At 38.8% G+C, this 70752-nt stretch overlaps 7 protein-coding genes across 8 annotated transcripts in view; 5 read left to right on the forward strand and 2 right to left on the reverse strand.

Annotated features, from left to right (window-relative positions):
* The first annotated feature begins 443 nt into the window (after positions 1-443).
* laptm4a (lysosomal protein transmembrane 4 alpha) lies at positions 444-8905 on the forward strand. The gene is made up of 7 exons (XM_062436789.1): positions 444-671; positions 3335-3455; positions 5001-5077; positions 6111-6233; positions 6771-6866; positions 7309-7407; positions 7889-8905. The coding sequence occupies exons 1-7, from the start codon at positions 492-494 to the stop codon at positions 7961-7963; spliced, it is 771 nt and encodes a 256-aa protein (XP_062292773.1). The 5' UTR covers positions 444-491; the 3' UTR covers positions 7964-8905.
* A 1296-nt stretch (positions 8906-10201) lies between these two features.
* On the forward strand, positions 10202-16435 carry matn3a (matrilin 3a). Its single transcript, XM_062436950.1, has 5 exons — positions 10202-10367; positions 13703-14278; positions 15459-15584; positions 16033-16134; positions 16380-16435. The coding sequence occupies exons 1-5, from the start codon at positions 10202-10204 to the stop codon at positions 16433-16435; spliced, it is 1026 nt and encodes a 341-aa protein (XP_062292934.1).
* A 7317-nt stretch (positions 16436-23752) lies between these two features.
* Positions 23753-26176, forward strand: ttc32 (tetratricopeptide repeat domain 32). Its single transcript, XM_062436791.1, has 3 exons — positions 23753-23896; positions 24090-24256; positions 25362-26176. Exons 1-3 carry the CDS (start codon positions 23778-23780, stop codon positions 25487-25489), a joined length of 414 nt encoding a protein of 137 aa, XP_062292775.1. The 5' UTR covers positions 23753-23777; the 3' UTR covers positions 25490-26176.
* Positions 26177-26480: 304 nt separating this feature from the next.
* Positions 26481-31876, forward strand: zpax1 (zona pellucida protein AX 1). Its single transcript, XM_062436792.1, has 21 exons — positions 26481-26500; positions 26575-26651; positions 26732-26827; positions 26912-27036; positions 27970-28113; positions 28201-28290; positions 28427-28591; positions 28664-28760; positions 28829-29046; positions 29132-29288; positions 29367-29575; positions 29656-29773; positions 29868-30067; positions 30145-30259; positions 30337-30506; positions 30578-30672; positions 30759-30889; positions 30995-31184; positions 31356-31497; positions 31588-31717; positions 31800-31876. The coding sequence occupies exons 1-21, from the start codon at positions 26481-26483 to the stop codon at positions 31874-31876; spliced, it is 2766 nt and encodes a 921-aa protein (XP_062292776.1).
* Positions 31877-35066: 3190 nt separating this feature from the next.
* Positions 35067-41283, reverse strand: LOC133997375 (uncharacterized). The gene is made up of 21 exons (XM_062436951.1): positions 41261-41283; positions 41114-41172; positions 40943-41029; positions 40743-40864; positions 40506-40649; positions 40253-40351; positions 39993-40163; positions 39534-39636; positions 38656-38876; positions 38273-38429; positions 37974-38185; positions 37784-37898; positions 37359-37558; positions 37168-37282; positions 36919-37088; positions 36743-36834; positions 36390-36520; positions 35736-35925; positions 35485-35626; positions 35305-35401; positions 35067-35134 (listed from the first exon to the last, which is right to left on the reverse strand). Exons 1-21 carry the CDS (start codon positions 41281-41283, stop codon positions 35067-35069), a joined length of 2718 nt encoding a protein of 905 aa, XP_062292935.1.
* Positions 41284-43569: 2286 nt separating this feature from the next.
* LOC133997817 (potassium voltage-gated channel subfamily S member 3-like) lies at positions 43570-45069 on the forward strand. Its single transcript, XM_062437530.1, has one exon. It carries the CDS (start codon positions 43570-43572, stop codon positions 45067-45069), a length of 1500 nt encoding a protein of 499 aa, XP_062293514.1.
* A 21400-nt stretch (positions 45070-66469) lies between these two features.
* mideasa (mitotic deacetylase associated SANT domain protein a) overlaps positions 66470-70752 on the reverse strand; it is an 11363-nt gene continuing 7080 nt past the window's right edge. For both annotated transcript variants that reach the window (XM_062437409.1, XM_062437408.1), the window contains exons 8-13: positions 70046-70121; positions 69801-69889; positions 69162-69305; positions 68808-68936; positions 68439-68602; positions 66470-67574 (exon numbers count right to left, since the gene is read on the reverse strand). In XM_062437409.1, the coding sequence (XP_062293393.1) occupies positions 67316-67574; positions 68439-68602; positions 68808-68936; positions 69162-69305; positions 69801-69889; positions 70046-70121 (861 nt within the window). In that variant the 3' untranslated portion in view covers positions 66470-67315. The remainder of the gene's footprint in view (positions 67575-68438; positions 68603-68807; positions 68937-69161; positions 69306-69800; positions 69890-70045; positions 70122-70752) is intronic.

The following is a 70752-nucleotide window of genomic DNA, read 5'->3' on the forward strand; positions in this document are numbered from 1 at the left end:
GAAAATGTATATTAAAAGTTAGAGTAAAACTAGGTTGAAATAGATGAAAAAGTAAAATAAAATAAAGTTTAGTAAAATCTAGACTAAAACTAGGTTAAAAAAGAGATGAAGACAAGAGAAACATACAAAATAAATGTTATAGAATGATAATAAAGTAGAAAAAATGTAAAACATCTAAACAAATACAATGAAATAGAATAAAAAAGACAGTAAACAATTATCAATCAAAAGCCAGGTTGAACAGGTAGGTTTTGAGTTTACTTTTAAAAATGTCTGCATAAGATCTCAAAACAAAACAATTACCTGAATCCTGTTGGTTACCTCATCACTTCTAAACATCCATTGGTTTAAGTCACTGTCCGTCACATAAGTCCCCTCCTCCTCCTCCTCCTCCTCCTCCCCGGGTAGAAGCGTTTGTTTTCATCCGCGGTGTCGTGCAGGTTTGTCGGGGAAGTGGTGGGCGTTCCTCTGTGTTCGTTCGCTAACTGTTGATGTTGAGAGGCTATTTTTCACCTCCACCACCACCACCGCTAGCAATCCCGATGTTTCTCCCGACGCTTGTGGAGGACATGCATCACTTCAAGCCGAGTCGAGACAGACTGTACACCACCCGGTGTTGTGGATGTTGCCACGTCCGGACGGGGACCATCATCCTGGGAACATGGTACATGGTGCGTAAAATGGTTGATAGTATTGCTAATGTTAACTATCACTTGCGTTAAGTTCTCTGAAGTAGGAAGTCAAATGACGATTGACAACCAGGTATAGGAATCGTCTTCGGGTAGTGTGTTATAAGTGTTGTCGGTAGCTCCAATATCAGCTAAATGTCATTTTTGACTGTTTTAAACAGCCATTTCAAGCCGCGCAGGATGCTAGCATTAGCCATTAGCCTGCTATCGTCACAGGTTTGGCTAGTAGTGCTTCTGACGGTGCAGCTCACACAGCCTTGAACATGCTGTCAGAAACCCGGTCACCGTACAACAAAGAGTCGATGCCTATTAGTTATTTGCACTTGAATGAGATGTGAAGGTTGAACATTTAGAAACAGATGACATTTGGCCTGGGTAGCATGTTAGCGAGCCGACTCTGGGCTGACGTTACAGATGTCAAATCATGAGATTAAATCCACAGCAATATTCACTTCTAAAAAAGAAAACGGGACACAGACTTATATCCCGTCCCTGGGTTGTAATGTATTATAGGCAGGTTGAAGTAGCTTGTTGAGTGTTATGTGCACATTGTGTTCCTGCAGAAGTCTTCACTCAGAGCTCAATCAGTCACAGATGTTTTGGTTTTGGTTGCGTTTCAAAATCCTCCTCTGCGTTTTTCTGCCAGCTGGACAATATTTGACACTCAAACCACGTCAGTCGTCTGCCTCTGTTTTTTCTATTTCCTCTTTTTTAATTTTTATTCTAACTTACTTCACTTTTGTTTTACCCAAAAAACTCTCAATGAGATTATACCTCCTTTTTTTTCAAGGTTATGTTGGCCAAGACACAGCAACGTATAGCTAAAGAAGCAAAAAAAGACAGACCTCTTGTTAGTTAATATAAAAGAATAAAACCATTAATAAAAATACAACCTTGATACAGTTGTAATCTCAACCTGTTAACAATGAAGTTAAGTTGTACTACATAAACCAGACATAGGCTATAGCTACTTGGGGCCTGTGGTTGGAATACCGATGTAAGGTTTAGCCTATTTATGGATGTTAAATCACTTTTTGTCAGTCGTGAGAATAATTACTTGTTTTATAAAAGCTATTTTATGGTTATTAGTACGAACATTAAAAAGTCATGCCACATTTTCATTGTATGTTTCAGTCATCTCCATGGTAACCAGACACTATCCTCCAGCAGGCTTGTTTAGTTACATTACATCATCCTGACTGGGACTAATTAAACAAGATGGTTAAACGTTATCTAAAGTTACAGCCCAAAATATCAATAAGTCGAGCACCATAAATTAGCCCTCAGTGTTTGTTGCTCTGGTTCTCATAAAGCCATATGACAGAACATGTCATATGATAAATCCTGTGTTGCACATAAGATACACTATAATATAATATTGAAGCCTTGTTGGGTAGGATGATAGGAACATGGTTTAGTTCATGTAACAAGAAGTGCATATTTGAGTGATTCAGTTGAGACAGAGAGTAACTAATGTTGAGCGATACAATGCTTTTGTTGGAAATTGGCTTGCTGTTACGAAACAGTCTAAGATACTAATATGCAACACTCCTAGAAACCTTGTTGCGTAGGCATTAGAAAACTTAAAACACAGTTCCTTTTTTGAGAGTTCTTCTTAGCACCACATCTTCCTTTTTTGATTAAAGGACAATTCAGTCACTACAGTATATTTGATCACTTCAAATTAAACATTAAATTGCATTTTACAAGTCCGCCAGTTATTTTTCAGGGTACCTTTTCCTTCCTTTCTGCCAATCATTGGTTTCAGTTAATTGGTCTGTTATGTAATTTCTTGTCGGTATTTGCAGTTGCATAGTTGTCTTGTGGATTCGACTTTTCGATAACATAGATAGAAAGACAGCTGACAAATTAAAGGAGAAAACCGGTGCAGGTTTGAATGTTTGACAGTGGCTCTGTTATGCTGTGGGGGCGTTTTGTTTGTATGGTTTGGGTCCACTTGTCCCCTTAGAGCGAAGTGTCACTGAGTAATCACTTTATGTATGATGAAACATTTTTATCATGATGGGAGTGGTCTCTTCCAGCATGATGGTGCCCCCATCCATAGGGCATGAGGGTTCACTGATGTGAATCATATGCTGTAGCCTTCTCAACCCAACTGAACACCTCAGAGATTTTGGCCCAACATGTTAGACAGCCCTCTCCACCACCATCATCAAAACAATAAATGATGGGATATCTTTTGGAAGAACATTGTTCACCTCTCCAGTAGAGTTCACAGACTGTAGAATCAGTGCAAATGAGCACTGAAGCTTTTTCTGGCAGCACATGGAGACCCAACATCTCACTGAGATACTTTGTGTTGGTTTTTCCTTTAATTCGTCAACTGTCTGTATTCTGTAAATGTAGCTGACTAATAATGCTCAAATGTTGGAGCGTCCTTGAATTGTTCCTCCTCACGACTGCCTTCCCACATGTTGACCAAAAAAGGGTGATTAATTGTTCAGTGTCTCAAGTTTTTTTAAAATAAAATACCAGAGTGAACTGAAACCAAACGTTGCCAAGAAGGTAGGAATGCAATCAGAAGACACTCAGAACCATTTTTGGAAAATGATGTAAACACAGTTCATTTCAAGTAGAGTCCTATCAATTTAAAAAAGCCTCTCTTTTTCCTTTCTTCTCCTCAGGTTGTCAACCTGTTGATGGGCATCCTGCTGACTGTCGCTGTGACCCACCCAGAAAACGTTCCCACCATCAACTTGCAGTATGAGGTCATCGACCGTTATTTTGCCTCTGACAGGATGTCTGGTAAGTAATGAACTATATATAGGAATGACTGTAAGAACTACCGAACTGCATTGAAAAAAAACTAATTTTATTCCGTTTTTCAAGCATGTACACAGCACATTTTATCACGGTGTGTCCACTGAAACATCATGAACAAATGGTATCTACATCAGACTGACGTGTATAGCTGCTTTTTTCCTGTTTTGGGCCTTTCACTAACTCATGAGCGGCTGTTTTGCTGAGGTTGATCATGTGATTCATCATCCACAGAGAGCACAGCTCCCTGGTGACTGCAAAACAAAACAACCCATGATGACGACAGAACGTTGCTGTGTTGTGTACACGTTGTTTGAATATGTTGTTGTTAGTGTGAGGCCACAGCAGCCGCTCCTCTGTAATTCCTCAACAGGTTTATGTTAGTCCGAGGTGTTTGTATGTGTCAGGGCAGGACTGCAAGAGGCTTTTCCTTTCAAGCCAGCGCTTGTTTTGTTCGTTGGCCTGGCGAAAGCCTCTCCATTTTACTGAAAAAGTGATTCAGCAGGAGAGGAGGGGAAACAATCTGTGGTGGGTTGACCTTCCCACAGCAGACTCATGCCAGCACTCAGGGCAGTGGAGGATGTCCAGAGACAATGTTAGCATTCAGACTGGCTCAGTTATCTTTACTCCTGACTATTAGTGCAGCTTCATCAGGCTCCTCTCATTTTATTCCACAATCCAGACCATGTGTAAAAAAAAAAAAAAAAAATGTAACTGACAAAATGTGTGAAAATGCCTTTTGTTAAGCATTTGTCACAAAGTTTTTTACAGTTATTTACAGAAAACAGAAAAGAAGGTTGATATAATGCTAAATATGCAACTTCTCCAATGTGCTGAAAATCTTTGAGTTTAGGGCTGTTGGTGAGACAAAACTAAACACAATACTGATATAAAGAACCATTTAGACCAGACAGATCTATGTAAATTTGTTTTACCCACAGTAAAAGAACGATATTTCCAACATCTCCAATGAATAGGCCTGCTTTTTCTTTTCATAATACAGTAAAGATAGGAATTCTAAGCCCCCCCCCCCCCGCTTATGACACCCAGACGGTCCTCTGACACATCCATACATTGATAAACAAGTTATTCTGCTTGAGCTACTGAATAACAAAGGCTTGTGTCTGGACCGCAGTGCTGCTTCAGCTCTCTCACAAGCATCTTTCCAGTGCAACAGGCAGGACAGTTTGAGGAAGCGAGAGAGTGATTGATGGAGAGAAAAGAGGATATGAAAGGCTGACCTTTTAATTATCCCCGACTTGAGTTTCATTGTGTCTTCTTTACCGACGCTCCACAGCTGAGAGCGAGAGGCTTAATGCTCCCCAGAACTGGCCTTTTAAAACAGAGCAAGCTGGAAAGAGAGAAGCCCGGGAGACGGTTCACTTACACTGTATGCAAATCCCAACAGCTTCTAAGAGTGCAGGCAAATGTCCATTCAACTACACTCAGTCTTATATTAACAGTTAAAGTTAAAGCTGTATTAAAATATATTTAATCTTTGCCTTTATTTGATCACTTGCTCCCCTACAGAGAACGCCTGTGTCGGATTTGCCATCTCTCTGCTGATGCTCACCATCAGCGCCATGATGGTGTATGGAGCCATAACTGTAAGTGTGCCCAGTAGTGTGCTGCCTTTTTAAAGTTTTTTTTAAAATATGTATTTAAAGCTCTTTCACGGTTTCTTATGCAAATATGTAATCCCAAAATGTGCATGCATTAAAAAAATAATCTTTCAAGAGGTAAGTAGGACATAACATGAAATGCCAAAGCTTGCCTGTCCTGTTTTTTTTCCTCTGCTACAGTACATTTTAACGGGATGTTCAAAAGACTCCTGATGCAGTGGGAGTGTAGCACACAATGCTATGTTCTCACTGCCCGTCATCTTTACCTCACAGGCCTGCCTGATGGCATCAAGACTGACAGGTTTGATAGCCTTTTGACGTGGACCTGCGTTAAGCTGCTAGTTGGGATGACTGCACAGTTAAAGTACGCCTGCTGCTACTTTAGCTGTGCACGTACATGCTCGCAGACAGCTGTAGTCGGCACCCTTTTCAAAGTAGTGAGGCAGTGTACAGCCGCTGCTGCTGTAGCGCCCCAGTGAAATATCCCTTAATGTGTGTGAAAGCTGATCATAATACAATACAAATGTGTTTGGCTACATGATGTAAGAATAGAGAGTGATGTAGAGTTTTGTTAAAACATCCACAGTGTCTGTAGAGATTGTTGTGAACAACCTAACTGAAGGACCACTTTGCTGATTTTCAACCATCTGTATTTGTTACACGAATATATGTTAATATACACAGTTGCAATGTCAGCACTTACTTTTTTCTGACTCTTTTTATGCATTTACCCCAAATCACATCTGAACATACATTTAAATGAGAAAATACAAGAGTAAATGTAAGAATTAAAATGTAAAAAGAAAGAAATTTAAAGAGCAGGATAATATTGGACCTTAAAACTAGTAAAACTAGAGTGTTAGTTTCTTCTGCTTGGGATTTGCAGAGGTAAATGGAACATACCCACGTGGTGCAGACTTAATGTTTAGAGATGAGGTTGAAAAAAGAGCAACAGGGTCCTTCGATGTCCTCCGAGTGGGTCGATCACACCTCTGTCTCCTCCTGTTTCCGTCCACAGCATCGTGATGGCTGGCTCATCCCGTTTTTCTGCTACCAGCTGTTTGACTTCGCTCTCAGCTGCTTGGTGGCCATCAGCTCTCTCACCTACCTGCCCAGGATCAAGGACTACCTGGACCAGTTGGTCAGTCCGCATCTTGTTGTGACATTATGCACTCAGTTACCAGTTCCAATCGCTAAGGCTCATGGATTTTACTTTTACCACATTTTACTGAAATATCAGGGTTTATTTAAAAGAGTACAATTATGCTAATTTGAAAGTACAGTAAATACATGGTACACATTATCAATAAGTTGTTTTTTTCTACAAGAGGACACATTTGGCATTTTAGAAAATGACTCAACATTTATAAAAACCAAGAAGAGCTATAGGGGGGAAAGCAAAGAAGCCAAATTCCCTCAGAATAATTCAGCAGTTAAACTAAAACTCTTACCACAACTAGTGGTGTTTTTCAGTCTAATTTGAGGTAAAAAAAAAAATCAGACAAAATACTTTTTTTTTTTTTAAAGAAAAAGAGTCCAACTTGTAACAGATTGCTGCTATAACAGTCCCAAAGTTGTAATCTATTGGTCTTGAAGTTAGCTTTGATGCTGATTTTAGTTGAATAAATACAATAAGTGTTATTGATTATCTGACATTGTCTGCTCTTTGCTTCCTCAGCCGGATTTCCCCTACAAGGATTACCTCCTGTCTATGGACCCCAGCTGCCTACTGCTCTTTGTGCTCGTCTTCTTTGCCTTCCTGATCATCCTCAAGGTGAAACCGGCCTCCTTTCACATTAAAATATGATTTTTCTTTGTCTTGGCTCAGAAAACATAGATTCTTCTAAAGCACACTCTCAGCACTCTGATCTTAAGAGAAATCAGATATGGTAGATTTAACGCAGTACTGTGACATGGTACAGTACACTTTCTTGCTGCCTTACAAAGAGTAAGATGAGAACATTGATAATAATTTTCCATCCGTGCGTTCAGTGAAGAGTTGAGTCCAACACGTGGTTATCAGAGTTAGGAAAAAGCCTGCGTGATTACATCAACACTGGTTCTGTCATATTTACATTTTTTCTGGTGCATGTAACTTGTGATGGAAGAAGACACGTCATGGTTTAACAAGTTTAAGGACTGAAGCTATTTACTGACATTTTATTCACATGGCCTGATTCAACCCTAAAATACAAACCTCTCTCTATGCTCTCCAGGCTTACTTGATCAACTGCGTGTGGAACTGCTACAAGTACATCAACAACAGGAACATGCCAGAGATTGCCGTCTACCCCGCCTTTGAGACTCCACCGCAGGTATGCAAGTGACCTCAGACTCTCTCTGATTGACTATTATGAATTTTGTGAGTCACATATAGTGCCACGAAGACAAACTGCATCAGATTTTGCAACATGTAATGTCTAAGTCAAACCAGCAGGTGGCATTGTCCTCCATACATTTACTATAGTGGTTGTCAGGAAGAAAACATTTCCAAAAGAAATACAATACGCTTTATATATGAGACCTCTGTTTTTATTTCTAGCATTCTCACAAAAAAAATGCTATAACAGTCTGCTTATAGTGAGGACTACTCAGAATTAGATTTTTTTAAGGCAAAAAAAGTGAATAAAGCACAAAAATCACCAGAAAAATCTTTATGAAATACAACTTTCTAGCATTGTTTACCCACTCATCCACATGTGCGTCTGCAGTCAGAAGCATTTCTTTATAATATAGAATAGCTTCTGTAAAGTGACTCTAAATGGCCTTGTTTTTTCCCCCCGCTCTCTTCTCTAGTACATCCTGCCCACCTATGAAATGGCAATGAAGATGCCAGAGAAGGAACCACCTCCTCCTTACATGCCCGCTTAAGCACCAGCCCCCATTGCCAAAACATATACAACAACACACACACACACACACACACACCGCCATATGCATTCCTATATTCCCTCACTAACCCTTTCTGAACACCATTGCGCCCTTACCCCCCACCGCCACCACCACCACCCCCAACCCACATCCCCCTCGGACCTACTGTGTATATGTAAGGCCACTGATAATGTTTTGTTTGACCCTGCTCACCGTGTTTCTATAGAGATTCTATCCTGGTGAGAGTGAGAGGACAAAGGTGGGAAAAGACTGAAAATTGTGTGAAATGACTGAATGAATGTGATGTTTGAAAAGTGTTGGAAGCTACCATCCCACCCACCCCTCCCCTTTCTCTGGCCTTTTTTATGTCTTAGTAAAAGGGATACATGTAAAAAAAAAAAAAATGAAACTGCTTGAAATGAAATGCTATCATCAATCCAGCACCATCCTATATATAGATTGATATATGAAGTGTAAAATTAAAAAAAAAAAAAAAAAAGACAATCCACTTATTATAGCTCTTATTGTTGAATTGTGTTTTTTTCCCCCTAATTATTAAGATCTAGACTATTCCATCTCAATCTTGAATGGAGTCCGTAGCACTTGTTTGTCTGTTATTTATTTAGCTTCGCTGTGGTTCAGTTGAGCACCACTCCTGACGTTTTCGTCACCTCTCCGCTGCCCCGATGGTCTACTGCCTCGTGTTAGCAAAGCTAGTAAACGGTTTTCCAGTTAAGGCCGAGAGACAAAGCAGAGAGCGCTGACAGAAGGATCGTCTTCTCTGCTTCTTTCTCGTCTGACATCCGGAGCAATCGGCTAGTCTTGTGAACATTAGTAGTTGCATGCTTATCCACCCACCCATTACTTTACTGGTATTATGATTTTATCCTAGTGGAAAAAAAATTTGACTTCAATAAAAGTTTCAAAACATTTATATCATCATTTGACTCCTTTGTTGTTGTTTTTTTTATGTCCTGCTTTAAGTGAAGTCAAAGTAGAGATTATCGCATCACTAAATCAAAACTGGTTGCACGACTTTAACTACTTTTTATGTAGATACTACTGGTTTCATATATTCACACATTTAGACAAAGTAAAAAGGGTTACATGGAATAAAGCTGATTAGTATGAAAGTCTTACATTAACAAATGATTGGCAGTTGATTGATATTTTAGGCCCTAAAGCTCAGAAGCTTACAGTGATTTCATATTTACATAAGTGGTTGCTTCTTAATGGGAAATGCTGTTAACATTTCCTAGCAAGTGATTTACACATTACATTACTATACATTAATAACTGCATTACTAATATGTTAGCCAAGACAAGTTGTAATAACCTAATTTAATAAATCACTAGTTTGAAACTAGCTATAGGAATGACTTAAGGCACAAACTCAATGATGGATTTCTTCATTTCTGTGAGAAAGTCATGATATTTCAAGTTCTAATATAATAATAATAATAATCTGAATCAATGAAAAGAGATTTCCAAGTAGGAACATCTTGCTTAAATTAATGCTCTGCTTAAAATGCTTAAAACCTCTATCATTGTTACATTGCAGAAGAGGACCTTCAGGCCATGTTTGAATTGTTTGAACAACTGAATTAAAACTATGCTGTCAGTTTATCTAATTGTGATGATGGCAAGCTACTTTAACACTTTTTGCTTCATCTAGCCACTTTTCATTAGCGCCTTATCAAGGACACTAAAGTCAAGTTTCCAGTAGTTCATTCATGTGTTTGTTTATTTAGTGAATTTGAGGGTTTAGCTATAAATGAGGCAGATTATTAAAAATCTGTAGGTCTATGGTGGACATTTCAAAAGATGATTTCAGTGGGGGGTTTTTTTAGGTTTAAACTTGACTACTTTAAGGCTGACTTAAATAACAAATACAAATTTAAGCATTCTTTATATGATTCCTGGGAGTGTGGAAAAGGCTTTCAATCAACATTTAAACGTAAAAGTGTATTATAGTGTCAAGTGATGGGGGAGATGAAGAGGAATACATTTAAAGGAGACAGGAGGAGAAAGAAAAAACCTCCACCAACAAGTGAAAAGTCATCAATCCTCACCCTTACACCATCCTGCCCCCAGCCTGAAGGCCACCCTTGGATTGGGCAGAGACTTTGACGTGTTGGACTCCTCATATAGACGGTGAGACCAACAGAGCTGAGCAGGACCCTGGGAGACAGAGAGTAAAGCCAGACAGACTAGCGGAGGATCCTGCATGCAGACATGATGAAGTCTTTACTCTGCAGGCTGCTGTACAGCGCTTCACTGCTGCTGTCTGATGTCCTGGCGACATATCAGCTCAGTGCCGGAGACCCGCATCTCATATCTGCGCAAAGTTACGCACAGACCAGAAACAATGGCCGACCACCGTTGAGGACCCTCAATCCAGCAAGTATGTGTGATTGAAGCTTATTTATTGATTCTCTTTTCTGCAAGACAGTTTGTTGCTACTTTCTAGCAGTGATGGAATAAGTAACTTTTACTGAGGTAAAATGGCAAAATACCTGTTTAAAACATTAGTGGTGGACTGTACTTTCCATATTATGCTACTTAATAGTCTTATTTCACTACATTTTCAGATAGAAAAGTTGCACTTTTCACTAAATTCATTTTATTTGCCAGCTAGTTGACAGCTATCATAAACTTCTATATTACAATCCAACCTATTTAACTTTTGACATCTCATAAAAAAATGCAGTGTAATGGGAGCCGCTTCAATCATTTCAGATGTCTGAGTTGTGAGCAGTTTCTGCTTTTTCTAAACTTTTAGATTGTTTTAATTCAATAACTGTTTGAAACTCAGTGATGTAAAATTAGCAAACAATTCACAAATAGGCTTAAAAGACATAAGTCCAAAGAAATGCAAACATTTGTGAAGCAGAACTTTGTTTCTTTCTTCTTTTTAACCCCAATAATCAGAATTACATTGTAGCTGTTTGGAGGGGGGCCTAAAGTAACTGTATCTAAAGTAGTTAAAACAAATTCAGACAGTTTCAACAGCAAAATACTGCTTACACATCGATGCATAATGTATTATAGTAATATGTTACTCACATGATCCATTTTCCTGCTAAATGAGTAGTTTTACTTTTGATACTACTTCTGTACTGATAGTACAATTTGATGATAATACTTCTGTATTTTTACTGTTAAATGCAGGTCTTTTACATGGTTTGTACTATTACAATTAAATGTCCTCTATTCAAATTAATTTAGGTGATATTGAAGTTTTATCAGCAAAATAAAAAGTACTTATTATACAATATATTATCAGATATATTCTCACTCATGGATGTACAGTATGTGTAAGCAGTGTTGTAATTGCGTAGTCTGTCAAAGAGGAGCTCTATTTAATCAACAGTAATGTGTCATATTTTAGAGGCTCTTCATTTTTTTTTTTATTCTACAAAGTAATTATAACAGTGAAATAAGCGTAGGAGTAAAAACTTCCCTGTCACATATAAGGAAGTAGAAGAAAAAGTAGCATAAAATGGAAAAAGTGAAGTTAAGTCTCGTACTTCAGCACAGTACTTAGTAAATGTACCGTGTTGCACAACACAACTGTTTTATAGCCATGTTAGACCTTTTGCATTTTGTGTCACCAGTTATGAATGTTTATGAAAATTCCTACATATTTTTACACACTTATTTTTGTAAGTTGAAAAGGAAATATTTAAGGTTATACATGGACCAGTAAGACTTAAACTTTCAATGATTAATCTAACCAATAATATAACAAGTTTTTACACTTTTCTGCATGAAATCTACATTATTGGACTGGGTGTTTCACAAGCACTGTTTAATCTCAGCTTGTTGCAAACAACCCCAGGTGGCTGAACGTACACTCATGCTTCAACTAATCATTAGTCTCTGCTCTTAAGACAGCAGAAGTGATTGTTGTATATTTCACTACAACTTACCAAGTATACACAATGTCAACTTACACACCTTTCCTGTTTACCTACCTTCAACCTACTAATATATTCTCTATCACTTTTCCTTTCTGGTGGCCCTGTAGTTCACAGAAGTGATTACACCTATAGAGGACAGTATCACTACCACTACCAGCCACCAAGGATCCCTCCACCGGTAGTGTATCGACCCATTCCTCTATCTCCTCCAGTGACTTACCACAGACCCTCAGTCCCAATGCTGCCCTATTACCACAGATTCAAAGGGCCAGTGGCACCACAAATACACCCCATGTTTAAAGGTCTGTCTCCACCTGTAGCTCACCATCCTCATCATAAGGCCAAAGGCCTTGTCCCTTACAAAGTGAAAGGCCCCTGCCCAACAAATTCAAACCCCACAATACCAACAACTCCTGTGGTATACCTCCCTACCATCCCGCCAACTCTGCCGGCCACAACAGAGCCAACACTTCCACCAACTCTGCCAGCGACTACAGTGGCACCGGTGACAACCATCATGCCAGTGGTGGTGACCACTGCGCTGCCAGTAGAGACCACTGCTGCTGTGACGCTACCGGTCAGTACCCAAAGCGGCCTCATCATCACCATCAGTCCTGTGGAGACAGGTAGAATATTACCAGTCAGGTTTGCTTTCCAGCCCCACCAATGCTCCTCAATGCTTTCCAGGTCAGATCTTTTTGTTTCGCTTTGAGAAAGAATAGAAATATGCAAGTGTCACCTAGAGCAACCATTTGGCATTTTGTGAAATAAGCTTATTGTCCTTTTCACTTGTAGTTGGATGAGAAGATTGATACCACTCACTGTGTATGCCATCAGCAAGTTAGCTTAGCTTTGCATAGAGACTGCAACCAGGGTGACAAAACCTGTACACAAAGTGAACAAAAACTGTTGTTGATTAACCATTTATTATCAACGTTTTTTCCCCTGTCCCCAGTTCTTGTGCTAAACTAACCAGCTGCTGGATGTAGCTTATCTTTTCTATTTACCGTATAGATACAAAAGGGGAATCAACCAGCTCATCTAACATTTTTGCAAGAAAGCGAATTAGCCCATTTCCCAACATTAAACTATTCCTTTAAAGAAGATGTAATTTTATTTTAAAGTATTTAAATACAATATTTGATGATAATATGGTTTAGAGTTTGGATTCAAAAGCAGTGCCCTTATAATCAGACTAAATTGCTGTTTCATTTCCCTTAATTATTCATCATTTTAGAATTTATGGAAAAATCCACAAAGATTTAAAAAAAAAAAAAAAGACTAAAAAAGATGGCAATCTAAAATAAGACAAGTACTTTTTTTTCTTAAAGCAGTTAGTACTTTTTCTTTGGGAAAGAGACTAAAATTAGTTTACATTTTTGTAATTTAGAATATGTGCAAGTGATTGGACAGGCAGGGCTCCTAACACTGTCTCCCTCTTTAGGTATGATGTCCCTTTTTTCTTGTATGGACATCAAGCATCCTTTTCATTCAGGGAAATGTGATGAAAGGATAAGACAAGCCTCTGATAGACTGTTGACAAAAGAATGAATACAGTATGTCTTACAAAGCATACTATATCATTTCATTTTATCATGGCCATGATGCACAGAAATGTCCTTTTGTTACAATTGGAACATTCATTGTGCATCACAAACTGTAAATAAACTCTCGTCTAGTACTTTTCTTGATTGTTAACTGTGTCACTCTCATCTTGAAAGTTCAACCAACACATGTGAATGTTGGTCACTGAGTAATGAACTGGGTGTTGAGTGATAAATGGACTTAATCCTGCCATGATTTGGTTGATCACCAGAGACAGACTCTCAGTGCAGGAGCCGCCCTCTGGACCTAGTGTTCATCATTGACAGCTCTCGCAGCGTGCGTCCTGGTGAATTTGAGAAGGTCAAGATATTCCTAGCCGACATGGTCGACACACTGGATGTGGGCGCGGACGCCACCAGAGTGGCTGTGGTCAACTACGCCAGCACGGTCAAGATTGAGTTCCTGCTCAAAGACCACTTCAACAGACCCGACATGAAGAAAGCCATCTCCCGCATTGAGCCCTTGGCTGCTGGCACCATGACCGGTCTCGCCATCAAGACCGCAGTGAATGAAGCCTTCACCGAGCAGTCTGGAGCCCGACCTCGTCCCAGGATGATCTCCAAGGTGGCCATCATTGTGACAGATGGGAGACCTCAAGACCAGGTGGAGGAGGTGTCTGCTGCAGCTCGGGCCTCAGGCATCGAGATATATGCTGTCGGGGTGGACCGTGCTGACATGCGCTCCTTGCAGCTGATGGCCAGCATCCCTCTGGAGGACCACGTGTTCTACGTGGAGACCTACGGCGTTATAGAGAAGCTCACTTCTAAGTTTCAGGAGACCCTGTGTGGTAGGACAAAAAGGGGCCTTGCGATACCTTCCCCTCCCATTAACCCTGGTTCTAGTTCCAGTAAGGGGCACCTTCAGTCTTAAGGGGGATATGTTTTAGATTGTGGATCATTTGAAGAGTTATAGGTGAATTATTAACTTTGAAATCCTGAGGAAAAATACAGCAGCAGATGTTTTCAACCCCCACATGGACTGCAGATGTCGGCACTAGAACCTGCTTGTAGTTGCCAAGTTAAACCTGAGTAAAGTCTTGGGGCCAAACAGCCCTAAACTTTCAGCTTCTTTAAAAAAAAAAAGCAATACATTTAGAAGTGTTTGTTAGTGACAGAAATGAGTAATTACAAAGTAAATTGTTTTGCAATCAAAGCATCATTAAGGTGATTGCTTTGAATGTATTTCTTGTCATTTGAAGTGATTTAACTGTATGTGAGAACCTCACTTTTCCAAACCGGTTTGGAATATAGAAGTGAAATATTAAGATGGCTGAATTACATTTAAACATGGACATGTGGGTACAATATATTGTTTTGAGATTTCTCGATGTGTATGAAATCCAAAAAGCATTATCTGTGCATTAAGCAGCATGTATTCAGTTGCATCATGAAAAAGAAAATTCCTATAATCATAAGCAATTTAAAAAAAAATCTAAATTACTTTAGATTTTGTTGCAAGCTAGTTTTTGTTGCGCTGAAAGTGCAGATGTTTGGAGAAATGAGGTTCTACTGTAAACTTGAAGTTTATTTCCATGTAACTGTCTGATGTTTGTCTTGTCCCCCTCCTTTTTATAACTGTCCAACACACAGTGAACCTGAGCAGTTCCTATATGACCTTGGCTGAGATGTGGTGAAGGTGTATGAATGGACCAGCTTTTCCTCCATATGTGACATGTGGTCAAGTGCAAGCACATAAACATAAAATAAAATCATTCAACTAGAACATCTTTGAACTCAAACAGACAAAAGAAAAACACTAAATTCAATCAAACATAGCTGCAGCAATATGTTATATTACTTATTTTTTATCAGCATTAGAAAACGATACTAAGGTTACTAATTACCATAAACTGCTTTAATTGATTTTTGCAACTGAACAGTACAACCTTACCTAACACAACCACCTGCCACTTGCTATCATACAGTATACTGTATGCTATCACATGAAACTGTCCTGGCTTATTCTAGGTCTGGACCCCTGTGCCGTGGGACATGACTGCGAACACATGTGTGTCAACAGCAACGCCTCCTATTATTGCAAGTGCCGGAATGGTTATATCTTGAATGCGGACAAAAAAACATGTTCCCCGAAAGGTAAGAGCACACTGAATGGATTCCTGCAGCTATTATTACTTTTTTTGTATTATTAATGCTGCTAAAGCGCTAATATGTGTTTAGAGCTTTAAAAACCATAGTAAGTGTTTGGCTTCAGTAACAGTGCTTTCACAACATCACAACAAACTAGTGCATCATCACCTGACTCTGTAATTCACTGTTGACTTCAGCATTTGTTGGACAATAATCAGGTAATATTATAGAATTAATTCAACGTGATTGCATTGTTGTGGCAAAATATTTTATTTTGTACAGTTTGTACCATTTAATGTGCATGGTAAGAGTATGTTTCTATTTGTTCCAGCTTTGGTTTGTTCTTGAACAGCAGCCTAGTTGGAAAAGCAGTGTGGGTGGTTTTCTGTGGGCTTTTTTTGCCTCTGTACATGATCTGTTACACTGATGTGAAATTTGCTTTCTCTCGGCGAAGAGGTGAAGGCGGAGGTGGTGGTGGAGGATCCCTGCAAATGTGAGGCCAGGCTGGCTTTCCAGAAGCAAACACAGGCAGCCATCCAGCAGCTCACAGCCAAGAATATCCTTTACGTTGCTTCAGATGGAAGCCACTTTATCATAAACAGTGCCCACAGACCATTTCACTGTGGTGGTGGCAGCTGGTTCTTTCTACCTGCTGGTATTGTTATTGAGTACAGTAACAGTTGAACAGTGTATTTTGTGTATGTTTAAGAGAGTGACATGAGCACTGTTTCTCTTTCTCTTTCCATCATTTAATTGTGCTTGTTGATGTGATTTCAAATGAGTTTCCTTGACTAAGCTCACTAGCTGACGTGTCTGGGAGAATTGAGCATCTGGAGAACATGTTGGGCCGTGCTTAAAGCTGGACACAGTGTGTAAGTGTTGACAGTGTATGCTCGGTTGATGTGTAGTAAAAACCTTCCCACCCACCACAGTTTGACCTCTTGTTTATTTTTTTCCCACAGAGGCAGCCTCCTGTCTGACATGGACTACTACAACATGGACTTGTACCTCTTCTCATTTTGCCATCCAATAACTGCTGTATGGATTTCATCCATTAATTGAGTGAAGCTTTGATTAATAAACCAACATTTCTCAAGTTACAGACTTATGAATTCACACCAGCATCTACATTTTATTTGGGACCTTTATGAACTTTGTATGCACAGTTGTCTGATATTTTTGAAACTGCTGTACTATTTTCTCCAAACATCTATATGAACATAGTATGGTGTAGAATAACCAAAGCAAATTTGTATTCTTTGAATTGTTTCTCCTGCAGTATATTGTGTATTTTTGTGTCCTGTTTGTACAAAGATGCATATTGTATATAGTAGTTTTGTTTGAAAATGTCGAATTGAGTTTATGTAATCACAGATTTCAATAAAAGAATGAAAGAATAAATAATTTGCCTTGAAACATTCAACCAGTAAAACATTTCCAGCATTAAATATTACATGTTTTCTTTATTATATTCTCTCTTATAAAAGTCACATTTTTTATGTGTTAAATATGATAAATGTCAATCTCTTGTGCCTGTGAATATTATGAGATGATATACTGTATGATACTTGCTAAAAATTGGACAATAAAATCATTACAAAGGGATTTGTTGTACATACTGTTCTCTTTTCATAACTAGAATTGAATACTGACAATATTATGAGTAAAAACACTTTTTTAACCAAACCTTATGAGGCTTAACAGTGAAGATTATCTTAATGAGATACAATTAAAAACTGACACAGGATCACATGCAGCAAAGTGTGAATCACTGTTCTCTTTTTCTCTTTACCTCTCTTTAAACTCTTTAGAGAGGAAGAATTGTGATTCAAAAACATGTGGTTTGGTCTGAATTCAGCATTACACTTAAATGCACATGCCAAATGCAAAGTCACAGCTTATAGTAAATGACAATTCAACATTAGTGGACAGAGCTGAAACGAGGGGCAAAATATCTGAACAATATTTAAGACCAGGAAAGGATTTGCCTTTTAACAAACTCAAGTGTCCTTGCAGTTTCCTCTTGGTATTGCAAGTTGAACACGTATTAGGTGATCAAAAGTACAGCAAGCCATGTGATGAAGCTTGGTTGGATGCCTTCACAGATGACATGACTTTCAATGCTGATCATCCAACGTCCAGTTGTGACTATGTCAAAAATGATAGTTAATGTCCCAAAACATTATCAAATATGGGTAACAGGGCTCTATCAATGTATTTCCTTTTTTCTCTATTACATGAAGCATCATAAGGTGTACAGCTGCAAATCATTACTTTACACAGTTTTTGATGGCAAAAACAACATTGATGAGAGAACTACATCCACAAGAGATCAGAATCAGAAACGTATTGCTAAATAGGTTTGCACATACAAAGAATTTCCCTCAATGTTGAGCTACATAACAATCAAAAATATATACAAAGTAATTAAATAATATAAAAAAGAAAGACATTTGCAATAAATATATTCTAAGTGAGAAGATCTGCCACCACTTTAAATCATAACCTGAAGAGAATGAAATAAAATGAACAAAACATTAATGTGTAAATGTTCAAACAGTAATTGCAGTGCAGGAATATCCGGGTTCAAACATGCAATGAGCAGGTTTCAGTCTTCACAAAGGAAAGGAAAGTCATTTCAGTATCACAAAGCCTGTAGCATTGTAATAATTGTGCACCAAAGTTCTGTCATTCATCTTCCTTCATCAGATGTGAATGAAGCTCTGCGTGTAAATTCAGGAGAGTGCAGGAAATGTCCAGTGAGTTTATTTCTCAAAGGCATCTTTAGTTACGTGTGCATGTGTGAGACAGGACACCTTGGACAGCAGACAAGCTCAATTATGACTCTTTCTATTATTAGTTTTTGATCCATGGAGGTTTTATACTTGTACTAGATTTTAAAATCTGGAAACAGCATCAAGTGGATAGACTGATGCACTGATTTGTGACAGCAGTGGGGGGGTCTAAACTAATCATTGAAATAACTCGTAAAATATCTGCGACACCCATGGTTAGATTACATTACATAATGTTTCCTGCGTAAATATTACTCACCACACTAAACCTGACCCTTCCTCAAGTTTCAAAAGATTTGGCGAACAAGCGCTTCCTGTTTTTATATCTTATTATTTCTCCTCTAGTTATCTTTTCCTCCTTTGTCCTCCCATTGTTCCTTGGTTTTTTGGTAATTTTCCCTGTTTGATTTTTTCCTTCTTTAACTGACTCCAATTTAGAGTCTATCTGTCATTTATTCATCAGATCTTTTTTTGTCTACAGTATAGAACCATAATGAGGAGCAGCCTGTGTGTCATTTTCACCTGTGCCACATGTGAGTACATAAACATTAACATTTTAACTGTATATATATATGTTTTCTTTCTGCTCTTCTTGCTTCTCTTCTCCTTCCCTTTGTAGAAAAAAGAGGGATTGGAGGAGGAGGCAGAGTATAAAGCCCAATGGACTCCCCTAAGACCAAGCCGCCATAGCACCGACACCGGGCCATGAAGGCTTTATGGTGAGTATACGGTGAGTATAATGGAAATTCCTGGGGCTGTGTGGTGTATGGGACACAGGATATTGCTTCTTTTTTTTTTTTTTTATAAAATAGATTTTCTCTTCTTCTTTTTTGCACTTCCTGAGGTCATGCGGTGTATGGGACACAGTATATTGCTATTAAAAGCCATGCCAAGGATGTCTTGGGGGACATGGGAGGCAGTGCTATATCATAGCTGGCCCTGGTCATTCCTCCCTTGGGGTAGCTGGGAAGGCACCGCTCTGACGTGGCTGATCCTGGTTATTCCTGAGGGAGACATCTGGGTTTCCCGGGGGACAGGGAAGCAGTGCATATCCTTCTTTGAGCCGGGAAGGCAGTGCTCTGTGGTGGCTGGTCCCAGTGGCTTCCGGGGTAGGGTTACCCGGGTTAAGCCTGGCAAGAAGGAGCAGTGAGACCAAGAACATCAGACCTGACTGGCCAAGCTAGGGCTACCTAGCAGGTGTTAACAACTGGTCTGTGGTGGTCAGGTGGTAAGTATGCTGCCCCTTCGGGTTCCGACTCTAGGAACAGTACACGGGGTGTGGTGGTCCAGTTTTTACTTACTTCAACACTAGTCCTATAACTTACCTAATACCCTTTATACTTAACATTTACTGTTCAGAAAAATACTTACTGTGTTTACCTTGATGCCTTGAACACTTTAATCTACCTTTAGATCCACCCTATTACTTACTTCAGAATAGATTCTAATACTCCTCGCTATTCAACACTTAATAACTACCATATACTTTAAAACCTACTAATGCTTAATTCACGACATATTCTAAATAATGCGTATGTGTGTTTACTTTTAATTAATCATTCCAGGTTTCTTTTGTATAACTTTTAGTTAGAACAAGAGAAGAGTCCGCACACTGTAGCTCCCAATGCAAGCAATTTAGTAGTGACGTTTAGAGCAAGCTGCTCTTCCTCAGACTAAAGACTGACTAAAGATTCTTTACTCCTCCTAATACTATAGAGGTTACTAATGTATTTCTGAGGTTTGACGTATTGCTGTGTGGATACAAAAGAGGTATTATATCAGTTTGTCTTATATAACTGTAAATATCTGTGCCACATATGTATTTCTATGTCAATATAGAAAGGTAAATATGATGATCGAGCTCTGACATTTCTAGTAACAAGGTGTTACAGCTCACTCTGGTCTCACAAAAACAGTCAAACCGCCCAGATATTGGAGGTCAGAGGACCGATTATATCAGACACACATTTTCAGTCACTAAATGTACAAGATTATTAATTCAATTTAAAGATTAAAAATCTACCCATGACTGAGCAAAGCTGGTATTTTGATATATTGCCTTGGTTGATTTTGATAACTATCCTGAACCACCATCTGTTTATGCACCCTGTTATCATCATCATCACCACATACTTTTAACACCTTCAACGTTGTGAAAAAAACAACAGACTGGGGTCACCATGTTGCCTCTGGAATGAGTTGGCTTATTTGCCAGAAACAGTACTGACAACAGAGCTCCTCTGTCTGCTATGTTTGTGTGCGGTGGTGAGTCAACATGCCAACGTTTACCTCTAGTCTGGTTTGGATCCTCTCCCTCCTTCCTTTTTACCACACAGCTGTTTTGTGTGTGTTTGCTATTTCAGTGGCTTTCATGGTTACCACACACACAGGCGGTCAGAGAGGTGAGCCCATCAGTATGTTAGTGGAAGAAGATGAATGGGACTGACACACCTCTGAGAAGTGGAAAAGACACATGAGGATTAGTGCTAGTGCCTGAGCGGAGGGTTTCAGTGGAAGTAGATGAAGATAACATTTAAGTCTCTGTAAGGGTCATAGGGTCTATTTCAAACGTTTTTTACTCAGTTCTCACAAATGTCTATACTAAGCCAATTGGCTTATTTCTTAAGAAATGGACCGAGATTGTTTAAAGTAACCATATATGGTCACCCAAAAAGGAAAATACCAGTACATTTGTTGTTTTTACATATAATATGTTCAGCTGCTAGACAGTTTATAGTCATATATAATTTACTGTTGTCTCCAGCAGTAAGCCACACAAAGATTTAATTCTGACCTCTTATTTCTGATATGACATAGATTAACAGCAACATAGAGAAATCAGGCCGAATCTTGTGTATTTTTGTTTTATTCCAACAGTTTGTCACAGTAAAGCTGAAAAATGAATACTGGTAGTAAAGATATTATGATACTACGATAGAACATGGCTTATATATTAACAAAAACCTTTAAAAATGAAAGTGGACAGTATAGAAAAACAAAGACAACTTAAAGGAAAAACCTCAATAAAAGAATGGAAAACCATATCAAAAGCAGATGCTTTCAATGCACCAGGGCTCACTAGATGGTTTGTTGAATATGAAAATATTGTGTTGAAATAAAAATGTATTTAATAATGATTAAATAAAGGTTGTTTAAATATGTGGGATAATATCCTATGGAGGAATGGTGTTCATCCCTCCAATAGAGTTACTTAGACTTGGCACTGAAGTTGTTCTGGAGGCTTGTGGTGGTCTGACTGCATACTTAGACATTTCCTGATGATTTTTCCTTTAATTTGCCACCCATCTGTATAGTATGACATTAATGTCAATATAAGGAAAACCTAGCTGGATTAACTGTACTGTAAATATCTTATTACTTTAAAAAGGGTCTAATTTACTTATGACAACCTGGTTTGTTGGCATATTGTTTCATTTACAAGTCATTTAAATGTTACTTTTACTTTTTCATTTACAAAATACTTTTGTCTTCAGAGAAACTGATTAAGAGTTGGACAAATGTAGTTAGTCAAATATTCAAAATGTATCACAAATTCAGGTTTTTAATAAGCCTTTTTGTCTATGTGCTATCCTGTTCAATTTGAGCTGAGGACTATTATTTTTATTAAAGAAGATGCCAATACAAAAATAACTGCAAGTGAGCAACTGCAATTCAGCTACACTGAACTGAAACAGATCCCACATGTCACAATTGCTGGTTAAACTGAAAAATGACTTGAAGCATTGAGACAGTAGTGAGAGGTGAACTATAGTGATAAGTAAAGTGCTGTGAGTCTGTCAGTTAAGATGACCCTCTGGATGAAGGTGTGTGATGGATGTATGTCCTGGTTCTGCCAGAACAAAGTGGACTACTGTGGATACTTTGTGTTAATTTTCTCAGCAAACAGTAAAATTCAGGGCGTTAGAAAGAGTGCCAGCTCCTGAAGCTGCTGTAGAAAACAATCTTAGGTTCAGGTGAATATGGTTGCTCTTTTCCAAAAAAAAAAAACCTGTTAAGACTTTCTGAAAAGCTTTGAGGGGTTTTAATGGGCTCAAATAAACAGATTTGATCTTTAACAACCAACCCATTTAACCAGGTAATTTTGTCATATTTGAATGCATCAAAAAGCACATTTAAATGAATGAATGAATACTGAGATGTGAACTCTCTCATCTTTACAATTGAAATACATTTTTCACATAGTTTGTTGTTTTCCTGGATGTTTTAGGGAGTAGAAACCCCTTGATGTAAATATGATGCAAGAGATTCCAGTTAACCTACATTTCCATAGTGTAAGTTTGCATGTTATTGCCATTTTCACTGCAGTGTCAACAACCAGTGGCCGACATCCTCTTCCTCTAGGTCAAACTGGTCTCTGTTTGATCTGTTTTAACTCGCCCACACAGTCTGACAAGAAATGAGGCGCAAAAGGGAAGTGCACGGCTACTGAATGACCTCTGCCTCTTTAAGGTGTCATTTTTCACCAGGACAGTTGACTTCTTCACCTGGGAGACGCTCTGAGAATTTCTCACCACTTTGTGTATGGGTTGCCTCCTTGTTGTATATTTTTTACTGCAGCGAGAGTCGTGAGACTGGTGTGACAGATGTTTGAGTCTATGATGCTCACATCCTTTTCTTACAAAAGAAAACATCTCCATTATATTATTCCAGATGGTGATGAGCCATTAACTGGATTATATGTTAGAATTTCATACTGTTTATATTTTGTGCTGACAACCTCCTTGCATGTTTAAATACAATAAATGTTATGTTTTTATTGATATCTGAGTGAAGTCTGCCACCTAATGTTAAAAAACCCTCAGTTATATATTTACACTTTCATCATTTTATGACACACCCTAATTGGAGCTAGAGCTAGTGTTGCTGTGCATGTGAAAATAAATCTCTTGAATCTTGAATCTTGTTTGATAGTTTACCCACCTTGTTATTTGTAGAATAGGTTGATCGTTTTTTTAAAGTCTTACATTTAAAAAAAAACATCTTAATTCTTTGTGAAAATAATAATAAAATATACTATAGTACTTTATTTATCTTATAGGATTTGTCTATCAAATATGCATTGCACTGTAGCAAGAAAAATAGGAAGAAGCCTTAAATGTTTGCACCAAAATAGGTATCTTCACACTTTACTCTAAGATTAAATAACATTAGGGGAAAAGTTTTTTTTTAATTAAAAAAACTAATAATAATTTAAATGTGTGTGTCACAATCTGGAAATATACAAAACACGTATAAAAAAACAATATAAAGCTACAAAAAGTTTTTACTTGATAAAAAAATGTTTATTAATATCATATTTATTTAAAGATAATGAAGCCCCCTATAAGCCCCTCCCACTGAAACGTGATTGGTCGCACTTTTCATCGACGTCACATCCGCGTCCATGATGGAGGAAGATAATACAGAAACACTTAAACATGCCAACGCTGAGTTTAAAAAACAGAATTTCAAAAAGGCAGAAGAGCTATACACAAAGTTTATCTCCTCCTGCGTACAGTCCAGGTATTATTTGTCTTTTTAGGAGAAGTTAGTCGCCTGGGACGGTGTTACAGTGAATTCTGTTACCCGTCAGATTCTGTGCCCAGGTTTTCGTTAACCGCTAGTTAAAGTTAATTGTATTTCTCTCTCTTCGGGGTCTCTTTACTGCGTTCACTGCTATTAATAAAGGATTGTAAATGTTGTCATATTTTCACAGGGTATGTGACGCAACTAAGTTGTCCACTGCTTATAACAACCGCGGACAGATAAGGTACCTCCGGGTGGACTTTGATGAAGCAGTAGAGGATTACACAAGAGCAGTACAGGCTGACAGCCAGTTTGAGATACCTTTCTACAACAGAGGACTCATCCACTATAGACTAGGTAAGGACAGGCATTTTTGACAACAGTAAAAGGTATAACATCTGCTGTATGTTATCAGTGCTCCTAACAGGACTGATAATAGAGCTTTCTCTTATTATAAGTGCCTAATTTATGATGTATTGCAATATCAATCTGTTCTTTTTGGTTCTTTATTAATGTATGTCTATAGATGTAACAGTTAAAATTATTGTTGTAAAGACAATTAGCACACAACATAACTTGTTGCTGCATTTGGGTGACAAATTAAAAGAAACACATGTTTGGAAAACACAACCAAAATAGATAGAAAGATAAATAGATACATACATACATACATACATACATACATACATACATACATACATACATACATACATACATACATAGATATTAGTCCTTTCAGTTCATCATGTGCCATACAGCACTCTCCAGACAAACAAACAACCACGGCACCAACCAAATAAAACAGACAACAGCACAAACAACAACAAAGCACTTCCATGGTGCTCTACATATTACAAGGTACAACATCCTCACACACAGAGGTTCAGTTTTTTTGTTTGTTTCACAGTTGGCATGAATGATCTGTGAGCCTCGTTGGTTCAGACACCCTATGCTATTTGCCTGACAGTAACAGCTTGTATATGCTAGAGAGGGGGTGTGATACATCTCTAATCATTGCCTGCCCTTTCCTCATCACTCAGCACTTACAAATCATCATCAAGCATTTTTACTGTTGTCAAGCAATCTTACTGGATATAGTGACTATCCTAAGTAGTTTGTGTTAATTATAATTAAAATCATTAATTATTAATTCATACTGTCATTTCCTTCACAATTTAATGTACATATCACACGTGGGATTCAGTTCTTAAATCAATGATCACATTCTTTGTTTTTTCCATTATCCACCTATAGTATGAACCAGACAGACACTCAGTTTGGTGTGTTCTTAGTGAAGACACTAGATGGAGCCATGCATACACTCATAAAAATGCTGACTGTTTAATTTCATGTTGCCCAGAAAATGGAAATGCTGAATCTCAACAAGCCAGTTTGGCAGCATATATCAAACATGAATTAATAACTATTGTGTTTTTTTTTTAAATTTATTATTATCTCTCAGGATTTTTCGAAGATGCCAAGAGTGACTTCCAGCAAGCATTAAAACTCAACCCAGATTTTGAAGATGCCAAAATGAGCCTTCAACAGACACTTCTCGACCAGCAGCATAAGATAAACAGGAGATACTGACATCTTCATAAACTACAGAGTACATATGTGTCCTGCAATCTGGTGGCTAAAGAAAAACAATATTTATAATTGTAATTCTCCTGTCATATAATAAGTCAAGATTTTAACTATTTAAATATCAACATGAGGAAAAACCTTAAAGCAAATACACAACTTCAAATAAGATGATAATTGTAAAACAACATGCACAGTTTGAAGACATGTAAGGCAGTGCACAGACATACCACTAGATCAAATGCAGCATCTTTATGGATTTCTGTTAAGCAGAACAGTGATAATTCCTTTTCTGCAGTGGCTCAAGATTCTTCTAGATGAAAAAAAATGTAATGGCCTCATAAATGAACATATTTCATTGTGTAAGTCTGTGAGTAGACAGTGCAGACTAATCAACCCAGGTAAAAACTATGAGTCTGGGTTTTACTGTCAGTAATAAATGTTAGTGGAAAACCTTGGGACGTTTGTGACCATAAACAAACCATAATCAATTGCAGGCACACAGGTAATAATGAGGAGTGTCTCAACTGCAAAATGAAAACATATTTTGTTCCACAAGGTGACCGATGTTTTTAAGAAGAAGTATTCATTGGTTATATGTCCTATATTCTGCTAGAATCCTGGAGTATTTCTTTTGAATAATTAAATGTACATGTGTTTGTAATCAATGAAGAATAAATTATTTCTACTATGCTGCTGATCAATGTGTATTTATTCTGCACAAACACACATTTTCCACTCCTCTCTAAAGAAGCAGGGCAGCCCAGTGCCACATATCAAGCACACCTTTTGCTTCTGAGGCGGGTGATCACTGATGCTCCTCACCTGTGCATTGTAATCAACTGATATATAAAACAGCTGGTAATGGCTGAGTAAAGCAGTCAGCCTGGCACTTCAGAGTTGGTTTCTTGGTAGGGCTTGTTGGGGTTTCAGTGCCAAACAGTGATAGTGGTTGGGTTCCTGTATTTTTTCTCTTTGGCTGTGTTCAGACTGCAATATGTGGCGGCTTGACAACATGTAAGTTCCTATTCTTGTCTTTTGTTTTAATTCCCCCTGTTGAAATCTCTTTAAACTGTATTTCTCTGTTAAAGTTTATTATGGAACTTGATGGCTGCAGTAATTGTCTTGGGTCAAGCAAGGCCAAATACGAAGCTCCGTTCGCAGTCAAGTAAGACTTAATCCATTACAAAAACTATTATACTTTAAGTCAGTTTACACTCTATTTCACTGGCCTTTTTATCATAACAGACAGCGCTTTAAAGTCAGACTGTGCAGGCAATCTAATGAGGCTGTCGTTGGACAAGGCTCTAGCAGTGGGGAACCAGCTTGAGGTGGAAGCCATCAGTGAGTATGAAATTTGCTGATCATGAGCTGACAGATTCATCGCTGGGATAAATGATCCTTATCATGTTTGCCTCATTCCTCCAGATGGTACCCAACACTTTGTGTTATCACCCAGCTTGGCTACTCAGTGTGGATACAGCATGGAGTCTGACCCGTGGGGTAACACCAGAATCTACACATCTCTGCTGGGCTGCTATGTGGACAACAGAGTATGTTTAGCTATAGTTATTGGAGGTTGCTGCTTTCATAGATTTTATTGCATTTTTCCAGTGATAATAGCACTTGGTATAGTTCACATTCCCCTGAAAAGTTATTAGTCAGTCTGATCTTAATGGCTACATTATCACTTTAGTTATTCAGGCAGAAAAGTTGCTAATATGTTTGCTTCCCTGATGCTAAAATTACTTCAAACCAAACCTGCAATCAGAGTACACACTGAACAGTTCACATTTTTGTAAACTTCCCATTTTGTCTAAGATGATAACTAGCTCTAGCACTCTTGAAGTTCTGAAAGTGTAAGGTATAACACCTCACACTTGCAGAATTTCTTCATTTGCCGAGTTAAATCATTTAGTCTATGAAAACCACGAAGGTGAGGTTCTTAACCCTTATCAGGGGCAATTCTAGGATCAGACCTTTAGGCGGGCGCAGCTCCTAAATGAGAATTTGACATGCAATGCCCTGTAAGTGTTCCAACCCCCCTTAAGTACATTTAAAGCTGTTCAAATAAAACCATTTGAACCTGTAGCATAATTGTTTGTCCCATCTCTAACAGACAGGCTCACAAAATAATTAAGGCTGTATCAAAACATTTTTAGGGGAAAAAATACAATCTTTATTTATTTTTAGGAGCGCTTGAGCACCCTTTTAAAAATGGTCTAAAATCACCACTGACCCTTACAATTCAGAGTGAAGTGTTCAAATATGTTTTGTCCTAAACCCAAAGTTCCTTCTTAAAACAGGCTTAAACAGTTTTGTACAGGAAGACTTCTTATAAACTATTCTTATAGTAGCACTTTGACATTCACTGCAAATGAGAAGTGCAGTGCAAATTAGATTTAGATTAACTGTCAATTGTAGCCATTTTCTCTGAAATGAATCAAAAGTAGCAACATTTCCTGCCTTCATGTTTTCATTTGTAGGAGGATACGACATTTAATGTTGGCTTGAGGCTCCGAATGTACAGCCAGAGTCCATCAGAGGTGGTCAGTCATGATGTGACGCAGACATGCAGTTACTCTCGGTGGGCCTCCAGGGAGATCGTTTGTGACAGAAACTACATGGAAGTAGGTCACTTCACTGATTTCTATCACTGTGTGGTCACTGAAGAGTGTGTATAAAAAGCCAAAATTTCTTTTTTTTTTTTTTTAAAGGTGTCAAACTACATGGCCACACCTGATGCTGGGACTAAGGGGCATACTCCAGATGTTAAAGATGATTCCAAGATGAATGGCCTCCCTGATGTATTTTGAATTTAAAAACCTTGTTGCATTTTACACCTTCATCTTACTAGGCAACATTTGGCATCACCTTTTTTAGTAAAGGGAAAATTGCAAACATTGACTTCAATTTTTTTTTTATATATATATATATATACAGGCCACTGACAAAGCACATGGTATCTGGAAAATGACGTTTTACACTCCAGAACCAGTGACGATGGTGCTGACAGAGGCTGAACAAGCTGGCTACGGAGCCATGACTACTTCCACCCGTATCGTTATGAGAAGCCCATACAATACAGCAGAGACTTATTCTGAGGATGTAAGCAACATGCCTGCCTTTCATTTTGTTTTTTTTCCTCCCTCCATAAATGACATTAAATACTACTTTTAGGTGGCTGGAGTCCCCATGGAGGTTTTCAAGGTAACCACTTACTACAAGGCACCACATGGTTTGACCATTGTGAACTTGGCAGCTGCATGTCCTACAGGTGAGTCTGAAACAACTTGTGGTTTTCATGTTGGCTCAACTGCACATAATAAAATGTGTTCATTACAGGTGGCGTCCTCTTCACTGAGGATATGATCTCTTGGCACGTACCTCGCCGTGTGACTCCACTGATCGATGGCAGTTTTAAAGTCCTGGAGATGCACATGGGCATCAATGGGCAGAGACTTGATAAATCTCAGATGAGTGCTCGGGGTTACACGCTATCTTCTACAGACTTTCACATTGTCATTGAGTTGCCAGTGGGCTCTCCAGATGGTTACTACAAGGTAGGGTAGTCTCTAGATTTGATATGCAAGACTCGGGTCACTGGTCCATTTACATGTTTTATTAAAATGCCATGAATAATTGCAGAGCCATGCCCCAGATTACCAGTACCACGTCACCTACACTGTGGAGCCCATGCTTGAGATGTTGTGGAGAGTGGATAAAAGCCAAGATGATACCCGATACAAGGTCTTGTTGCCCATCACCACCCCTCTGATGCCCCGTCCTCCCCAAGTCTCTGACTGTGAGTCAAAATTCCTGGTTAGAAAGTCAAAATTGAGGCTTGTGGGAAAAGTTTAATCTGCCACTTTCTGTTCCTCAGTTACCAGTGCAGAGGACAGGCTGTTCAGTGTTCACTTGGGGACTTTTCTGCATGACGTGGAGCTCAGGAACATCACCTTCTCCACTGGGGTCCTCACTGTTAAGGAGAGCATTTCCAAAGGCTTCACAGTCGAGGAGCACACCTTCCCAAATGGATCGAAGAGATTCTCTCTGCATGTGCCCTTTGATGCTGATGTTGTCCTGACTCATGTATGTAAAATGAGTTGCACATGCAAGAAGACACACCATACCAGCTTGTTAGTGACATAACTGGGCTGCTTTATTTACAGAATACAGAGCCCTTGGTTACAGCCTACACCCTCCCTCTAGTCTTTGGATTTATCATCCTGCCTGAAGAAATTCCATTTGCTGAAACAGTGGAATTGGAGGCCTCTCTGCAGGATGTTGGTAAGATCATCTGGATTTAGCTCTTTTGGAAAACCTCCTACTCAAGTCTCCTGTTTTCCAGAATGTGTTATTAATGCAGTTTATTTGCTTTCAGTACTTCCCACTCTCACTGGCTCTTGTGACAACAGTCACTTTTATATCAGTGTGAAATTTGGCAATCAAGGCAAAAATTTCCAGACCATGGTTGGAGTACGGGAGATAACTACAGACTTGGCTGAGCTCTACAATTTCCAAGAAAATGGCACACACTGCAGCCTTAAAGTGTCATATGTTGCAGAGGACACTGTATTTGAGGTAGCTTAATGTCAGAACTATAAAACTGACTTAATTACTTGACTTCTGCACTACATAACCCTGTCCCTGTTTTACAGTTGGTTACCTCAGATTCAGTCAGAGCCAGACTTGACTTGCTTCTGTGGGAGCCAAATAACAATTGGATGCTTGGTGATCTCTCTCTGGCCTGCAACTTTCCCTTGACGACAACTAGTAAGGACCCCCCCTCTTTTTCCCCCCTCCCACCCCCTTGGACATGAAACATCTCTGACAAACTGTTCTTCCCTCAGAGTGCCACCCCAATGGAACAGTGACCGCTCTGGCTGTTAAGGTGGAATCGGTGCCCAATCTCACGCCCAATTGGCTGACTCTAAAGGACAAGTCTTGCACACCCATTTTTAGCAATAGCCGTTTTGCTCACTTCATGTTCAATGTTGATTCCTGTGGGACCACTAGAACAGTAAGTTAAATGGCATACATTTAATTTCAGTTGCTCTTGTTATGCATTAATGCATTTCTTTTTGCTCTTAGTTCTTTGACAATTATGTGCTATATGAAAATGAGATTGGCCTCAATTACAACAACAAAGGAACATCTTACACATCACCAGTTGACCCAGAGTACAGGTAGGATGCAGTTGTCTCATGAACCACATCTTGATATTCGGAGTTTTTTTTAATGCATTTTGTGCTAAATCTACACTCTCCTGTAGGCAAACGATTTCCTGTTACTATATGGTCAGTGACACTCAGACTGTTGCGTTTGGCTATAAACCAAGAAGCACAGAACCTGCAGCAGAAATTGGGTCAGGACAACTTATGGTACAAATGAGGCTAGCACAGGGTAAGGCTCCCTTGTCTAAAATGGACTATTTTGTATCCTGGCAAACTCATTCCTGGGAGCATGGTTTTGTTTTTCTTGTCTCTAACATGACGACTTCTTCTCCAGATTCATCATATGAGCTCTTCTACCAAGCTGAAGATTATCCAGTAGTCAAATACCTGAAGCAGTCTCTGTATTTTGAGGTGGCACTGACACAGTCTACTGACCCTAACCTGGACCTCATCCTGGAGAACTGCTGGGCTACTCTTAATGAAGATAGGACATCTCTGCCCAGTTGGGACATCATTGTGGACAAGTAATGCACACAATATCTATTATTAATACTTCAATAGTAATAAGGGAATTGTCACGCTCATACTACAGTATCAAATTGAGACATCTTGCATTGTTAAATCCAGTTTTGTGAGCTTAAATGCACTGTAATACTAAGTTAACTTTTGGTTACTTGATTGTTTTTCTTAACCAGATGTGAGAACCATGATGACGGCTACATGACGATCTTCCATCATGTTGTGGCTGACGCGAGGGTCACCGTCCCATCCCACTTCAAACGCTTCTCTCTAAAGATGTTCACCTTTACCAAAGATGAAGAAGTTCTAAAAGATGAGGTAGAGCACTCTTGTACATCCATGAGTATTTACTGGCCACATAGAAAAGCTGCATCTAACCCTCCTTACTAAATCCTTCTGTTATCTCAGATTTATGTCCACTGTGATGCAGTGATATGTGACACAAACAGCAAAGCAGACAGTGCCTGTAGTGGCCAATGTGTGCATCCTACCAGCTTGAGTAACTCCAGATATCAAGGGACAAAAGGAGTAAAAAGGGGTAAGTATAGACTTTCAACCCTATATTGAACTCAGTTAGATTAAATGTTGACATGCATGTGACCTAATACTCTTCTTTCCAGAGAGAAGTGCAGACTCAGCCCACCAAAAGATCTCTTCTGGACCCATTCTTCTATTTAACTCCCAGTCAAGCCTCTAAATAAACAAGTTTCTTAAAGCCATTTTTTGCAGAGTTTTTTTTCTGTCAACCTTCTGTCCTGCGTGGCATAAGGTGAGTCTACTCTACACATAATCACTACAGAAGTGAGGTTCAGTGAAGAGTGGTTATTTTAGTGAGCTATTGCAGACTTGCCAGACGAACAATGGGGGGGGAAGCAAGCACTTACAGCTGCAAGAATATTTTAAAAATTGTTAGGATTATGTTGCCATGATATGGATGCTTAGTAGCAACACTGTACATTTTGCTCAAATGTTAAATTGAGTGAATGTGGCAATTACTGAAAGCCTTTGATCTACTGCACATTTCGTACGGTCAAATGCCCCATTGACATTTATCTGGAAAATTGGATTATAATTAATTGGGACTATATGGGCAACTTCACAACAAGACTAAAATGAGCAATGCACACCCATAGAACTTGCTGAAGTGAGGAAAATGCTAATGGGGACAACACTGACATTTGAACAAAAATGTGCCGTTTTGTCAGTCTAACTTGCACCAGTATGTTGGGCATGATTTAAAAGTAGACAAATGGATAAGACACTCTAAAAGTAGAACTGCAATCAAATGTGTAAGCTCTGTCCTACAATCTTAAGTAATCAGAAATAACACACTAAACAAGTTAGGTCAGATACATTTTTTTTTTTTAATCACAGCTGTATGAAGTTATTTACCCCAGCAGTGTATTTCTGAGATTTGCTGCTCTCAGAAAACACTTAAGTTTGCATCCACATGGGACACTAGTCGCCCCTGTCCACCGCTGTTTTCTAATGTACTCTATATTTAACTAAGTAGCTTAATGGAGGGTCTATCTTGCATATGGTCCAAATCCCACATAACTTTCAGTACTGAATAAATTATGCCTGAGTGATATAACATACATGCTGATGTGATTTCACTTATCAGAAAACCTCAGTACACATCTGCCTTCTAAATTTCTGCCCCTGTCCCAAAATGACAAGTGAATGGAAATTTGAGGCACTCACAGCTTTAATATTTTGAAAGATTTTCTAGAAACAATATTCTGGTTACTCTGAATAATTCTTAAATGTGTCTGAACAGTTTTCATCAGAACTGAATCAAATAAACTGATGACTAGGCTTGTGGATTATACAATAACTGTTTGTGGAAAGACAAGTATGGGAAACATGCCAGATGTCATTTTGTCTAAAGAAATTAAATTTATATGCATAGAGGCTGGGGTAACAGTAATCATTTATTTTAGTCATGAGAAGCAAAGTTTTAAATCACTAAATTCCTTTTTCACATTGCAAAATAGCTTTTCCCCATTTTGGCCACTCACCTTTTTATATAAGATCAAATCAGTCATTTTGCTTGTAAAAACAAAACTCCAAGATCACTTCATTTAGCAACTCACTTCAACACACTGGATAAAATAGAAATAAAAGCTAAATAAGACAGACAGAATAAATATAATGTAAAGTGCAAGTTAGCCACAGTTTCAACAGTTCAATTGGACACAAGGCAGTTTAGTAGCCAGACAGCTTGTGGCAGGAAGCTGTTCAGCAGCCTGCTGGTGGAGCACTTTATGCTGCGGTATCTTTTCTGAGAGGGCAGCAGCTGGAAGAGGGCGTTTTGAGGATGGAAAGAGTCTCACGATGTTCAGAGCCCTGTTCCTACAGCACTTCAGGAATATCTCCCATACTGAGAGGAGTGAGGCTCCAATCACCCTCTCTGCAGATCTTACCACCCTCTGCAGGGCTTGTCCGACTCACTGCAACCTGCAAACCATGTGGGGATGCCATAGGTCAGCACATTCTCTACAGCACCTCTGTAAAATGTGGTGAGGATTTTGGTAGTGAGTGAGGCCTGTTTGAGTTTCCTCAAGAAATAGTCTCTTTTTACCAGTCAACTGGTGTTGTCAGACCAAGAAAGGTCATTGGTAATCTGGACTGCCAGAAACTTGATGTTTTCCACTGCCTGTTTGCTGATGCAGAGAGGTGTATGCTCAGGTTGTGACCTTCTAAAGTAATTATTTCCTTGGTTTTGTCCACATTTAGCATCAAGTTGTCGTTGCACCAGCATTCCAACAGCTTAACCTTTTTTACTGATGACACCCACAACTGTCGTGTCATCGGCAAACTTCATCAGATTTTCTTTGTGCCTGGGCACACAGTCGTGTCAATAGTGTGAACAACAGGACTAAGCACTTCAGTTCACGATCCAACAATATCATAGCTCTTTTCATTTATTATACAAACATTTACTACTCATGTGTAAATATGGGCAGATCTTTAGGTTCTGGTGATAACTTAACTTCATTTGTGACAGTCATATTTCCACAAGACCTCTGATTAAACATTTTGGTGTAAGTTAGTGTTTTAAATTGTAGCTCCATTATGTACAATGCTTGAGGCTCCTTTCAATGACACTCCAGCAGCTGATCAGTATTGGGGAGATCAGGGGCAATGGTAATAATGGATCCTGAACTGTTATTTTTATCCTGGCTAGAAATAACAGCCAACTTTTGACAAAGATAAATGTTAAACAGAATGGTAATCAAACCTAGACAATTTAGATAGATCCTTTGTCATTGTCACCAGTACAACGAATTTCAAGCATGGAAACTATGACGAGATGTATCCAACTTTGTCAAGCATTGAGGTATCACAGTACATACAAAATGATTTTTATGGTTCTGGATCATTGGTGGAATTAAACTGTTCTTAACTGGCCCCGGTCTCCACAAAGTCGTGGTTTAATAGGTCATTAACATTTGGAACCTTTTCTGTACCATAATTTCCCCCCAGTCACAAGTGAGAAATTGTTAGGGGTTAAACAACTCTTGTTCAACTTCACTTAAGTTTGGAACTTTAAACTCAAACGCAATAAATTCAGTGTCACTTTTACATTGAGGTTTCATTATGTAAAGGCATGTTTATGCAAGAGCCTGAAAACAGTAAAAAGATCAGTGACAGTGAAGTCACTGCTGACAATTTTTTTTATTATTGCATGAGAACAGAGGTGTCAGTTTCAATCACAATAGTTAGAGACACAAAACCTTAGAAGAAAATGTTTAAGTCTCTCCCCCTCCCCCCCCCAAGAGTGTATACTGGTGAAGGCATAATTAACCAGTGAAGTCACACACACACACATATTTCCAAGAAAACTGCAATAAATTATTTTAAAAGTCACTTTATTGGTATTGTTAGGTAATAAAGATAGGTCCTGTTGATACATGTTTGAAACTCTGATCTGAAACAGCACGCCTTTGACCTGTGGAAGAAAAGAAAAAAAAGTGAAATTTGAAGACAGGTTTTCCCAATCATTATTTTCATTAAGTTTTACTTTATTAAAAAACACTGAAGGTTTCCATCATGTTCAAACTGACAATTAAAAATCTAAAGTGTATTTTAAAATGTCCCTGCATGGACTCCATACTGTACCTTTTATCCTATTTTTTGCATTGGAACACTGGCCATTACAAATTCCACCCAGTGGATTTGTGGCATCACAGACCACTACATCACAGTGGACAAAGAGCTACAAAACATGAACAGAGATTTGTGACCATCTTATCGATATTTAAAATGATTAATGCAAGTAAATCTCTTCTCTGAAATCACCTGGCTACTCAAGTTTTCCTGGTCTTCAGCAAAGGCAAACATCTGGACCTCAAAGCGCTTGAAGTGAGATGGGTATTGTACTCTGGCATCTGACCAGACAGGATGGAAGACCACCTGGTATGGATCCACTGGGTTAACACAGCTGTAACAAAAACAGGACAGTTTCAAATTTAACTTATTGGTGTTTTTTTTTAATTTAGGAAGAGACGTCAAAGTCTGCAAAAGGATCTTCATTTTATCCAACAAGTTACCCATTAATGATGAGATTCCATCTGGGTTGAGATGTCCTGTCTTTATTCAGTGTTGCCCAGCAGTTCTGCAGCTCTAGTGAGACTTTAGGGTTTGTAGACCGCATCAGCTCCACCTCAAAATGCAGTGGCTGTTGGAGGTACTTCACTATAGGAACTTCGACAGCATCGTGAAATGCGCTGTAAGAGTCGTCTACAAGGAAAGAGATTATGCCTTTACCAGGACAGAATTCAGACAGAAGAAGGTTTATGAAGACTGTACACACAAGTTTTTTTTGTCTAATCCACAAAGCACAGGATCCTCATCCCGCTTGCCAACTTGGTCATTACGATGATTAAGTTTAAAGATGCTCCAAATGAACTTGATGTCAGAAGTCCAATACTTGAACATATTTATTTCAGTTTACGTGTTTTTCTGACTTTATTGGACACCTTACCAATTTAGAAACTTGTGCAACTCTTTAAAAACCCTTACTACTGCTCCTTCTATCCCCAAGTCACCCCACAAAGACTCATGTTAATGAAATTCTGATTCAAGTTTATATGGTATGTTGACAATTCCTAGTATTTTTCCCCACTTATAGGCTTTGTGGTGATTTTATGACTTTTTTTTAAAGTTAGGTGGAGAAAAAAAAAAAACCCTCAAGCTTTCCTTACCCAAAGCAAGTCTCATTGCAACTTGCAGCTCGCCTTTTGCATTTTCAGCATATGGTTCGCTCCTGCGAGGTCTGGTGTGGAAGGATACAGCATGGGTTGTGTTGATGTCATAGTAGCAAGCAACCTTTAACCTACGAGAAAAAAGAAACCAAGACAAGACTTAAGGTGGTCAGTTGTGACAAAATTGATTTGACAGTAGAATCCCTTTCAGAGAGATTGTTTACCTTTGGCAAGTGTTTTTGTCCTTACACTTTAAATTAGTCTAAAGTACTTGGTTCCTGAATATAAATTAAGTTACAATTTTCACTTAACTGCTGTTTTGAAATACACAAGTGTGCCTTTCTGTAACTCACTCATATTCAGGCTCCTCTGTCTTCATCCTACTTGCTTCAAATTCATCTGGCAGGGAGATTTCATTTTCATATATCATCATACTGGGCAAAAACTATGAAAAAGGGAAGGGGGGAAAACAACTTACTTTCTCAGGTCAGTATCACCAACCTACTTTTAAGAAAAGTCAGTGTGCTACCTTTCTGGTTGTCCCGCAGGATCTGCCAGTGAACACAAAATAAGCGTAGCGGTCATCGCTGTAGGAAGGACCACAGGTGGGATCTCTGAGTGTAAGCCGACTGGGATTCAGACTGGCAACCGATTCCAGTTTGACAGCCAGAGCCGTCATGGTCCCATTAGGGAAACACTCTGAAACAAGATGCACACATCAGTATGTGCTCAGGGTTTTGTCTGACCAAAAACCCTTAAATTATTACTCAAAACCAACCAGTCAGTGGTGAGAGGAAATTGCAAGCCATTGAGAATTGTTTGAGCCTTTTGTTGGTTTCTGGATTCCTCAGAACTACATCGAGTCTGGTTCTGATGACTGATGCCTCAACAGCCTGGAAAGTTTTAATGCAAATTTGTCAGAAACAAAGAGCACAAGAATCACAGTCAGTAAAAGCATTCTGATCACACCTCAAACACAACATCGGGAGCTGTAAATGGCACTGCAAAACTGAAGTGGGTCCCGTTCTCCATGAAGCCGTACTGCTGAGCCAAACCTGAAGTCATCTGTTGTTTTCCCACTGTAGTCTGGAAGTTGAAACCTTGTGTCCCATATTGCACGAGGACATAGAAATTTGCCTGATCACAGTAACCAGAGACTTGAGGAGGAACTGCAGATGGGAAGAGGTTTTTAAAAAAAAACTGATTAAAATGTTTAGTTTAGTTCTAGTGAAGTATCAATATGACGACACTTAATACTTCTATGCACTTAAAATTGCAGTAAACTATTCACTTTGGCCTTTATGTGCTTGTTACATTAGCAACATTGAGATGGATGAATCTTCCTGTGCCCATTTTAGTAAGAATACATTTGAATCCTGTCAAAGAGTACAGACCTATGTCCACTAATTCAGCTTCCAGATAAGTAGTGAGAGAAAATGGAGCAAACTCTGGCAGGACCAGCAAGCCAAAGGTCAGGTGAAGAGAGTAGGCCGTAATCCCCCCTCGTCTCTGTTGGGAAATACAGAGTGAGATTAGCGGCAAAAAAACACCCCACACAATATCCATTTCCCAAGTTGAGCTTACCATTGGTAGGACGACACGGTCTGTGAAGGGCACTTGGAGTGTGATGACCTTAAAGCTGCTGTTATGGGACTTGTGCTCCTGGACATTAAAGCCTCTGACATTGCAGTCACCCACGGACAAAACCTCACTGGGGAAGGTGATGTTCACTAGTGTAACATCAGAGGCATAAGGCCCAATCTTCACTTTAAATATCTGCTCCTCGGGCAAAGTGTCTGTAGTGCAAAAATAAAATAAAAAGTTAGTGAATGAGGGCAGCTTGCAGCGCATTTAAGAATCACAAGTTTGAAATTAAGACTCACTGTCAACAACTTGTGGAGGTTGAGGCAGTAACGGCGTTGTGATGGGAAAGAGAACTTTGTATCTTGTGTCCTCGTGATTTGTGTCTTCAGTCCAGAGTAATTCGAGCATTGGCTCGATCGTGTAAGAGGTGAAGTACTGATCATCCTGAACATGACTCTGCAAAAGCAAGTATATGTATAATAAATAGAGTCTGAACCTGAATCATGTGTTACACCTTGTATATTCTTCCTCCTGGCCAGGAAGTTGTCAGAATCAAATGTGTTTAGTAAAAGACAGATTGTGTGATTTGGTAGGAGGTGGTAAGTCATTTTCTCTTTTACTGAACATACTGTGAAGATTTGTCTTTAAAAAAAAAAAAAAATTTAAACTCTGTGCCACTCACCTTAGAGTAACCACCGACTGCCCCAATTGGAATTTCAACGATGATGTGCACGTCATTAACTGTCACGGCATATTGTCTGGCAGCCATCTCCACAGCATCAAGTCTCTGGCCATCAATGCCCATGTGCACCTCTAACAGTTTAAACTGGCTGGAGGAAATCAGTGGGTCAATGTGCTGGGGCAGATACCAGGTGATTGTGTTTGGAGTCAAGGCAACACTACCTGTACAACGATAGCACACACAGCAATTAGTAATGACCCAACAGGGATTGATTTTTGAATCTACAGTCAGGGCAGTAACATGATTTTAGAAAGACCAAGTCTTAGGTCAAAATCCCCCACTCCCTCATTTCAGTTAAAAGGAAAAATTATCTCCTTGCTGAGAGTTAGAAGATTAATACCACTACCACTGGAAAAGCTAGCCTGAATACCCAAACATAAGAATCTCCCTACCAGGACCTCTAAAACTCACTATCATGAGGTTTTTTTTTTTTGGTTTTTTTTTTAAAGAAGGAGGGGGCTAAGAGTGACAAATTGTGAGTTTATACAGGTTTGTGTGCCAGACCGTTTCTTGGCTGAAGCACAGGCAGGATAGCTGTTTCAAGTCTTTGTGCCAAACTAAACTGAACAGGTGCTGACAGTAGCATCATATTTACTGTACAGACAAGAGTGTAGAAGTCTTATCCAACTCTTTGCAGGACAGTAATAAGTGCATTTCCTAAAATCTTTTGTTCTTCCATTATGGTATACAAATTTGTTCTGTTTCCTTAATGTAAGCATATTACACCTAAAAAATACTACAATAAGCCTAGAAAGTGTCCATTGTATGAAAGTGTAATTGAACTGTTGCTTAAACAGCTTTCCAAATGTTCATCTTACCCTCCAGTACTGGGCAAGAAGCTGCTATGTCGATTTGGGTTGCGAGCCATTTCTTGTCAAAGATTGTTGAAGTTGTCAAAACAGTCATCGGCACTCCTGCTACCTGTAGTGGAGTTCACAGAACATTAAGCATAAATGCTTTTTATTTAGTCCAGTTTATGCTTTAATGGCAGAATATTAATGAATACACAAAAAATATAAGTTTCCAAGGATGTAAGTAATGCAAAAGGTGGATGTAAATAAAAGTCTACCAATGTGTTAAACTGTGCCAACTGGATTTGAGACAAAATAATCAGTTTAAAGGCAGTCCAATGTCATCATTTGATCCAAATCTAATGGTTTACTGGCTCCAAGTGTAAGCAAGTAGTGAGTTATCTAAGGGGATGCAAGTAATTTAACCTGCCTGAGGGGTAAAGACATCAAATCAGGCTCACCATTTGGAGTGGACAGTGGACTCACCATTTGAGTATATGTTTCAGGTGTGATCTTTGGACTTCGCAGAACGAGCCTGGAGGGAGTGTTTCCTATTCTGTAACCTTGTCTCTGGGCCTCCGAAACCGTCATCATCCTCTCCTCAGGAGTGAAGAACACAAGTGTTGTGATTCTGAATCCTGTATCCATTGGCTGTTTCTGCAACATCATTCAATATTACACACTCAAGATGATGTTTCCAGATCATTAAAAATTAATGCCAAAATGTACCGATTATCTCATCTAACCTCAGCAGCTCGTCGAGGATCACCAAACTTTGAATTAGCCCCATTGACAGGATATTCAGGCAGGGCATAATCATCTGGAGCAGCCCTTTTCACAGACACCTAGAAATGAGGTCACTCCATAAGTGATGATCTCTCCCTTTCCCCTCTGCAGTATCAACAAATGTGCCAGTCTTGATACTCATAAGGACAGAAAGCCACTTCTCATATAGATTCAGACATGACCACCTGAGAGAGTCATGCTGCATTCACTTGCCTCCATATAGTTACGGTCACAGATAATTTCCCTGGAGGCCCAGGCAGCGTACTGGCAGGTTTCAGACACCTGGTAGAGCTCGTCTTCACCCATCCGGTTCCCATACAGTCGAAGATTTAAGGTTGTTGTGAATGCTTTATCTTCCTACACACAGACAGAAATGAAACCTGAAATGATTACCACATTACATTGAGACATTTGGTGCTGCTCAACAAATTATATTTCCAGGGCTGTTACCAGATTTTGAGCAAAACTATTTAGAAGGGAGACATAAATCATGGCGTTCCCCAGCTTATCTGTCTTCATGCTGAAGCCATGCTGAGACGCCAAACTTGGTGTAAGAGGGATGGCAGAGTTATCTAAAGAAAAAGGAGGAGCATTAGAGGAAACAAGTAAATAAATAAAACAAAAGATTGAATTCAGAAAAGTGAACTTACTGAAAACAACAGCAACTTCCAGAAGATTCCCCCCAAGTGGGCCAACATCTACACGCATGATATTCCCCAGACATTTTGAGCTGATATCTGGGATTAAAGATTCACATTGGTGAGCAAACAGTACAATGTGTTTAAGGAAGACTGCAAGAATTTTTAAAAATAAAAACTTACTTATAGCAGGCTTCTTTTGAGCCTCTATGTTTATAACTGCTAGCAGGAGAATAAGCCACCTGAAAGAGATTGAATCATTAAAATAAGAGCGGAAGAAATCTGAAAATCTGTGAACAAGGGGAAATGAGTAAAGCCAAAACTACAAACCCCAATCCAAACAAAGGACTCATGGCACAAGATGTGGGAAACTGTTAACCTCAGAGTTCCTGATTTCTGCAGTTTTTAAAGTAGTGTATGATAGGCCAACCCTTTCAGTGGACACGCAGGTGGATCCTATTACTGCCTGATGGGGATCATTGTGAGGGTGTAAATCTGGCCTGGGCAGCATGAAAGAGGCTAGTTGCACTAGTTGACTTCATGTGTAAAAACCACATTTAATTAATTAGGTGTTCTACATTTCTGTACGTCTTTTTAGTTTACAGGTAAATGTGGAACTTTGAGAAACATACATAAAAAATACTTGACTTTGTCTTAGTGATCATCTACACCTCTTATTCAGACACATATGAGCAAAATAAACCAGGGTACAAGCAAAAAAATAACTTTACAAGAAGTTCACAAACTCTTGACGGTAGAAATAAAGAAGAAATATGGAATAATAAGATGTCCCAAAGTGAAGATCCAGGGCCATAATCTACCATAGATTTTAAAAAACAAACAAAGAAACAAAACAAAACAAAACAAAAAAAACCCTTACATATTCAGGTTTCTACATCCCAAAAATTAAATGTAAAAATATTTATTATAGGCTATCGGAAAATGGCTGCATGGGGTGCACACCAAAAAAGTGCAAATACATCAATAAACACATTTTCTTTAGCTTTTATCAGTGGAGAATATTGTTTTGCATGGAAAAAAACTCAATACATTTTTATTCTCTACTGACCAGTGAGGCCAATGTTTTTATAGACTTTCACCTCACATAAAATGAAGATCTGAAAGTGAGTCAGTTTAATTTTAGTGACAAAGTGCATATTGTGTGTTACTTAAATGAGACACAAGGATGATAAAATGCCACATCAAATTTAAGACTAGTTCAGAGAAAGTCCTGCAGGAAAAAGAACAGATTTAACACATCAGCTCCTGAGGAGATTACTACATTTTCAATCAGTTTGGTGTAAAAAGAAATCTATTTAAAAAAAATAAAACAAGCCCAGATGTGTTGGTGATGAAGTCGCTCCAATCACAACATATTTAGAGGATCTGCTCCCATGATAAAGCTTTGATTTGGCTTGTGTTGCAACCCGATGGGTTTGGCAGTGAGCCTGCCAGCAGTGCTTTCTCACAGAGGACTGAAATGTCAGAGTGTTTTTACTTACTTCACTCGCTGCTGCGCAGAGAGTCAGTGTCATGTCGTTTCACATAAAAAAGTGTGAAATGCATGTTAAATGTTTTTAGTTTTTTCCTCAAACATTAAAAATACATTTCAAATGATAACCCAAGCACACAACAAGAAAGCATCCAAACAGAAGTGCAGTTTACTTTGAGAATATTCGGATATAATTGTCATCATACGGTGATGTAATTATTAATAATAATAATTTAAAAAAAAAAGCAGTATTAAACGTATTTAAAATTGCAGTAATTTCTCGCAGGGTTTTTCCGAGATCCGAGCAGTCTCTCCCTCCCTCCCCTCTCTTCTCCTCATTTCTCGCCCCTCCCTGTTCCCTGTAAAAGGGAACAAACTGCCTTCGTGCCCGCTGTCCCGCCTCCAGCTCCTCTTGTCCCGTCCATGAAGCTGCTGCACCTCGCTCCCTCCACTGACCTGCTGTGTTTGCAGCATTTTTTTAAAAGAAGAATATGAAAACTGAACCACCCGGATAAAAGTTATTTTCATGGAAAGAAAGGCTCCAAGTCCTGGTAGGTAACAGCTCTACATCCTTACACTAAATCTGAGTGGATTTAAAAGTGATATACTTACTGATAAATAGGGTTTGGTGGGAGAAAAAAAACGTGTAATTGAGCAGCATGCAAACCACTCTGAATTTCTTGAGGATTAGAGACTGGAAAACACACAGAGAAGATATGTACACATGCTGGAAAACAACACCTGCTTAACAATTGCATGGAATGATGTGTGGGTTCAGTTTCAACTTGTTGCCTCTCATTTCCTCTAAGTTAGTCTAGTCCGCACTGTAATTTGAGCTTCTGGTGATAATCTTGCACTTGAGCCCTCAAGAAGTGACTGTACCTCACGCCTCTTCACTCAGTCCAGCTCAAGCCATTTCCTGTGTGTGCTGTATTGATTTTTTTTTTCCCTTCAGAGGACTAATGTGTTCTACAAACAGTGCAGTCAGATATGTCTCAGCAGACATCTATCCACACAAATGAACCACTCATAATACTGATTGTTGATGTTTTGTCAGTGTGTGTATTTTCTTGTCATGGAAAGAAATCTATAAAACTGACACGGTTTCATTTCTCATTGTGATGTCTCTTAATGTGTCATCAAGACCATGGGATATGGGCAAATCCTCCACCGGCATGGGAATGAGGGGGACCAGGTCCACCTCAACGTGGGAGGGGTACGACATGAAGTGGATCCAGACACGCTGCTACGCTTCCCTCACACACGTCTGGCTCGTCTGCTGCGCTGCCAAAGTGAGGCAGCGATCCTGGAGCTGTGTGACGATTACAGCCCGACTGAGAAGGAGTACTACTTTGACAGGAATCCCAGGGTTTTCCTCTGTGTGCTCAACTTCTATCACACAGGACGTATCCACATGATGGAGGAGCTGTGCGTCTTCTCCTTCAGCCAGGAGATCGAGTACTGGGGCATCCAGGAGCTCCACCTGAGCCCCTGCTGCAGCGACTGGTTCCACGAAAGGAAGGAGTACATTGAAGACAGAGACTGGGACATCAGGAGCGATGACCAGCAACAGCCAAGCTTTGACTCTTCCTTCGAGGAATTGTCTGCCCTCGATAAAGACCTGGCCAAGTTCAAAGGTGCCTGGTGTGGGGAACTTAGGAGCTACATTTGGCTCCGGATGGAGGATCCAGGTCACTCACGAGGCTCAAAGGTCATCGCTGTGGCTTCTCTCAGTGTAGTGTTGACCTCTATCGTTGCTATGTGTGTCCACAGCATGCCTGAGTTTCAGCTTGTGGACGTCAATGACAGACCCATTGAGGACCCTGTTCTCACAGTCCTAGAGGAGATCTGCATTGCCTGTTTCTCGGCTGAGTTCATCATCAGGCTGATTGTTGCGCCCTCCCGCAGGAAGTTCTTGGGAAACCCTTTAAACATCATCGATGTTGCCTCCATCTTGCCATTTTACGCCACTTTAGCTCTGGAGACAGCTGATGAGGACGCCGCAGAGGAGAATGAGGACCTACAGAATGTTGGGAAAGTGGTGCAGGTTATGCGTCTCATGAGGGTTCTCCGAATCCTCAAACTGGCCCGGCACTCCATTGGGCTGCGGGCGTTAGGTGCCACTGTCCGCCACAGCTACCAAGAGGTGGGTTTGCTTCTTCTCTTCCTCTCGGTGGGGATCTCCATCTTTTCTGCCCTCATCTACTTCGCTGAGAAGGACGATGAGGAGACTGATTTGGACACCATCCCTTCAGGCTGGTGGTGGGCCACCATCACCATGACGACAGTCGGCTATGGTGACACCTGCCCGGTGACGCTGGCGGGGAAGATAGTGGCCACCTTGTGTATCATCTGTGGACTATTAGTGGTGGCTCTGCCCATCACCATCATCTTCAATAAGTTTTCAAAGTATTATCAAAGAAACAAAATCATGGAGGAGCAGGGGATCACTAAACCTGAGAGACAAGACCCAGACCTTCCTTATTATAACATCAGAGACTTGTTCACAGAAAGCATGTATCCTTTCTTAGGAGGTATCGCCTTCAGGAACAGTGAGGGCAGTGGTGGAGACGATACAGATGCCTCCAGTCTCCAGGACATAGAGGTGTATGATAATGACACTTGTGAAAATAGGTCCGCAAAATGAGATTCTTGCCATTTCACCGAATGCTGCTCCCTTTATGACTGCGAGTCACTCCGTGCCTCACAGGGCAGAGCGCTCCATCACTGATGCTGCCTTCCTGCACTGTCTTCCTCCTGCAATTTGACAGAGAAATATCGCGGCCATGAAGTGTTTGTTTTTTTCTACAAGGGAATAGATTGTGATATACAGCGTTGCTAAAACCGAGAAATCTAAAGGGAATTATCTGAACCTTGCTCAGAGGTTTGAAAGCCCATTTTCTGCTTGAGAAAACTGCAATGATGCATGTAGGAGGCCATAATGTTAATGTTTTTCAAAGTAATGCTCTGTATTGATTAGTCTTCTTGCTGAAAGTTTAGCAAATGCAAAAGTCTAGAATGACAACAATGCCGTCGGATGTTTAAAAATGGTATCATAGATCTCTAAATTGACTGATGTTACACAGTCTGCATGAACAAAAATAAATGCATTTTGAAAGAGAGAAATAAAAAATAGTTATTAATAGTAGAATTATGCAATATTATAGATGTTGATAAAGAGAGAGACACAAAGGACTGTGGAAAGCACTGATATGAGGTTAATGTTATTACATTTTTGTTGTTGGTCAGTTGTGTTGGCATGTTGGGGGTAACTTTTGTTGACATGAAATAAAAACTGACTCAGTGAATCAGAAGAAAGATGCCTCTAATTTGTGACATGGCATACAGTAAACTGCAGCTGGCTCATTCAGACAGTTCATCCACTGAGGTTCATTATATGTGTATTAATTGTTATATCAGGAAAATGGTGTGCAGGATCTTGTAACACTTTCTGACAGAAATGACTCTACAATCAATATAGAAATCGTTAACAATGCATTTTCTTCAGTGGTGAAATGTACTAAAAATGCAGAGAAAACTTTACCTATTCAGTCTTTTTAGTTCCTGAAAGTATTGATTTCCTGTCTCGTGTTATCATGTCCGGTTGGGTGAACTGCTGTCCTACTTGAGCGAAAGATGTCAAATAAATAAATGAATACTTCTCTATGCAGGGGACTTTAAGGTGTTGACACAGTTGGCCAGAAGCATCTTCTCTCAAAGCTAAATCCACTGAAATGCTTGTTGAAATATTCATCTCCGTCATTGCTGTTGTGGCAAACACATTTTTTGACTTATTTCTTATTTCGTACTTGTCTTGGTTTCTTATCTACTGCCTGAATTTGACAGTTCAGCAATTGAAATTTGTTAGAAAATGAAAGTAAGTGAAGAGTCGGTTGGTTGCCTCCTACAGATACAGTTTGTACTTCACTGCGGCTGTGTGTAAATAGTAACTGCTGCCTAACCTGAATAGATAATCCAATTACAGTCTCATTATTTGTTAATAAAAGTGAATGAGTTTCGATTACTGGGCTTCCCTGTATCAGGTGCATCACATAGTAGATTAGCATATTGCTTAGTCCACCCTTTCTGTGTTTTGCTTTTGTCAGCTGCCATTTATTGTAATGACAAGCACAGAGTATTGTTCCAGACACGCATTGATTATCTTTATGTAGTGTACTGGATGCATGCAGGAGTGAAGAGCAGATAACATGCACTACATGATGGTTGGTTAGCAAGTGACAGGATATATCTTGACAAATACATTATAACAGTGGTTGCCATCCTCAGGGTCACAACCCCTTAGGGTCCCGAGAAAAATCGGAGGGGTCACCAGATGAATAAGGAGATAATAAATTGTGTTCTGTTACTCAAAATTATATAAAACTTTTTGACTTTTCTCTAATTTTTCCTCTTTTTCTGTGAAGCTCTTCAGGACCCTACAAGCCCTCCAACATAAGCAGGACAATCACCCTAGTTGAATATCAATAACTTGTGTCTATACTGAAGCTATAAGTCTCTCAGAGACTTTTTTTTTAAGGCTCACAAGCCTCTTCTTACGTTCAATTACTCTGGCAATAACTTAGGTGTTTAAATTTACACATTGTCCCTCCATTAACACTAATTAACACACAGACTAGTCTCTAGATGTTTACATACTGTAGATAAACTGCCAAGTGTTGCATAGCTAACCAAGTGACAAAACTAACGTTAGCTTAGTTAGCAAAGTGTTATGCTAGCATCAGCTAGGCTAGTATAGTCCAATATTTTCTATTCTCTCTAAATTGCCAGAACTAGCTCTGAAAAAAATTCCCCCGTGGAAGTATGAATAAATAAATAAACAAATGTAATACCAAAATTTACAAATAATTAATGTTACAGTGATGCTACAGTCACTTCCTGTTTACAGTTGATTTGTTTTAACTGTTTTTTACAAAAAAAATAGAAAAAACCTACATACAAGATGTTTACAGTTGATTTCTGATAGATTTAAACATCATGAAAAGTTTGTGAATCAATGCATTACACAAAGTGAAAGGGAGGTAATGAGGTAAGCATTGCAGGATTATTGGCAGTAAAGTGTAAACAGAGGAGTAAAAATGATTTATGGGTACCATGAAATGATAATGGCTGCATGATGATCATTACCGCTGCTACTCTGGGACTTTGGCTAACACTGTTACAAATGTCACTAGAACACTTTTAAGAATAGGAATAATTTAACAAAAGCAGTCTTCTGTGAAAGCAGTGAAAACACACCCTGGGTACAGTATGTAAGATAAGAAAATAAGTATTGGTGTAAAGTAACACTATTATTGAGTTCTGCTCAGTTGAAATTGGGTTTGAAGGCTCTCAGGACAAATCTCTAATCTTTATTTGATGTTTGTGTGAACATTGATCTCAGTCTTTGTGTTGAGGAATCCATCGCAGGAGTTGGAGATGACAATCCAGCACCGACGGCAACAGATAATGATAGTTTTGCTTTCCTCACCATTACTCCCAGCTCCATGGGTTCTGTTGAGGGTAGTGGATTTCAATATTCTGTCACTTTGCTGCCAGCAAAATGCATTCGATATTGACCTTATGTCAAGCTGTATATCTTCTATTTCCAATAATTCCCCACAACAGCTGGCGTCTCAAATGTTCACAAAGTTTGTTACAGAGAAAGTTGCAGATCAGATTTTGACATCTTAAAAATACAGATGACAAAAGGAAAAACAATACAAAGTTAAAAGCAAGTGGTCAGGATTGTAGTCCCCCCAAATGTATCAAATACTCCTAGACAACAGAAAGAAAGTTTCCAGGTCTCCAGGCATTAAATTATGATGCTAAAATGCTGAATCCTGCATTTTTTGTTGGTCTAAAGGCGGTCAAATGTAATCCTAATGTTCTGTTTTTGGACAAAAACTGAACTATTTCTATTATCAAAAAAACTCTGCTGTAATCAGTTTGTGAAATATTTAACTGCAGAATCCAAATCTCCTAAACTCCCTAAAATCCCCCAAACTCTCAGAAAAAAATACAATGTTGTAGTTGGTTTCTGAGGCTCCGGGCCAAATAGTCTCATTTACAGTCTTTGGTGTCGAAAAGCAGAAAGATATATAGAATATTGCACACAGAGAGGGGATGAGCAGTGGGTCATTTTGGGCCCACACCTTGTGTATTCCCTGGGGTCCTACATATTCTGCATCATACCAATTCAGTCATCTGTGTGGAAACAACTGTTATTTTTATGTTTCTCCACACATTTATTCACCGTTTTGTCACCAGTATGTAAGGAAACAAAGAAAAAAGTGAATTCCTCTCTCTGAATCATATACAATTGTGGCCTTTCTAGTATGTTCAGTACATGAATGGCATTGTTTAGATTGTTGTTGACTGCAAAGAAGAAAGTACCAATTACCTGTAAAGGTCACAGTTAGTGTGTCAGCACAAATGTCACTGTTGCAGAAATGACAATTTTTCCATCCTGCACGAGGAGAGCTGTGCTTCGAGCTTCCTGTTTAGGTTTTTTTTCTTTAAATGATCATGATCATGATTACAATACTGCTGGGACAAACAAAGTCGTAATCCACAGCTGATTGTATGCGATGGAGCATTAAAACACCAGCATAAAAGGTGTCACTGAGCAATTGAATTCCTGTCAGAAACTCTGTGGTCAATTTCATGAGTTGGAAGTAAAAACAAATCAATATAATATATTTAAGCCTTTTCTTTCTGTTTGAGATTTATATTTGTCATTGCCGACCAGCACTGTGATGCTGATTTGAAGTGAGTTGTTTTTGTGCAGAACAGAGACAGTGATGTTTCTCAGCTTGCAGTCTTGTCAGGAGGGGACACTTCAGCAGAATCTGGTGAACATTCATTTTAAACAGAAGTCACTGCAGAGGTTGACGGAGAGAGCCAAAACATGGCAGGTGTGCACACCGATCAATATGTGCAGTTTTAGTCAAGTTTTTCAAAGAGAAAACATAAATCTTCCCTTTAAAAATCTGACATTTGCCTCCAGGTAAGAGTATACACATGTAAATTACATAAAGCCTCAGGGTCTGTAGAGGCATTTGTCCCTCTACCTCACATAAAAGGAAAAGGTCACTGCAATGATTAATGTGCAAAAGGTAAAGGGGAGTGAAATTCTGCTGGAGCAGTTTGCACCAGCTTTAGTTAAAAGTTAGCCTGGTTATAACACAAGCATTTAATAAGTGAAGCTTTACATATGACTAAATTAAAAAGGGTTACAATAATACATTTAGATATTGAAATATTTGAAATTTGAAATTTTTCACTAAAATAGACGTCTACAATATCAGCAATTGTGGGTTTTTTTTTTAACATGACGTCATCACAATATAAAGTCTATGGGCCAAGCAGGAAACCGGGGGAAACACTACTGGGCATTTTCAGTGGGCCACACAGCGAAGGAGCAAAGCTGGAAGCTAGAAACTTTTTTGCTGTATGCGCCAGAGGGGATAATCCTTATTGGACTGAATGGATGCCATTTTCGGTCCATTATCCAGCTTTTACAATACAAAGCTGCCAAAACATACTATGAACTCTGAAACACATATTTCTTCATGGATGAATAGTTTACCAAAGAAATACCTCAGTTTTCAGGAACGCTAACGTAGCATTATTTTTGGTGTTTCACTGCTGGTGAAGTGACCTACTGTTTACAGTTTATTGCTTTTGAACACATGCTTTACACATTATTCAATTTTTTTTTTACTAGCATAGACTTTGACACTTTGTTTATATTTGGATCCTGCCTTTTTTCCCCTCATGCATGTGTATTAAACTGAGACTGGATGGACATTGTTATTGTACATTTCAATAATAATTTATTACACTGACAGTGGTTGAGTTTTGTTTAGCTTATCAACACATACATCTGCTTTAATTCAGAGACGACTGTATTTATTGTAGTTGCCCTTTCTTTAGATTCTCAAGATTGTCTTTTCAGATTCAGAAAACTTTATTTTCTATCACAAACTAATGGAACGTTTTAAACATACAGTATGTGTTTATCTAATGCCTATTTATAGGGAAAAGCACATAGCATGGACCAGTGCCACATATCACTGTATTTATAAAGTCCTCGCTACTTAGGGCTTTTATGGTGCTGCAAATATACATACCTCAACAGGAAAACACATACAACCACACAGAGTACAAACATCAATACAGAGGGAGTCCACATTTCTTACTTTAGGGTGTTATGCACAAACATAAAGATAAAAACTTAATGGAAATAAGACATGTTTTTTAAAAAAAAAAGGATTCAAATCTGGATTATCCCAGTGTGACAAAAAATCAAGAGTTTCTGAGCCAGTTTTAGCTATTCCACAAAAGAAAATCCTTTAAATTGTCTACGGCTAAACCCACCTTCACCTCACTTTCGATACTACAGTGTGACTGATCCCATTTAGAACAAGGGAAGACTGAAGCATTTCAATTAGCCTCTTTAGCCATGCCTATTGTGCACCATTACAGTCTTGCCCTAGGAAACCCCCAGCAATTATGAGGACAGAGATAAGCAGATAATCCAATGTCCCGTGGTATCCCTATCAGTGGGGGGGGGTTACACATCCTGACCTCAGTGCTGTGCTCTCAACACAATTCCAGCTCACCACTCAGCAGCCTCGGCTCCACAGGAACTTGCGGTATTTGCCTTTGCAGACAATTTCAATTCCTGTTTGTTTGGACAGGTTACGTGAGGTTACAGCCTAAACACTGCAAGGTTGAAGCAGAGCTTTAAAAATCCCAGTACATAAGAAGTAACACTCACATTTACAAGACAACTGTGTTGTGTACTTAAAATTGATCTTTTAAGTTCTAAACAACATATTATGCACATTTCCATGTCTATAATTATATTCTTGGGTTATACTGGAATATATTTGCACGATTTAGAGTTTAAAAAAAAATCCTTATCCATATATATATATATTGCTCCTTTATGCAGCCCCTCAGGTCAGCCTCCATCTCAAACAGGGTGTTTTAGCTCCTGTCTCTTTAAGGCCCCCTCCCTTCTGATTGGTCAGCTTCTTGAAGATGTCCCTTGCCAGACTTCCCCTAGCTACTACAAACAGTAGTAGTAGGATTTCACTACTACGAAATGCAAACTTCTCAAATACTTCTGTACATGGTTGAGCCCAAATCCAGTCAAAAATTTGTGAATGGACAATGTGAACAACCCATGGAACAATCTGTTTGTGGACATGCACGACAAACTGATGTAATAACAAAGAGGAAGTAGAGGTATCTTGAACTGCAAATGAAATGTTCAGAGCAGGTTGAATCCCTGAATTTTGACTTTTAGGGAGTATTTTTGCATACATTCACCTCAAGTTTAACAATATAAAAATAACCAAATCACAAAAAGCATGATATGTCCCCTTTAAAATAATCTTGTTCCACAAAAGTGCACCATTCCACCGAATAGAAATATTCAAAGATCTTTCAATTTAATCTGACATATTTGGGATCTTTAGAAATGTCTGGATCTCCACTGAAATCTCAAATAAAGTTATGTCTATACATTGAGTTTTTAGTGACTGATCCACCGGCAGGCTGCTGCTTGATTTTTTTTAATGGTTATTGGTCTCGCTGGCAGGGGCAACAATTGGGGAAAGACAATATTTTTGCTGCAAATGCAACCATTATTTGGGTGTTTCTACATTATTGGATTGATATAACATTATTCAAAAGCCATTTCCAGTAGCAGATTTCATTTTAGGGAATTCATGTTGCTCTGCAGAACACTGTTTTTTGTCCTGGTATCTTTTGCCGGCCCAACCCTCTCCTCTCTCTCTCCTCCTTTCTTCTGATTCATTAGCAGGACTCAGAGCCCCCCTGCCCTCTTTTACTGCCTCCATTAAATCCTTGCTCTCTCCATGGATAGTGAGAGCATCATCCGAGCTAAGAGCCGAAAGCATGCACTCGACATTTTTCATCCGATCCACTTTATCTTTATGCCGGCCCTGCCCAGCTCAGTGTCCCTGTGAAACACATGAATGAAAAGTAAATTCATTACATATAATGCTTGTGAGCCTGTGAATAACAGTATAAAGGATACAGGGTGTCTCAAACTTTAACAGCTACTTCATACCTGCTTTCCTTATAAATGCTGTGGAGGATAGTGAAATAAAATACATTGTTTGATCAACATAAACAGCAAAGCTGACAATAGTGTCCCATAAACATTTTACTTGGTTCTGAAATCTTAGATGGTGTGTTGAATGTCTCATGTACCTAAATACAAGGATGAGGGAATATCCACTTACTGTACTTCAAACCAATTTCTCAACAGACAAGACAATGAGAAAGAATTGGGAGGGAAGGTGTGGATGACAAAATTTTAGTTAAAGCTTCACCACTATTATTGGAAGATTGCAGGTAAATCTTTTAATGATGATCCCACCCAGGTTTACCAGTGAACTCCCCCTCAGCTCGAGCTTTCTGTTCTTCGCTTTGGTTTTATGGTCCACAAATGTACTGTCTCACTGTTCTAATCAGCCTCAATTCTAGCTGTTTTGTTTATTTTTCCAGAAAAATAACTGACCATATGCTACCTAGCCAGCACCAAACAGAAAACAGACAAAGTTAGCAACTAGCTCATGAACATTGTAATATAGGAGGTTCCAAGGAGGTATACCATCGTGATGGGCATCGGTCAGGATGCATGGAAACAAGACCATGAAACTTGTATTCACTCAAGAGGTTTATTTCAATAATGTAGATTGTGGTAGTGAATGAAAAGTGGAAAGAAAAAGACACATGGGTGTCAATATCTGAAAGAAAAAGAGATACAAGATTAAATGAACACAAATCAAATCATCCTCATGTCTTTAAAGGGGTACATTGGGTTTCAATTAAACTAAATGTAGATATGACAAAATGTGGACTAAATGCAACTTCTTACCAGATATGCTGCCCCATATGAAGGTGAAAGAGAATGAGTGGAAAAGAGGGCTGTCTTTAAATAAGGCTTGAGTGTACAGGTGAATTCAATTAAGATAATCAGGGGTGAACCAACCAACCAATCAGTGAGAAGGAAAGGAGAAGACAGGAAGTGAAGTGAGGGAAAGGAAGTGGAATAAATTAAAGTAAGTAGTTAATCTTTACAACAAACATAGTGGAGCATTTGGCTATCGGGCAGTGCTGGGGACCAAAAGGTGAAAGAAAAAGATGAATAAAAGAAGAATAAATAATGTTGCTCCTGGATGTGTAAATAGTCTGTTTGCTGACATGTTTTCCACATGAACTATAAAAGATGACAATATGAGGGTGGACCAAACATTCCCATACCAGTTTGCCGGTAGTGCATTCTTACAGGTTGGTGAAACTAAAATTGGGCTTAAAAGGGAGAAGATTCACCACCAGGAAAAATCAAGACACAGTGGCAAAATATAACTACAGGAAAGGTTTTTTAGGAAAGGGAGAAGTGCTGGGACAAGTGTATTCTATCTTAAGGAGAGTACTTTAAATGAGATTAGAAAGTTACTACTGAAATATTTATAGCCACAGCTTCTTTTTTTTGGGTGACAATTCTGGGGCTATTTGGGTCCACGTCAATTTTGTGTTTAGCTTGTTGCGCTGCCATCAAGTGGCCAAATAAAGTAAATTAGTCCATCCCTCGACACCTAAATTCCAATTGCATTGTATATGAACTGAACTCTTACAGTTAAGACGCTGAAAACTTGCAGAGACAGCAGTACCTGTTTCACCTAAATGAAATGCTCTGCCTACATGCAGCTGGCAGGCAGTTGTATAATTTTCTTATTTTTATCCTATAATAATAAAATCCATACATCCACAAAATCCACCAGTGCTGAACCTGAAAGCTACAGGAACATTTATTTTTTATTTTTTAGAATCATCTTAGGTGAACTTACTGTGCCATGTAATGCATGTGCTGTATAATTGTGTCCACTCGGCCTTTCAGAACATCAATAAATGTAATAAAAAATCGATGAGAATCTACAGCTTTATTGAACTCTACTTTAGTTCTAGCATGGTTACTTTTTATGCATCGCGGTTTAATCTCTCTGTAATCGGCTCTTTGATTTACTGAGATATTGTGCATTTGAGAGTTTTTGGCAACGCAAACCCATATCATAAAGTTAATGGATGATGTTGATATTATGACCACTGCCCTAAGGTTCTCAGTGAAGAGCTTTAAAAATGAAATAGAGAGACACATAAAAGGAAATATATCGTCTTTTAAATATGGGCTTTTTCAACCTCTATCTATCTATCTATCTATCTATCTATCTATCTATCTATCTATCTATCTATCTATCTATCTATCTATCTATCTATCTATCTATCTATCTATCTATCTATCTATCTATGAAAACAAATGGACTACATCATAATGTGATTGCCGGGGGAAAAGCCAGTGCTTCTGTCATTGATACATGTGGTGCTATAAAGACAATCTACCCACAGTAACATGTGAAAGTGAATGAATCTGACAACTTTAATGGTGACAAACTATCAGGTACTGTTGCACCTCCCTACTAACTGCAATAATGATGGTGAATGGAGAAATTACTTCTACATTTCCTCCAAAAAAAGTTTGTCAAAGTTTAGGGAGGCTGACCTCTGCATCCCAGCCATGCTGCCTTCAGAGTCATCTCTCTCTCTCTCTCTCTCTCTCTCTCTCTCTCTCTCTCTCTCTCTCTCTCTCTCTCTCTTCTCTCTCTCTCTCTCTCTCTCTCTCTCTCTCTCTCTCTCTCTCTCTCTCTCTCTCTCTCTCTCTTTTGCTCTCTCTGTTGTCTTCTTTATTCGCTGACTGTTATGACACAGAAGCTTTCAAGGTCATTTTGCTCATATCAGATTTCAGTGTGTCAGTATCACTTACAAGCAGCATTGCTTTATGTTGCTGATTTGACATTAAAATGGAAATCGACTTTGGTGTGCCTTGAGACCAAAAGCACTTAAAGCACTGAAGACATTATCCAGTGAGTAATTGGCCACTGCATTGCAAAGCATTATTGTGCCCCAGTGATTGCTTTGATTAGCCTGAAGTGACCTTGTGGATAATTGATTTGTGAATTTCATTTCTTCCAGAATGATTAAGGCAACATCAAATCTTTATGAACAGGTGATAGTAGATCCAGTTAGCCTACTGTGTGCAATATGTTATTATTACTTCCGCTCATTTTAAGTACTTTCATTTTAGCCTTTTTTATCTTTAAACATAGGTTAACTGAACAGCAATGCCATTTAAAATAAAGCACAGCCATTGCAGACTCTTGTTCTGCTCTAATGATCCATAAAATTATTTTGGGGAATCTTGCCGAAGTGATTAATCAGTTAATTTGGAGGATCCTATATTTTCTCAAGATATAGTCTAAATATGAAAGCAGCAAACTTCTCCACTGTTGTCAGCCAGCTATTGATGCACATGTTATTGATTAATCTCATTAAGTTATCTTAGTTTATAATGTTATATTATATTTAGTCTTCAGTAAAGTCTATGAAATCCAGAAGCACAAACAAGGTTGACCCTGTTTCTATTTTGATCTTACATTAGCTGGAGGAAAAAAACAACCTCATACATTTTTTTGCAGGGAAATATTTTAATATTCTTTACTTGTGTGTTCCAGCCAACTTACTGTGAACCTTATCATGCATTTATTCAGCAAGGCAGCACTAGCAATAGAATATTTATTCTATTCTATTCTATTCTATTCTATTCTATTCTATTCTATTCTATTCTATTCTGTTCTATTATATTATATTATATTATATTATATTATATTATATTATATCATATCATATTATATTATATTATATTATATTATATTATATTATATTATATTATATTATATTATATTATATTATATTATATTATATTATATTATATTATATTATATTATATTATATTATATTATATTATATTATATTATATTAGTTGATTTGCCAGGGACAGTGCATATTAATAACCATTTCTGTAAATATGCCAGAATTAGCCCAAAGGCAAGTTTTCATATGTTATCCCTGCCCAGGTGTAAGTTGGCAGCCTAAAATATTCTAAACAAATTTAAAGCATTGTTTGTAAGACATGTCAGTTACAATAAAAATAAAACACAGAGAAGATGGTGTTGTGCAAAAGAATTCCCACTTCATCCTCATGACATTAATGGTGTATTACATAACATGTTTCCAAAATCTATATACTGTTACAAACACAAAATCGAGATCGCTGCAGAGAATAGCTATGACTGTTTATTTGAAGTGGAGATATGGACGTTATTGGAATTGTCGCTTCAATTTTAGAGCCCAAAGAGCTTAACAGTCTCTGCGTAATGGACAGCGACAGTGTATTTACCTGAATATGTAAACAGAGAAAGCAGTACTGGGAGCAGAGCAATTGCCTTGTCTAATACAGTAACACACAGGGTGCAAAATGTGGCCACCGAGCAGAGACTGAAGAGAAAACAGCTTTCTGTGTGGTCATTAGGAGACAATAAGTCTGATTTAGATCGTTCCCAGGCACCAGAGAAAATATTACTATTGATTGCATGTACAATAAAGTCTAACTAAAAGAGGATTTATGTGGTGCTGTCTTCATTTCTGCATATACAAGTGCCAAAACAAAGGAATGAGAGCTTGTTATGAGGAGAGTGTAAATCACTGATGTCAAAATAATGCCTGCTATTAAAGGTGAAAACTGCAATCCATGAATTTCTATGCGTTTTATTGATTTTAGCCCAATATAGATGTTTGTGAATAAACCTCACAAAGCAAAATATTAGAGTACTTTAAAGTTCTTTCAAGTGCTTGAAAGTTGTAACTCAGTTTGCAATTTTCCATGAAATGCAAATGTTTACTTTCCTAACATTAGGTGAGAAAATTGTATTCTGCAGGTCTGAGCCAGGATCCTGTTGTTCGGTAAAAGAAGCACACCATGTTTTATGTATTGTGACATCTCCAGGCACAACAAAGATGGAGTCTGAAACATGAAACCTTCAGACGCAGGAATATTTCTTACTGTAAGAAAACAGAAACAGGAGAACTGAAGCTGTAGAGATTCGGCCATCAGAGAGCATTCAATCAACTGACTGTTCTGAAGACTGATATAATATATAATATATAAGATTGATATAAGTCAATTATGCATATTTATTTTTGTAATCAAAGTTGCATTACTGTTGCCTGGTCTGTCATGAAAAATCTTCCTCAGCAGTGCAGTCGAAAACAGAATAGATCAATCACTGTAGAGTACCAATAAGGTAATGTGAAGACAATGAAGACAGACAATGACAGACAAGACAATGGAGATGATTAAGACATTAATCAAAGCAGAACTGAACAAGCGGTTTGAAGTTAAGAAAAGAATATAGAAGGACTGTATTCTGTAAGCTTTTAAAGGAATCATTTTCAATTTTAGGAAAGACTTATTTGCTTTCTTGCAGCTGAGTTTCTTGCAGTTGCAGTTGAGTTAGATGAGAGGGTTGATAACACTTTCTGTCTGCTAAATATGAATAGCTTTGCTTGACACAAAGACTAGAAAAAGTAGGAAAAAGCCAGCCTGGCCCAGTCCAGCTAACAAAATGTCCAAACTTTTGCACATGGAGCATATTCAAGTTAGGGAGCTTAGATACTGTCCCACCTTAAATCTATCACAGTCAGTCCCACATCTAGACCCCCTGTAGTTTGCCTACAGAGCCAGCCACTCTGTGGAGGATGCTCTAAACATGGTCCAACATCTGGACACTGCAGGAACCTACACCAAGATCTTGTTTGTGGATATCATCTCGGCCCTGATGCAGTACGAGTTTTGTGGACCTCAGAAGGAATGCAGCTCCCACCTGCCCCCATTACCCTGTGTGTCATTCCAGTCAGCAGCCAGGACCTCAAGTGACAGCTGCCTCTGTCAAGGACAAAAGCAGGCTGCAGCATATTATCCAACATCTGTGCCGAAAAGGTGATTGGATGCAATCTGCCATCCCTCCCGGACCTGCATGACTCTAGGACACTGAAGAGAGCAGGAAAGATCATGGCAGAACCCTTCCCACCCCAGAATTGTTGGAAATGTCCCCCTCAGGCAAGAGGCTGGGGTCTGTCACACCACAAGGACAGTTTCTTCCTGACTGCAGCCACATCAACGAGGACATGGACTCTCCCCCCCACTGTCCCCTATGGAAATTACACATTATATTATCATAACACAATGTCTTACTGGCATATCAATGATTTTGATCATACATTGCGCAATACATTAATGCAGTTATATTACTTATTATAAATGATGCATATTGTATACACTATTTACTGTACATTCATCCCATTCTTCTACATGTCATATTTGATATTTAAAGTTTTAAACTTAACAAGCATGTAGCTAATTTTTCAAGCTTTGTGTCAGGACTGTGATGAATTGTAAACTGCCTAAGCTCAATTTCTGTTGATATTTTGCTGACCAGACATTTTTTGACCTTATAAGATCCAAAGCCAGCTGTTACCTCTCTCTTGCTCTTGGATGATCTTGGATCTTGTGTCTCTTGTGTACAACAACAGGCTGCAGTTAAGTGAGCGGGACCCTCCCACAGGTAGAGGACCTCATAACACACTTTTACGTCAAATCCGTCAAAACCTTGTAAGCCATTGTTTTATTGCTTAATTTTTCATTAAACATAAGAAAATAGAGACAAGTTAAGCACTTTAAATTTGTGAATAAAATGTGCAAATGAAATAAACTAGCCCAAGCTCTCCCTCCAACTGATAACTTTACCAAATTCATTAATTAATTAACAACTTGATAGCTTAAGATTTCGAAGATTTTATTTATCCTTAAAATGTAGTGGTCTGTGGGTTTAGAAGAGATTAGGGTTTAGTTTGGGTATACCTCCACTACATCTCTGTATAGTATTTGTAAATCAGGACTATGATGGATAATGAATTAACGTTTAGTCAAATGACTTCTGAGGTGTTTACAGTTATATCTGTCTTACATAATTTTAAAGGTATTTGCAGTATGATAAATCACCAAAAACAAACACTCCACTCCGCTGAACTCACAGTTGATATACATAAACCACATCAGCATGTTTCTCTCCGAATGAGGCTGTCTTGAAACCCCTGAGCCGACAGTTTTGAGCTTGGTCAATGTCCTGTTCCATCTCTCTGTTATCCATCACCAGATTTGATGGACTCTGAACCACTCATCCATCATAAAGTCATCAACATACAGCCTTCTCCTCTCAGAGGAGAGGTGATATAGTGGCTGTGATCCTCTGATTTATTTCTGTGATTCACTGTATTTTCTGTTCGCTCTGCATTTGCCTGCCCTGCACCTGTCCCCACCCCCCCTCTCACCACCATGATTAAGCAGCCCTCGTGCATCCAAACGTGATGGAGTGTCAGCCTATATCAGCCGGGCCGAAACTGGAGGACCAGTCCTGATTTGTTGAAATCAGGAATTCGGCCTTGTGATCGATCCAGGCATGCAGCCATAGCTCCATTAGTGAACAAGCTGTACTGAGAGCTGCACAATAGGGAATCACTGCTGTTTCTCAGGGGGGCTTTCCTAAATTTTCCTCTGATATCTTCAACCTTACTCATGAAAGTAAAAGCAAGTCTTTAGCATTAAGTTATATTTTTATTAAATTATATAAGCTTTTTAAACTTGCTTTTCAAAGACACATTGTCCATTTAAAAACATAGTCTTCTTATCTCTTTCACATAGGATAGTTAACATAGTTTTACATTTGAGGCATGTTTTGGCGTAATATAATTTAATAGTAAATGAAAAAGCAAAAACACTAAACTGAGCTATGAGTACTCACCACCTCAAGATGAAATTTGGAAACTGTCATTAGACTAACAAAATGTCAACATTGTATTCTGGTTATTGATTGGTTAGGGAAGACATCCTCCATTGGAACGTCACTTTATGTGTTTTGGTCAATAACAGATTAGCATTCAAAAAAAGGAAGTGCTTTCAAATTGTCCCTCTGGCCCATGCAATCTAGCACCAACCACATCACATTGATATAAGAGATCCTGCCCTTTCCCCTCTTGGTGAACAAGTGTCCATGTTGAAGCATTTTTAATCAGAATTTCACAAATGAATTTTTTCCAATGCAGAAAGAAAAATAATTTTATAAATAATGCTGAGATTTGGTTCAAAAATAGAGGAGGAGCAACTTTCTCTGCCTCAATGGACCAGCCTCCTCTGGCACATATAATGTCTGACTTTGCCATCGTAGTATGTTAGCATGTTAACATTCGCTAATAAGCACTTAAGTCTGATGGAAAAGTCATGAGTTTTGCAAGTATTCGGCCATATATTAAAGTCCATTAAGATTTTAAATAGCAGCAGTTAAATGAGGTGTTGGTCGAACATTATATGGCCACAGAGCACTTTACTGCTGGTCTGCATCAGCTTGTGCAATACTTTATTTACTGGTCTTGCAAGGGCAATAATCTACCATGTGCAATACTCGTGCAATATTATTTTACTGGTTTTATAAGCTGTAGTTGTTTTATTGACTTTATTGGTCTTACTGTGCTATTTTTCTCTAATATGTATTCTGAGTCCCAAGTAACTAAAAGCAAATGCCAAGAATTATCTTTAAAAATGTATCATTATCACTGTCACTGATGTGTCACAAATGTGTTTTTGTGGTGCTCTTTTACCCATTTCTATTGAAATAAAACTGTTTTATTGCAGAATAAGCAATAAATAATGTCCATATATGTGTTGAAAGTGTTTGTTAAAGCAGTGACTGGGTGAGGATGGGCCAAAAGCTCTTGCTCTATCCCGGGAAGATTGGCAGGAGTCAGGATATGAGGACTGAACTGAGAGCACTTACAGTGAGTGAGTGCATTTGGCAGGGCTGCACCTCTTTCACTCATGGATAGTTCAGAATTTTCTGCTTATTTTGCAGAGTCATAACAAAAGAGGAGTCTCTAGCAATAAACAAAAAATGACTTGATTGGGGAGGAGTGCAAGCAGAGGGGCACAAATTACCTGACATCGCTGCTGCAGCCATTTAAATCTTCCAGTTAAAATGTGTCTCACTATTCAGGGTTGATTAAGTTCTCATTCCTTCATCCTCCACACTTGGTGGTTGCCTTATATATTTTAAATGTCAAGTAGCCGCCCCCCCCTTACATCTCACTCGAGCAAGGTACCTCCACAATGTCATATTTAAGCTGCTGGAGCGCCGTTTTTTTCCCTGAGGGAGGACTCAAGATTACCCTGGACAAGGAGAAAAGGGCATTTTTCACTCAAAAGCTGCATGCAACACTTCAAATTGTAGATTGAGGACACAAATTCTATGTTCCATTAAAATGAGCAGATCCTGCAAATCATGCCTGTGTCAGTCAACAGCGCCTTGTATTTCTGAGGCATCACAGCCCCGCTGCACTGGAGATGAATGGAATGTAGTGGAAGGCTATTTGCATAAACGTGGGAGAGAAACACTGCTGACTGCAGCTAAAATACTGACTGATGGGCTTAATTCCATTAAGTGATTAGGTTAGAGTAGCAGTTGATCTGCAGCAGAGCACAGGGCTCCTTTGTATTAACAGTACTGGACTGACTGTCAAATCCTATAGAGCTGTGGATAAAGATGACAGACAGATAACCAATCAAAGCAAGAGGTGAAGAAGACAAGAGGTGTGACAGGTCAAGAGGTCAGCATGGCAGATTACATCCCTCAAGGCCATCGACCACATCAGTTATATGGCTGCTATAGTCGTTACACGGAGTGATTTTTGTTCAACATCAAGGACGACTGGATGTAAGTAATGCTGGGGACATCATGTGCATGACACACAGCAGAACGGCTTCAGAGGAGCTTCAAGAGAAGCAGCTTCTTTATTTCATCATGTGGCGAACAAGCTAAGCGATGTCTTCCAGTTCAAATGCTTTAAATGTATCGGATTAGATGTTTTTTTGTAAACTCATCGACATCTGTGTTGTTTCCTAATTCTACAATACATACCAACTGTATATTATGGTGCTAAAAAAATTATTGTATCCTTTTGAGATTTTTGCAAATAGTGTAATAGATATGAAACAAAAAATATTTGGTGCCAATTTAACTCCAAAGATGCTCTACTTTTTGCTTCTTTTTAAAAAGACTTATAAATTGCTATAGCTTTATTAATGGTTAAAAATAATTTAGTAATAATGCTTTACTTTGTGGTTGCTAGTTGGAAATAATCTTGACTGCTTCAGTTCAATACAACGTTATCACTGTAAGGGTAAACTAAAGCATGCTGTTATTAATCTATATAGCATGAGTAAATGATTTGTTAAACATTGATATAAACCCATTACTAACAATTTAACAGAATGTCCCATCAGAAAATGGTTCCCTGTTTCTTTTCTAAGGTATTTTCATGGAGCTGGGTCACCACTGTCCATAACTTGTTTTAATATTTCCAGCTGATAGTTGTTTAGTTAACTTTAATTCACCTGGATAATCCACTTAGCAGAAATGCGACTTTCCAGGACACAGATGAGGTGATGTGTTCATTGGACTGTGTCCTCGATCATATTTAAGGAAATAGAGGAAAGTGGGATGCATACAGGCTTTTTTTTTCTTTTCTTTTTTTACAGAGTAAGAACATCTTACACATTCAGTTTTTGTTGATCAACAATTGTACATTTAATGATAATTGATAGATTTATTTAAATTAAGTTCATAACCCTGTGGTAACTGTGGCATCAGTTTCCTTCAGTGTACTTACTGCAAGAATTACATTGACCTGCAGCCTCACAGGTCACGCCAAGAAAATGATCAAAGTTTTATAAGCTGAGTGGCTGAACATAAATAATCGTAATGTACATTTGTGCTTTGCATCAGATTTAACCTCAGCCCCACTGTAGGAGATCCATCGATCTTCTCATTTGTCATCCAGGCGTTTAGTGACATTGATCCAGCATTTTGCCCTTGTCTCCATCGCTCCACACCAGTATGCCTCATAAAGTCTTCATCCTGCCTTGTATCCCTAACCTATTTATCTGTCCATGTAACTGGGCTCGTAATGGGGCTTTGTTAGCAGGCTCACTGTTTTCAGGGAAGACATTTGATCTTTAATATGAACCACCACAGCCTCTTCACAAACCCCGGTGCAAAAAAGGACCCTCTGAGGACTCTGAAAAGACCTCACTGTCGGCTGCATATTACTGCAAACACTAAATCCTAAATCCTACTAAATCATTTCAACAACAAAAAAGAGCAGCCGTACATGTAGACTGGCAATTAAAACAGCTTTCTAAGTCCAAGAATCATTAAAAAACCACAGATTTAAATTCACTTTGTCTCTTCATTCATATATTGTGGGATTGTGGGATCTTACAGTATAAAACAACACGTTGCCCCCACACAAAACATTCATGGGACTGTACTAAAACTAGGATATTTGTGTTTTCTCATATACTGAGGACAACAATCCTGTCTCAGACCAACTGCTAGTTAAGAGGACCAATGTGTTTGTTTCAGTGGTGATTATTTACCTGGTGGGGCTTGTGCTTGCACACTGACAAAATGTTGTTTTCTTGTTCGGTGCATTAAGCTTTGACTCCAGCTTTAGAGGACTGATGCACTTACTTACTACAATTGAGTCAGAAAAGGAAACACACTCTATCCAACAGCTCAGCTTGCCCACTTACTTAATCTGTCTTCAAACTGTCCAACCTGAGCTGTATCTCAAATATACTCATTCCTAATCCTGTCCATCCTCTGCCACCTATTCTGCCACCTCAAGCTCCACCTCCTGTCTTTTCGTCAGTGCCACCACTTCGACACCGTACGACATAGATGGTCTCATTGCCCTCTTGTAAACCTTACCTTTCATTTTTGCAGGTATCCTTCTTTTGCAGGCTACTCCTGACATCTTCTCCACCCACTCCACTGTGCCTACGCTCTCTCTACACCACTCCCTGTTACTTTGAACGGTTGACCCTAAGTATTTAAACTCGTCCACCTTTGCCACCTTTTCTCCTGGCACCCTCAACATTCTGCTCTCCTCCTTTCCATTCACACATATGTATTCTGTTTTGCTCCTACTAACTTTCATTCTTCTCACTAGTACGTACCTCCACCTCTACAGGCTGTCCTCCACCTACTCCCTATACTCTCACTACAATGTCATCGGCGAAAATCATAGCTCACAGAGACTCCTGCCTGGTCTTGTCTGTCAACCTGTCCATCACCAGTGCAAACAAGAAAGAGCTCAGAGCCGATCATTGATTTAATCCCACCTCCACTTTGAACCCATCCGTCACTCCAGAACTGTACTGTACGTCACTGTGGAACAGTTTGAACCCATGTCCCCTTCCACCTGGTCTCCCCCTTTACCGATATTCAGAGTACAGACTCTCACCTACGCACTCCTGCCCTTCGTCCTCTCCTTCACCCTCTCCTTCTTCTTTACCCAACAGTAGAAGTTTCCACAAGCACCCTGCTGGTCAATAGTAGCAGTGGTGGCCGTCAGTAGCCCAGTCCTTGACCGATCCTTTATGTCAATCTGATTTATGATGCACATATTTGATTTGGCATTGGTTTTACACTGGATGCCCTTCCCGATGCAACCTTTCCCATTTACCCAGGTTTGGGACCAGAACTAACTGTAGACAGCACACTGTCTTGTGCACTGAGTCTGTGTTGATAACAGTAATATAAACATGCAATTGTGCAAAGAAAAAGTAGCAACAGGGTTAGCCTACATTCTTGCTTTTGACTGCCCCTTTTTTGTTGCATCGCCGCCATCTGCTGGAATGGACCAGTGGAGCTGGAAATGGTTAATGTGGTAATGGATCTTGTATGTATGTTTGTCCTACGGAGGCTGGAACAGCAAATCGATTTATATTTGCATTTTATTTCACACTATACATAACTTAACTTGAAATATTGTCAAAATGCTATGCTAAGTAAAAACAAATTAATTTATATATTTTAAAATATTTTAAAATAAATAATTTATTTAGCATGACACTGAACTCAAATTACACTGAATTAAAGTTTTGTGGTTGATAATGCAGGTGCATCCTCTGTTAGTTACACCCACTGGTCAGTTTACAGAATACACAGGACCTTAATGGAGGGTTAGGCTTAGGGTGATTTAACATTAGGCAACAGTGATAATTAATAGGGAATTGAGTATTGGAGATATTGTTTGTTTTCTCAGTGAAAGAGAGGGTTCCAAGAACATGTTGATAATGTTTCATTAAAAAGTGAAATATAAAAATGATCCCACCTTCCCACACTGATCATTTTTGTACAGTCCCTAAACATTTAATGTTTCTGCCAGAGTATCGTATTCAGGAATGAATACAATTGTACTAACTTTGAAATATAGTGTAACTAACTTGAAAACCTAGGAGAAGGTGAAGATTTAACTATAAGCACTAACTATGTTTCTATTTGGGTTGGAATTTGAACTGACTGATAATAACAAAAGTCCAATATTATAGATATTATTTTAAGTTCTCTTGTTGTATAATACAATCCAGGGACCACATCAAGCAGTGAAGTCAGTCGATTTCCTTCTTGCTCTTACCTTGACTAAAACCAGCTGTGTTTGAACATCAGCTTCTCCAGCTAATTTCTACAGCAGCAGGAAAGAAAATGAGAGCTGTCAGTACTGAGTGGGAGACAGATACAGGTCCATTTTGTCCTCCGTGATCTCAGGGCAATGTGCCTTGTATCTCATCTCCTAAGGGCGACAGGCTCCACTACTCTTTATGGCTGAATTATGTCACCACTGATAAATGCGAGATTTTACCACACCCCTGTGGCTGAGGATGAGTTGGCTTTCCAGCACTTAATCTGAGAATGATAGGCCTGTAGAGCCTGCCTGGCATACTGAATAAGACCTACAAACTGTGGTAAATCTGTCTTGCATTGCAGAGAAATGCTTTTAAAGCCAAAAGATTTAAGATTTGAGAATATAGCCTGTTAAAGTCATGTATCAGTTTATTTTTTACTTTTACCCAAACAGATAACAAAATCTGTATTTGTATATACACAACCCTGTGTGTGAGGGAAATATCCTGCAACAAACTGAACCACTGCCTCCACCTGCTGGTTCAACAATGTATTGCACACTTTCCATGTGACTGGAAAAATAAAGACATTTCATCACAACAGCAGAGATTTTAATAAACTTTTCAATTCACAAGTCATATTGCAGCTGACATGATTAGTTTTTTTTTTATATTACCAAAATCATTGCAAAATGCAGTATCATAAATATATGGAAAATTTCATATATACTTTTTTGTACATTTTTAATTTTAAAGGTCCCATAGTTGTAAAAAAAATAAGTGTACAACCAACTTAAAAATCATAGGGAAATCTGCAGCATACGACACAGTACTTTCCTAAGAAAAAGATTTTAAATACAAACTCGTATTCCATCATTATTTAAAAGGGCTGCTACCATAAAGTGAAAGATTGCTTTGATCTTGATTTATTATTGCTTAACAGATGTCCTGATTATCTTGTAAAATATCAAATGACCATTGCAAAGTTCACATGATGAAAATGTCTAATATTTTGACATGTACTCAATTAAATAAAGGATATAAAAAAGGCAATATTGGCAAAAGCAGAAGCGTACATTATAAGTGCATTTACAAAAAAATAAACTTCCTCTGAATATTTAAGAGATACAAATATGTGAAAATGTGGAGTGAGACTTCCTGGATGATGGGTGTGAAGTTGGATAACGGTCACACAGAGCCAACATCAGCCATGGGAAGGAGTGTGAAGGGTTAACAGGAAGACTTGTGCTTATTCTGCTCTCCATGGAGATCTTTTTTTTTATTTTTTTATTTCCTCCCTTTCTAATTAGACCTCCGTCTCTACCTTCTATTTACTCATCAATCCATCTCTCATTGATTTTTTCCCCCTGCATATTGTTTCTTAGTGCCAGTCCTCGTCATCATCATCTTCTCCCTCAGATGAGTCTTCCTGGCTGCTGGCCTCCGCCTGATCCGTCACTCCATTCCCGTTTCCGCCTTGATGCGCCACTGCTGCCGCCGCTGCCACCGCTGCCTTTCTGGCTCGGGCTGCAGCTGCTGCTTGCTCCTCCTCCTCTTTCTGACGCAGCGCTGCAGCCTTCTTCTCCTGCTCAGCATGACTCTTCATGTGGGCACTTCGACTCTTGACTTTATAAAACACCCTATAATGCGAGAAGATGATGCGACATCACACACAATAACAGCTGTTTGGTATAATGCACCACTACATATAGTAAATAGAATATGCCTATAAAATCTACTTAACTCTACTGTGTTAATAATCACTCATTCCTTGTATTAGTAAAACCTTTTCAGGCCTATTTAATTACATGAGAGGCTGAGCATGGATCACCTGTTTAATGTCTGGTCCGACTAATTTGAGCATTTGTGTTCACATATATAATGTGAACACAATGTCCAGAAAATTTCAGTGAGTGTGTGAAAGGCATATGGAAACATTTGTGGCACCATAGATTAAAAATCAATCAACTATGTAAAACAGGAAGTCGTTGTAGCATCATGAGTTGTAACAGAAATGTCAAATTAACACTTTCAGGAGGCCAATCAATGTATTAAATGCAACTGCAGGTGTGAATTTAAACATGATCACATGAGGATATTGAGTTAGTGAACAAACCTACATTATTTAATCATTTAGTGTAATGTTTTGTAATTTGAGTTATATTAATTATAATCCCAGTCTTCATTATTAAAGACCATTTCAAGTATCAGTGTACTCTGTAGCTGTAGCTACGCAACAGTTACGTCTGTAAACATTTCGTAACAACTAATCTGTGTTAGAACTGGTTTGTGGTGTACAACCTGTTATTTACCTATAACCTGTAATTTAGTGACGCAAGAATCTTAATATGGTAAAAACTCATGTTGCTAAATTTAAACGACAAAGAGCTTCTTTAACTGCAGCTGCAAATGTAATAAACATTCTTAACACAGCATACAGAACATCACAATACAGCCTAAGTTATAACATAAATAATGATATCTCTGTGATGAATTCGCCGTACCTGCCACATTTCTTGCATGGAAATACTGCATCAGGATCAGCCGGGGGCTTCGCTGGAGCTGCTTTCTTCTTTGCTGCCGGCTCAGCCCGAGGCCTGTGAGGTGCCGTGTGGTGAACCTCCTTATTCACGCTTCCCGGCTCTTTAAGCATCAGCACTGTTCCTGCCTGCAGTACCAAACATAAGCAGGTGTTTGTTTGCCACTTTGTACATCAGCAGAAATAAAAGCTCACCCAGCCTGATACATATCCTCATAAATGTATATATTTACCAAACTTAGCCTATATTTAATCTTTGCAAATAGAAAAGGTGGTTTGAGGAACAAGTTATTAGTCTATGAACTGTCTCGTAGTCTCATAGTGAAACACTTACATAGTCATGAACCTGTAGTGACTGAGCAACCCTCGCCTGGTGGGTGCTCTCTTGACTCTGGTCATTAGAAACATCCTTCTTATCATTCCCATCTGCCTCGCCTTGAGTCGGTCTCAGCTGCTGTGAACACTGCGATGAATCAAACGCAAGAAAAAACACAAGATTACAAAACCTTTCAAATTCTGATTTCAACACTCTTGAGGATTAGAAAGGATTCCTCATGACTGAAGTACATTTCAAAGATGAAAAAACACAGTTTCTAGTAACATAGCTCAGAAAATGAAAACATGGTTTAAACCACAAATTCTGTGACATTAACTGAACATTTTTAATACTTTTAAAGCTCCTCTCTACCTTAACGTCTAACACGGCCTCAGCGTGTTTATCCAATGGTGAGTGTGGAGGGCCGAAGGTTAAAATGCCGTTGCGACCGATCTTCACCTGTTTCTTGAACGTGTAGTAGAACTCTACACACTGAGCCACAGTCTTGGTCCGCACCTTCAACATAAAACAATGCACTATTACGCCTTTGTTGCCTTGTAGCTTATAAATTAATGACACATTTATGTATTCTTTCAATGCATATTAAAAAAAACCAAGCCTGACATACGTTTTTATAACATTTCCCAGTAGCCCAGTGACTTCCTATCATAAAGAGGATGTGGCTTATTTGGTCTAAGATTCTTGTCTTTGGCACTTTTTGAAACATTTACATTTTGTTTGTGTTGAAATAAGAGAGTCCTCTTCCTGTTTGCAAAAGCACATTTTTCAATACATTTGAATCTGGCGTTGACACTGTGAAATGCAGAGACACAGGCTGGTAACATCTTTATCCTCATTACTTTTTTTTTTACAGTATTACACTACATCCTCATAATTAATGTGGTAAAGATTTAGTGGCGTTTAAATACATTTCATTTTTGGATTTACTCTCACTGATTGTGTTGGATGAGAGCAATTATTAATACAACAGAGTACAATTAACTAGCATACCAGATTCTGCACCAGAAAGAAGTCCTTCCTGTAAGCAGATATCCCTTTATTGAAGTAGCGCTTCTCTTCTGCAGTCCAGCTGTCGGAGCCTGCGAGTAAATCAGATGAAGAAGTAACAACAATTCAATGTGCTCTTTCACAAGAGAATGAGGAAACGTTAATAAAGAGGTAGAAAATCAGAAAGAGAAAGACAATCTGTGAGGAAATGGAAATTATTTCAATTGAACTGTAATGTTAATAGTCACCTGAGTAGTGATAACCTGCCAGGTGGTGGCCTTTGGGGAAGATTGGATCCTGAAGCATCAGACGTTCCAGCGTCACCTTAAAATCAACATGATTAACCACAGTGAGCAAATCAATCACGGCCATTGTTTCTCATGTGAGTGTATCAAATATGAACACTTAACAGTAATGCATATAAAACTGCAAAAATATTTCAATAATTCATGTAAATTAATACCTTTCAAGGTCTTGGTCAAATTCTGCTACTGTCATTTGAAGTTGTTTATTATAATTATGAAGCATGGAATCTGTTTGTCTGTAAGCATGTGTGTATGACCTTCGCATATCTCAAGAACTGTTCATCGAAACTACATCATACCTGCTGAATGTACAGCTGGGGACCAAAGGTGGTGCACTGTCAAGTGTTAAGTTGTTTGGACACGAGACATGTATAATAAACTTTGAAAAAACAAGTGACATAGAGCTGCTCAGCTCTGTGGCTGAGTGCAGTGGGGGCTGTTTGATATAAACACTGTCATATCACAGCAAGGGTACGGCTTCACTGTAAGTGATGACTAATCACACAAAAATGTATTTAAAAGTTTATCTGAAGGTAATATGAGGCTTCCACTGTCTCACTTACTCAAATAATGTGGATATCTTCCACAGTTACAGGTTTTTAGTAAAAAAAATCCTTCTTTGTATCCTGATGACAGTGTTTTGCTGTTCA

The sequence above is a fragment of the Scomber scombrus genome, chromosome 17 (assembly GCF_963691925.1).
Source record: "Scomber scombrus chromosome 17, fScoSco1.1, whole genome shotgun sequence".
In the NCBI taxonomy this organism is placed as follows: Eukaryota; Metazoa; Chordata; class Actinopteri; order Scombriformes; family Scombridae; genus Scomber; species Scomber scombrus.

What these genes read in the sequence shown, in the direction of transcription:
- laptm4a (XM_062436789.1), top strand. Translation starts at nt 492, where the DNA reads ATGTTGAGAGGCTATTTTTCACCTCCACCACCACCACCGCTAGCAATC. An exon ending in TCCTGGGAACATGGTACATG is followed by an intron (nt 672 to 3,334) that starts GTGCGTAAAATG and finishes TCTTCTCCTCAG; the next exon opens with GTTGTCAACCTGTTGATGGG. An exon ending in CCTTTGAGACTCCACCGCAG is followed by an intron (nt 7,408 to 7,888) that starts GTATGCAAGTGA and finishes TCTCTTCTCTAG; the next exon opens with TACATCCTGCCCACCTATGA.
- matn3a (XM_062436950.1), top strand. Translation starts at nt 10,202, where the DNA reads ATGAAGTCTTTACTCTGCAGGCTGCTGTACAGCGCTTCACTGCTGCTG. An exon ending in GAGGACCCTCAATCCAGCAA is followed by an intron (nt 10,368 to 13,702) that starts GTATGTGTGATT and finishes GTTGATCACCAG; the next exon opens with AGACAGACTCTCAGTGCAGG. An exon ending in CCAGCAGCTCACAGCCAAGA is followed by an intron (nt 16,135 to 16,379) that starts ATATCCTTTACG and finishes GACTAAGCTCAC; the next exon opens with TAGCTGACGTGTCTGGGAGA.
- ttc32 (XM_062436791.1), top strand. Translation starts at nt 23,778, where the DNA reads ATGATGGAGGAAGATAATACAGAAACACTTAAACATGCCAACGCTGAG. An exon ending in TCCTCCTGCGTACAGTCCAG is followed by an intron (nt 23,897 to 24,089) that starts GTATTATTTGTC and finishes ATATTTTCACAG; the next exon opens with GGTATGTGACGCAACTAAGT. An exon ending in ACTCATCCACTATAGACTAG is followed by an intron (nt 24,257 to 25,361) that starts GTAAGGACAGGC and finishes ATTATCTCTCAG; the next exon opens with GATTTTTCGAAGATGCCAAG.
- zpax1 (XM_062436792.1), top strand. Translation starts at nt 26,481, where the DNA reads ATGTGGCGGCTTGACAACAT. An exon ending in GGCAGCTGCATGTCCTACAG is followed by an intron (nt 28,761 to 28,828) that starts GTGAGTCTGAAA and finishes TGTTCATTACAG; the next exon opens with GTGGCGTCCTCTTCACTGAG. An exon ending in CAGAGGACACTGTATTTGAG is followed by an intron (nt 30,068 to 30,144) that starts GTAGCTTAATGT and finishes CCTGTTTTACAG; the next exon opens with TTGGTTACCTCAGATTCAGT.
- LOC133997375 (XM_062436951.1), bottom strand. Translation starts at nt 41,283, where the DNA reads ATGAGTCCTTTGTTTGGATTGGG. An exon ending in ATCCTCGACGAGCTGCTGAG is followed by an intron (nt 40,164 to 40,252) that starts GTTAGATGAGAT and finishes ATGATGTTGCAG; the next exon opens with AAACAGCCAATGGATACAGG. An exon ending in TGCAAAAAATAGGATAAAAG is followed by an intron (nt 35,135 to 35,304) that starts GTACAGTATGGA and finishes TTTCTTCCACAG; the next exon opens with GTCAAAGGCGTGCTGTTTCA.
- LOC133997817 (XM_062437530.1), top strand. Translation starts at nt 43,570, where the DNA reads ATGGGATATGGGCAAATCCTCCACCGGCATGGGAATGAGGGGGACCAG.